The sequence below is a fragment of the Lycium barbarum genome, chromosome 10 (genome assembly GCF_019175385.1).
Source record: "Lycium barbarum isolate Lr01 chromosome 10, ASM1917538v2, whole genome shotgun sequence".
In the NCBI taxonomy this organism is placed as follows: Eukaryota; Viridiplantae; Streptophyta; class Magnoliopsida; order Solanales; family Solanaceae; genus Lycium; species Lycium barbarum.
The window spans coordinates 57,391,256-57,463,344 of record NC_083346.1 but is presented as its reverse complement, the minus strand read 5'-3'; the positions used below and the strand labels follow the sequence as shown (position 1 = coordinate 57,463,344).

The 72,089-nt window shown below is 37.1% G+C and overlaps 2 protein-coding genes and 1 long non-coding RNA gene across 5 annotated transcripts; 2 read left to right on the top strand and 1 right to left on the bottom strand.

The window, feature by feature from the left end:
* The first annotated feature begins 20,225 nt into the window (after window positions 1-20,225).
* On the top strand, window positions 20,226-22,611 carry LOC132614724 (uncharacterized). Its single transcript, XR_009572425.1, has 3 exons — window positions 20,226-20,455; window positions 21,295-21,340; window positions 22,389-22,611. It is a non-coding gene; the product is annotated as an uncharacterized LOC132614724 (long non-coding RNA).
* A 13,683-nt stretch (window positions 22,612-36,294) lies between these two features.
* On the top strand, window positions 36,295-38,129 carry LOC132613005 (uncharacterized). Its single transcript, XM_060327068.1, has 3 exons — window positions 36,295-36,873; window positions 36,955-37,509; window positions 38,013-38,129. The coding sequence occupies exons 1-3, from the start codon at window positions 36,295-36,297 to the stop codon at window positions 38,127-38,129; spliced, it is 1,251 nt and encodes a 416-aa protein (XP_060183051.1).
* Window positions 38,130-41,231: 3,102 nt separating this feature from the next.
* LOC132615851 (uncharacterized) lies at window positions 41,232-46,653 on the bottom strand. Of its 3 annotated transcripts, XR_009572872.1 has the most exons (3): window positions 46,258-46,653; window positions 44,405-45,176; window positions 43,633-44,316 (listed from the first exon to the last, which is right to left on the bottom strand). XR_009572872.1 is itself a non-coding variant. In XM_060330448.1 (2 exons), the coding sequence occupies exons 1-2, from the start codon at window positions 46,508-46,510 to the stop codon at window positions 41,417-41,419; spliced, it is 276 nt and encodes a 91-aa protein (XP_060186431.1). In that variant the 5' UTR covers window positions 46,511-46,653; the 3' UTR covers window positions 41,232-41,416. The 3 variants fall into 3 exon arrangements, 2 of the variants coding, with proteins under 2 accessions (XP_060186431.1, XP_060186430.1); XM_060330448.1 differs by lacking the exons at window positions 43,633-44,316; window positions 44,405-45,176 and adding an exon at window positions 41,232-41,439; XM_060330447.1 differs by having other exon boundaries at window positions 43,640-45,176.
* Between the last annotated feature and the right edge of the window lie 25,436 nt (window positions 46,654-72,089).

Sequence of the window (72,089 nt, the reverse complement as noted above, 5' to 3'; positions counted from 1 at the left end):
TCTAGCTAAATAATCCATTGAAGGGTCCTTAGCAAAGTGAAGTGGTCATTGGAGCAAGAAAAGCACATATTCTTGCAAGTTACAAATTCTAGCCAAGTGAGAAGTCAAGGGAAAAAGGTAAAGTTAATCCCTTTCTTATATGTTATGGATGATTATGTATGTTGTAGTAGGTAAAAGTGGATGAAATTCATGAAAATATGGAATCATGTTGTGGCCGTGCATATGTGTGTATGTGTAGGAATAATGATTTAATTATTTTATCTAGTGTTTGGTTGTTGTTGTTGTGGATGCTATGTTGATAATGAAAGTTGGATGATTCTAGTGAGGTTGTGATGGTTGGAGAGTTGTTTTAGAAATTAATGTGATTTGAAAATAGTCTTCTTGTATTTATGGAAGATAATGTTGTTAGTGTGTAAATAGTTGGGTTGTTGTGATTGAATTTGAAAGAAGGAATTAGGTTGTTATTGTTCTTATTGAAGTTGGAAGGTCTCGGGGAAAGTAGTATGTTGATTGGGTTGTTTGGAATATTATGTGAATTGATTGAAGTATTCTTGAATCGTGTTGGAATGGTTTCGGATTAATACTTGAATATGTGAGCAATTGTGAATTGAACATAAATGGAACGTCGTCGAAATTTGTAGAAAGAAGTTGTTAATGTTGGAATGCGTTTTGAATTGATTGTTGAAGTTGTTAGTATGATTGTTGGTATTGTTTTTTATAGTTTGGCCGAGTTAAATTCTCAGATTGTTGTTGATAAAAATTGGCCAAGTTAGATTCTCGGGGACGGTGTATATACAGGGGAAATGCTGCCGAAATTTCGGTAGACAAAGTGTTAGTTTAGGATGAGATTCTTGGATATCTATAGCTAATGTTCGTATTCATTAACATTGTTATAGATTTTGGGAAGGCCAAGAGTTAAGTTGGATTGACTAAGGAAGCAGACAAGGTATGTTAAGGCTCGTCCCTTTTCTTTCAAGGCATGATCCCGATGTTATGATCTTATAATTGTTTCCGTATCTTTCTCGTTTTCAAAAGTTATCTAGTTTATGATTTCAAGGCATGATTCTCTTCCCGATAACTCGTAAATGTGTTTTGCTAAAAGTGTTCGTATTCTACAAAACAGAGGTTTATGATTTTGTAAGATCTTATGACCATTGTTTTAAAAGGCAGTGTCAGGACTCGCCTCGGGGCTCGCCTCGAGGCAGGGCAGTGGCAAAACGTCCTGGGGCTAACGTGCGGGGCTTAGTTCCTATGAGGCTTACGCCCTAAGCGCCCAACCGTACGCCCTAAACACGCCTAACGCCCAACGCCCAGGGCTCGCCTAACAGTTCTTACACATTTATATTTTAAATTCCTTAATTAAAATCATTCACCCTCATAATTGTTTAACAAAATAATGATACTTAATAGTTTTTCATCTATAGAAATAGAAGATTGGGTGTAACTCATATAACAAGTCGCAGTATTGGATATTTACTATTTGAGAACGTCGTGAGGGTGAATATCACTTAATTTTAAAAAAAAAAACACATAGCGGAATTATACATTTTCACTTGTTATTGGTCATAAGTCCTATGTATCAGAATTATCATATAATTTTATTTTTTGTTCATGAAGAAGTTATGTTTTAATTGTAATATTGATAAATTTTATTGATTATTTGCTTATAGGGAGATAAAATGAATAGTATGATAGTAATAGTGTTTTAAGAAACTGTGTTTTTTTCCGTGTTTGAAAGTTAAAATGTTAGAATTGTTTTTCATTTCATAATAGCTTTTATGTCATTGTATTGTTTATACTTGTAAAATTATGTTATATATAATTACAAGTTATAAGCGGTGTATAATGGATTGCTTTGATCATTTTTTTTGTGAGGATCGCGCGCGCGCGCTCACACACACACACACACACAGATATATATATATATATATATATATATATATATATATATATATATATATATATTTCATTTATTTACAGTTTTCTTTTATTTTTTTATGTAATTTTACCTATTTAAAAATATTTATTGTAATTATATTATTTTAAGAAATACTAAAAATTAAATACCGATGGGGCTTACGCCCCGTGCCTTGAGGCTTACGCCTCGTCGAGGCGTATGTAAAACGCCCCGCCTTACGCCCTCGCCTTTTAAAACACTGCTTATGTCAATAAAGATGAATATGTTTTACAATGACACTGATGATGTCGAGGATGAGAATATTTCTATGATGACTATGATAAGAATGATTTTTCAAAAATGGCTTCCGAAATGTTCGTAAAAGGTTATGTACTTCAAACGCTCATAACTTTCTTATACTAAATCGGATTGACCCGAAACTTGTTTCTGAGCCTTCAGGTGTCGGTTTATGTATGCTGTTATTCGTTGCTAGTCTCATCTTATAATAATTGTTCCTTCAAGGTGAGACAAAGTCGGGATGATTATTCCATAATGTAATCGAGGTTACCGACCTTACGTCATTCCGATAGATACATGACTTTCTTGGGCTCTCCTGCATGCTGCTTACATGATATATGTATATGATACATGCGTATGTATATGGGGAAGATGGGAAAGAGGGCCAGAGCGTTATATACGCGTATCCACCTGATCAGCTGGTATTATACGACATGATATCATCCCGGACGCGGGATATATGTGGTTAAATGGATCGGCTGCCGACGCCTTGGCAATATGATATGTTCTATTTTCTATATATGAAAAAGAAATGTTTTCAAAGAAAGTAAAGTATGAAATATATATGGATCGGGCTGCACGTTCCGCAGCACTAAGCATGCATGGTACCCGCCAAAAGGCACTCATATGTACAAGTTGCTCTTCTATCTCATGATATGTTCTATATTTCCCTTATGTCATTGTTCATGCTATATATCTCTCATATGTTATTATTCATGCCTTACATACTCGGTACATTACTCGTACTGACATCCCTTCTTGTGGACGCTGCGTTTCATGTCACGCAGGTAAGCAGGTAGACGGGTTCGATTCCTAGGAGCTCCACCAGCGGTACATTGAGAGCGCTCCAGTTGTTCCGGAGCTTCAGTTTATTGGTACTACTTTTGTGTGTATATTTGGGCACGGCAGAACCCGGCCCTTCTTGTAAATATATGTATCTTGTTTAGAGGCTCGTAGACAGATATGTACAGTCAGATGTTTCATAACCTTGTTTGTCCTTGTCGCTGTATAACATGTTAGTAAAGCCTATTGGCACTTGTTTACAAGTATGCTATTAATAATGGTGTTAAGTAAAGAAATGACGGTATCGTCTATACGGCCCACTCAGTAGTAAGAGTAAGATGCGAAATAAGAGGTGCTCGGTATAGTGGTATCGGGTACCCGTCACGGCCCCTAGTTGGGTCGTGACAGCCAACTCCTAATTCATGCCTGCGAGCCTGCCCTGCCACTATTCTGGTCAGCAACTGAACTGCATCTCTCATGGCCCTATCCTGTGCCCCTGGCTGGGGAGCTGGAGGCTCAGGTGTTGGGGCCTCAGGAGCTGGCGGTGGTGCTGCCCCCTGAACTGGAGAAGCTGCGACTCCGAGATCCTCTGGAGGTGGCAATGTAGCAGAGCTCGTTGACTGGGGTACCGCCTCAGGCATCGACTGGGCATGGGCCCTAGTAACTCTTCGAGTCTGACTAGTATCCCCTGCTACTGCTACTGATTTGCCCTTCTGGGCAGCTGTCACCTTCTTTGGAGGCATAGCTGAAAACACCACAATTTGTTAGAGGGGATTATCCTGATAACATAGCTCTATCGCACGATCTAGAGTAAGAAGGAACGATAACATCCTAAATGTCCTGTAGCTTCCTGTTTATAGATGTGGTGCACAACACACTGATAAATAAGACTCTACCAGACACGGTCTGTAGACACTCCGAGGATGAACTGCTCTTATACAACTTTTGTCACGACCCAAACCGATGGGCCATGATTAGTGCCCGAGTTGGACACTCGTATACGAACCTGTTAGATATAATCAGACTGATACTAAGGACAATGTGGAAATATGTAAAACATGTTGTAGACTTATAATACCTTATATCAGAATGAACATGTCTCATGAAGAGTCACAGTTAACCAAACATAACAAAATACACAAGCTGACAAGGCTGCCAATATACACGGGAATATCCAAAACGAACTACATCTGTATAGCTGACCAAACCATGTAGATAACCCACACATGTCTACAGACCTCTAGGAGTATGACAAAGTCTATATAAGAAGATCTGTACCAAAACAACTCAAGCTCCGGGACAATGGAGCTCTCCAAACAGCTAGGCAGAAATCCTAAGCCGAAGGGTAACCAAGCTGAGGGTTTGTACCTGCGGGCATGAAACGCAGCCCCCGAAGAAAGGGGTCAGTACGAATAGTGTACTGAGCATGTAAGGCATAAAATCAATATATACATAAAATCATGGAAAACATTTGAGGCGTGTCAATGAATGGGCAAAATAAATGCATCAGTATAGCTATATCAAAGAAACACATATATCCATAGAAATATCACAACAAGGGCCACAGCGTCGCCCCCTGTCAACTGTGCCATATATATACACATCACAACAAAGGCCACAGCACACCCCCTGTCAACTGTGCCATATATATACATATCACAACAAAGGCCACAGCACCCCCCCTGTCAAATTTGCCATATATATATATATATATATATACATCACTACAAAGGCCACAGCACACCCCCTATAAACTGTGCCATACATATACACATCACAACAAAGGCCATAGCACACCCCTTGTCTACTGTGCCATATATATACACAACAAAGGCCACAGCACACCCCCTGTCAACTGTGCCTTACATATACATGAAGAATGAAAATGAGTGCAGTGCATAATCAAAATGAAATAATAGAGCTCTCTGTAATGTCACAAAATAGCCATATGCATATAGTATACTCATGGCATGCATAGGAGTTCAAATGAAAACTATCGCTCTATCCCACCTTGGAGGAACAATTTTATAAGGTGAGATCAACAACAATGAAATAAATCGAGAAAATCATGAAATAGCTTAACATTTTCATATCATCGTTGAAATCATATTTGAGACCTTTAAGCATAAAATCATCCTCAACGTAATCCTCATAAAAACATTCTCGTTCTTAACATCATAAGAAGCTTTAAGAGTCATAAACTTCTAGCTTTGAAATCAAGGAGGTTATGAAAACACTTATGGAATCATACCATAAGAATCATGTCTTTGAAAGAAAAAGACGAGCCTTAACATACCTGTTCAACCTCCTAGTAGCTACGCTTATGTGTCCGAGCTCGCAAGTCTACATTTAAGAGGATTTATACTGACGTTAGCCTCTTCATCGCACATTTGTACCAAGTTTCAAATTATACTATTTTATATTCTACCGAAAATCGGGCAGCACCTCCCCTGTTTATATGCCTAGCCCGAATTCTCAATTCAACAACCAACAACAACAATAACAATACCAACATCCATAACATTATGTCCAACACCAATATGTACCATAAAACAGCCCACACGCTTTTTTCCAGCTTCCATAACTAACAAACTTACTACACGATTGTTTAGCGACTTTATCTCCGTAAATAAGCCTTAAATAATACCAAAAGAGAAAGCTTCAAACCTTTTTTATTGTTAAGACAGAAATATCCTCAATATCCATGCTAAAATCCATCGCAAAACAATACTAGAACCACAACCATGCGTTACCCGGACCTAAACCACAACTCCGATACTTGAAAATTGCTCACTTTTTGTTTTCCTCACTCTCTCTCTTCAATTTCTGGAATTTTCCAGCAAGATCTGGTGAAAAAAAAAAGGGTTCTTACCCTTTTTATAAGGGTCAAATTCGGGTCGGGTCACTGTAGCATTTTACTATAGCAGCACTGTAGCACGCGTTTCTGCTCTGTCAGCTGAACTTGTAACGTCCATAATTCTCTACTCCGATGTCCTATCGATGAGCGGTTTGTTGCGTTGGAAACTAGACTCGACGAACTTCATTTTAGTCTTTTGTTTCACCTTAAAACACTTCACATGCTAAGAGATATGCGAAACCCCCAGTTGGACCAAATTTTTCACACAAAAAGTACCCATCCTTTCTCTGAAGTCGTACTACTTCATTTCTTCCACTCATTCCCTTATAAAACCTTTCGGTATATCTTATATACATCTTTCACTTATTAAATGTACTTTAATAATGCTTGCTCCTTATATTCCAAAGTGATTTTACTTAACCCTAACTCAACGTACTTATGTTTCAAATTTGATAAGTGCTCTTCGAAGATACAGGGTGTAACAGTTAAGAACAATGATTCCATAATTAGGTTACGTAATCTTATGCTAGAATTGATTCGTAAGTATTTGAGACGCCTACCTTAGAGCCTTGTATTGTTTGGAGAAGAGAAACTTCGTTCTAAGGCTTAATGGATTATGTAAAACTGATTTTCTAGACTGAAGGGCCCTATTTATACTTTTTGTTGTCGCCATATATTGACGGTTCACTTGACGGACCGTCAACAACATGTTGACGGTTCGTCATTGTGACCGTCCTTTCGCAAAATCAGAAGAGTTTCTGAGGGTCTGCACTGGCTGTGCAACTTGACAGTGCAAGTTGACGGGTCGTCAACCTGTTTACGGGCCATCCTTGAGCATTGACGGGCTGTCCTTGCACATTGACGGCCATCCTTGAGCATCGACTGTCCGTCTTTGCGCATCGACGGTCCGTCTTTGCGCATCGACTTGCACTGCATGTAGTAAATTGCCTTAACTTCTAGCACAAGGATCTTTTTTGGCTCCATAATATATCGTTGGAAAAGTATTTCACCGATCTACAACTTTGATGTTTTAAGATTTCTCAAATTCCCAATGAATTTTCACGAAATCGGGCTGGAATAAGGACCTATGAAAACTTGGGCGATTCCATCGAATCTTAAGCACCTTACTATTAGGCACATTGCGAGGATCATATCTCCTTTCTCTGATATCCGAATGGCCTGATACTTATATTCCTGGAAAGGTACTTCCACATACTACAAATTTCATGAAGGAACCTTTTCAAGATTCTCAACTAATCAAGGGGTTATGGTTGCCCAAAGTAGACCTCTCGGCCACTTTTGCAAAACGTTCAAACCTTCAAATTTCCTCTGAAACTCTAATGATATGAGTCTAACCTTTTTTGTAAGATATGAGGTGTTACAGCGGCAACCAAATGACCCCTCAATACACAAGTGTGTTTGTGTTGAGAGGGTTAAAACCCTAGACGATGAGATAAGCTTTCGATCGTCATCATCGTTGCCCGATGTGGTAACGGCGCAGTGTACTATTTACTTTTCCGTCTTTGCCAAGCTGATTCAGGCAAGTACAATTAATGCTCTTGCCCTCTCATACTAAACGCCACCGTAGAGCAAATATAAGGGAGAGGTTACCCCCTCTCTCTTTGCTTTTCTGCATCTCTTTAATTGTTTTTGTGTTGTTTTGATTTCAAATGCTCAATTGTGGTTGGTTGATGGAGAAATGGAGGGATGTCTCCCCTAGAAACTCTCAATCCCACATCGATTGAAAGCCTCAAACCCTAGAATTTGGGGGTTCTATATAAAGAACCCCAAAAACTGCCATTTGAGAGAAAGTTCAACATATATACTTGTGTAACCTCAGGAAGAACCCATTTTGTTTTACACTGTTCTTACATGAGTACTTTGGGGTTTGATTTTCTCAATACCCCTTCTAGTTTAAATATTAGTTTTTTCTTACTGAAAAAATTAGTGTTTTCATTTTGTGGTTCGTGGCTGTGCGGTGTGGAGGAGGAGAAGGCCCTATCTGCTCCATTCTCGACCAAGTTTACCTCTACAAAAGGTAATTTCTTTTTCATTAATGTTATCTTAGTCAAGTTCCTTTAGATCATGTTAGTTATTTCATGTTTATTTGTTGTTTTAGTTTAACTTCCTTTAGATTATGTTGGTTATTTTTGTGCTTAGTTGGCTGTTTAGTTAAGTTCTTGTTATTAATGATAGCTTAGCCTGCTGTTTCTTTAATTTGTTTGATTGATATTGGATTGTTTAGGACAATATGTTATCTAGTGGTAGTTTCAGTCTAATATTATGATGTTAGGTTCTGATTCAAATGTATAAGCATGTTCATATGCCTGTTTAACTTCAACTAAGGCCCTAGCACATGTTGAGTTCTGTTTAGCCAACCTAGGCATCACCCTTGTGCTAAAAAATGATTTGGCTGCCTAGGTTAATTTATTAACTAGCCCGTTAATGACTTTGATGATGAAAGATCACTTTGTTTCAGTCCATTATAGTTTAGTTAAATGCCTACTTGATCTTTTGAGGACTCAGTCTTGATAGATGCCTAGTTTTAGATCAAGGTTGTTGAGCATGATTAGTTTTGAGTCTTTTGACAAGTTCCATGTCTATTTGTAGTCTATTTTGCTTTTTTTGTTCATCTGTTGTGTATGCATGTCATCCCATCCCTTCTAAGCTAGCTTAAACCCCCCCCCCCCCCCCCCCCCCGCTTTATCTGTAACCATGTGCTTGTCCTGTCCCTTTAAAGTGTCATTGGCAACCTGTGTTATAATAAGTTTAGATCCTAGATAAGGATTAGTTTAAAGCATATAAGAGCAGGATATTTAAGGTGTTTAATCTTCAGTTCCCTAGTATTTAACACTACTAATAAACTCTCCTTGTCATTTATATACTTTAAAGGCCATGTTCAATCCTCTGATTTAGCACTAATTGGCATATTAGCGGTCTTATCCTAATCAAGAGTCAAAAAATGAGAGTATTACTTAATCATGTGAAGTTTTACATACAAAATAAGTTTGAAATGGCCAGAAAGGCATTTGATGTGTTTACTTGGTATCCATTTCCATTTGACTTAGTATAGGAGTATTTGAACAGCCTTGAATTGAGTCAGCATGTCTTATGAGCACCCTTATTTGTTTCCACGCTTAAGTTGCATATTAAAGATTAGTATGAATGCCACCACCACCACCACCACCCCCCCCCCCCCCACCACCCCAAATAAAATGTCACCTGATTAATGGGAGCATGTCCACTTGTCTCATGTTCCTGCATAACTGATTTAATATTATCCATGGCTGCTTGAGTTGTCTGTGAGTTTACTTAATTTGTCCCTTACTTTTTTGGACCTTTCAATGGCCATTTGAGATAAAAAAAAGCATGTCTTGTATGTCATTCTGACCATTTATGTCCCTGTGTACATGATTTTCCCATCTTTAATGTAAATTCTAAGGGTGATGATTTGGTTTCCTTCCATGGTTCTATGTGTCCCATTTAGGTAAAGCATGACTCTGTTGTTTGGATAATCCTGTCTAAATTCAAAGAATGATATAAGTGAAATAGTAACTGTCCTTTACTAAACTTGCTATCTGGTTGAGCCTACTTGTTTGGTTTCTGTGAAGACTGCTTATACATTATGAACAGAATTCTGCTATAAACTCTAGTATTTGGTATAGTTAAGAGACTCCTATATCCGCTTAAGTTTGTGGTATGTCCATGACGATTGTATGAAGATAGAATATGTTAGCTTGCACCATGACCTAGATTTTGAGTCTGAATGTGGTTATAAACTTGATGTAAACTAAGGATGTTCATCTGATTATGTGTTAGATATGTTTAGACCCTTATGCTCATGAAATAGCTCTCAAAGGAAAGTTTGATTAATAGAACTACCCTGCAACCCCTTAATGCCTTAACACACTTAGTCTATAACTGTAAAATGGTCCTATAATTCTATCTCTTTAAATGGGCCTGTTTGCCTCAATTTTGTTTTTTCTCTTGAATGAACTTGGGTCTGCTTTGCTCTAATTAATTTCCTGTTCATATACATGTATATATGTGACTATGTTGTATGTATACTCTTAAGCTTTATTATTAATAATTAAGTCTAGGTGCTCACTAACCATAGTTCTCCCCCCCCCCCCCCCCTGTTTTTTTTTTTTTTGTGTTCGCATGGGATCAAATGTCGTGGACCATTTGGACCATTTCCTTCTGTTCGAGGCTGTTGGGCCTGAGGCCCAAATCGCTTCATTCATCGAGTCCGACCAACAAAATGCATAGAAGGCCAAACCATGGGTGAAAATGGCAACTAGTAGGCTTCGGTAGGCCACTAGCCTAACTCTTCCTCTTTTTTTCCCTTTTGTCCATATTTGCATATGTAAATTGGAACCCAAATGTGTTAGAACTTAGAAAATTCGCGTAGTCGTTAAATCCTTTTTTTTTTTTTTACAAAACAAACACGATGATTATAAGTACTTGCATGAAATTAGCGAAATTCAGGATTTTTCAAGGAAAAGGCATAAGTCAAAGTCTGGAATTTGGTTATGTGAACAAAGTTAAAAGATTTGGGTTAGATAATGGGATTTTTTTGGGGTCGTAAGCCCCTTTGGACGAAAAAGGATCATTTTTGGCTTCGATGAGATAAATAAAGGAACCATTTTGGGCCTTAAGCCCACTTTAGACTGTATAAACTAAAACTGGACTGCTTTGCCCCGTTTGGGGCCTTAAGTGAATCAAATTGAGGATCATTTTTGGTTTGTAACTTTGACCCATTTTTTGGAACATAAAACAAAAAAAAGAATTAGATTTTGAAGAAGTACAAAATGGACCTTTTCTCAAAACTCATTTGGACTTGAGGGTATTTCAATCACTTTTGGGCTGGAAGCCCAAACTTTAAGGCAAATAAACAAAGGGAAATACACTTGAATCATGATTTGAGGATTAAGATGGCTTTGAAGTAGTATATGGTTGAAAAGTGAACATCAATGGGTTAAAGAAAATAAGTAGACTTTTCCATTTCATATCTATCTATAAAGGAGATATACTCCATTTATTTCTCTTATATATGTATACAAAACTATAAGAACTAAAATCGTAACATTGAGACCAAGCTAGTAGTAACTCTATTTAATAGAAAATCTTAAGTGTGATTTGGTCTGGAAATGAAGTGAATTTAAACCCTTATACATTTTTCAAAAGAAAACCAACCTTCTTCTTTCCTTAAAGAACATTTTTGCCAAAAGTTGGAGTTTTATGATTAGCATGACACTTTTGCAAGAAAGAAATCATTTTAGCAAATAATCACTTAATAACACATTGAAGCTCGTAGGTCAATCGTATTCTATGGATCTTTAATACTAGGGTGATTAAAACCTTAACTACGGGATCATTAGAACCCTTACCTCGAACTCTGATTTAAAAGGATTTTTCTTTGTTTGAACAAACCCTTTTACTTGGTTTTCCTAATTTCCGTTATAAAATTAGGTGGCGACTCTAAAAATACAAAAATCTGAATAGAGTCCACAAGTTTATGCATCCGCGTAAAAGTGAACCGTAACAAGTATCATAGATGATTGAGTAGTCTATGACGCTCACATGGTATATATCATATACTGACAAAGTATCATAGAAAGATTGGATCATTTCTTCAAAAATTACTACTCAATCCTCTATGATACCCAAAGGGTATATCATATACTAACAGGGTATCATAGAATACTGACATTTCATTCCTTCAAAGCACTCAGTCCTCTATGATACTAGTGTGGTATATACCATATACTGAATGGGCATCATATGGAAAATTCATTCTAAAATTACTCAGTCCTCTATGATGCCCACACGTATATACCATATACTGACAAGGTATCATAGAGGACTGGCTCATTTCTTCGCCAAAAACACTCTTCGGTCTTCTATGACACCCACATGGTATATATCATATACTATATACTAATAGAGTATCATAGCGGACTGATTCATTCCTTCATAAAAACATAACTCAATCATTTATGATACCCACATAGTATATATCATATATACTGACAGAGTATCGTGGATGATTGACCTCACATGATAATATGCTGACAAGATATCATAGAAGACTGATTCATTCCTTCAAAAAAGAGTTCAACCATCTATGATACCCACATGGTTGTATCATATACAAACATCGTATCATGTAAATTGGTTCATTCCAGTCTGCTATGATACCCACATGATATATATCATATACTGACAGGGTATCATAAAAGACTAATTCATTCCTTCAAAAAAAAAAACTTGTCAATCTTTTATGATACCCACATGATATATATATATATATCATGTGGGTATCATAAAAGATTGACAAGTTTTTTTTTTTGAAGGAATGAATTAGTCTTTTATGATACCCTGTCAGTAGGGAAATTAATGTTGTTTTTCAATAAATTTTTAACAATCCTACTCGGTACTTCCTCACTCTTATATTTGCTCTTATCTTGTAGTTATATTTCTAATTTTCTGCCTATCTCCCAAAGTTTTAAGTTTTTTTTATTTTTTTTATTTTTTTATTATTATTTTTTTTAATCTGGACTCTGTCCAGTCATGAATCTTGTTACACTGTTCATCTCTTTCTCTTAACCTTTGTTCTTAATAGCAGTCTTCTTTAACCACACCCCGGTTACCACGGCCAACATCGTCCTTCATCATTTGGACATTAAAACAGCTTCTTAAAACCTAGGAATTTACAGGTTAATCCATCCAAGTTATTAAGAAGTTAAGAGAATAACCATATACTAAGAATAACAGTTTCATGATAACAAGGAAATAATCACTTAAACATAATATTCATACAATCACGAAATAATTTACATAATAGGGAGAACAATGGATCTGTTTGCATTCATTGGGGAATGCACACCCGTATCATCCATTTTTGTCGGAGATGGAAAACTCTGGGATTGTGCTAATTCGAACTTAACTGCTTGTAATCTTTGTTCTAGCAGTCTTGCTTGTTCCAAGAGTTTCATTTTTTCTTGGATGAGTGTCTCCTTTTGCTAGTTAAGTCTTCTGACGGTCTCAGTCATAGTAGAGCAGTGATCGCAAAAAATCACCTTGTCTGTGTCTTTTTGTATATTGTACTGAGGGATTCTGTCTGGATTTTGTCTGAGAGCTGGAGAAATATAGTAATTTGGACCCAACACTCCTCTAGCATAGTCTAATGCCTCAGTGAAATCATTAAAGCCTTTAAAAAGAGGTTTTCTTATATATTTAATAGAGTCTAAAGCTTCTTTCCAAGTTTGGAAAATACCATTAGTTCTACCATGGACTACAACATAAAATTTAAATTCTTGTCTAAATTTTTGTCTGTAAAATACTGATAAAGTGCATTTAAAGTGGCTATAAAATGTTTATAGTCTTTTCTATTATGTGATATCCAAAAATTGTCTACTAAACATGTCTGTTGTTTGTCTATTACATATTCTGGTAATACCTTAAAAGTCCAATTAGATGGCAGAAAAAATACTAAATTATTGGCTCCAAAATGTATTTTTTCTAAGTCGTTTTTGTCTAATGCAGATGTAGGTCTAAAATGAAGATTACCTAGTACCTTTTGTTTGTAAGTGTCTTGGGTTGAGGCTATGCCTTTTCCCTTGTCTGTTGTCTGAGAACTTGACGGTCTCATGTTGTTCAAATAGAAAATCAGTTAGATGTGATTTTTAATATACTTAATTGGTCTGCTAGGTTATTATCTTTTCCTTTTATATGTTCAAATTTTAAGTTATAAATTGCAATAGTATCCATAAAATTTAGCCATCTTCGTCTACTACTATTTTTATCATTAATTTTCTGATAAAATTTAACTATAGCTTCACAGTCTGTTCGAACTAATATTTTTTATTTATTCAATATATGTAGTCTAAAGTTATTCAGTCCATATATTACAGCTAGAATTTCTGCATTTATACTACTCATATTTCCTTTTTCTCTATATTTACCACTTTGATAAGCACATATCTTTTCTTCACTTTTATTACTATATTTATTTGGTTTTTCCTTTAATACTGCTCCCCATCCTTCGAAGCTTCCATCTGTTTCTATAATTAAGTAGTATGTTTCTAGGGGCATATTTAAGTCTGAAATATTTTTTATTTTTTCTTTAATTTTTTGTACTAATTTAATGTCTTCTTTATTAAAGTATTTCTGACCTGGCGTGCCAGGAGAAGTAAAGACATCACCAAGAAGAGCACCAACCACCTCTCTCTAGAAAACTTCCATATTCCCCTTCTCTTTCATCAAATGCTCAAATCCCTTTTTCAATCCAAAACCCTTGTAATATAAATTCCTATTGTAAAATAGTACTAAGTTTTTAATACCTACCCCCTAGTGTGAAGTAGTTTTTGGGGTTCCCCGAAAGGGAAACCTCTCTCCTTCTTCAGAGCATGTAAGTTTATTTACTATGTTTTCTATACTACTCTCCCTATTATGTAAACTATTTCGTGATTGTATGAATATTATGTTTAAGTAATTATTTCCTTGTTATCATGAAACTGTTATTCTTAGTATATGGTTATTCTCTTAACTTCTTAATAACCTCGATGGATTAACCTATAAATTTCTAGGTTTTAAGAGGCCGTTTTAATGTCCAAATGATGAATGACGATGTTGGCCATGGTAACCAGGGTGTGGTTAAAGAAGACTGCTATTAAGAACAAAGGTTAAGAGAAAGAGATGAACAATGTAACAAGATTCATGACTGGACAGAGTCCAGATTAAAAAAAATAATTAAAACTTTGGGAGATAGACAGAAAATTAGAAATATAACTACATAATAAGAGCAAATATAGGAGTGAGGAAGTATCGAGTAGGATTGTTAAAAATTTATTGAAAAACAACATTAATTTTCCTACTTTGTCCTTTGAACTTAAATTTTCTAGGAGTAGTGCTAGGAGATGGCAAGATAAAATTGCAACCTCATATAGCTAAAAAGGCCTTAGAAATGCCAGATAAATTAGATAATGTTAAAGAATTACAAAAATTCTTGGGAATAGTAAATTATGCTAGAAATTTTATAAAAGACTTAGGAAAAATAGCAGGACCATTATACTCGAAAACAGGATCAAATGGTCAGAAACACTTTAATATAGAAGACATTAAATGAGTACAAAAAATTGGTAAATTTCCAGAACAGTGCATTTCAAGATTCACAAGACCCAAACGACGACGATTCGGGAATGAGTTTTGATTCTATTGCACTACATAATTTAGACACATAAAAAAATCTCTTGTAGGAAGTAATCATAACAAGACAAGAAAAGGACGATAAGATTCATTGAATAAAAGCAACGGCTAGCAGACAATCCTTCAGAAAAAGAATGCTTTAGTAAAAGTAGCTTTACTAAAGTAGCCACAGTAAATGGACAGATCAGCAAACGGACAAATACATAAAGTTTCTTTTGGAAAAGTTTCATGTGACGATGGGACCCAAAGAGCACCCGGCTGAACTCAAAGATTCTTTAATGTTTTGAAATCCGAAGTTGAAGTCCGCCAGACGCCTATAAATAGCAGCATTTGTGGAGAAGTAAAGACATCACCAGAAGAGCACCAACCACCAAGCACTACTCCTAGAAAGTTTATATGGTTCCTACACAATGCCATCTTTTTCTTGCTAATTATTATTCCATTTTCTACAAATAATCTAAATACCGCCTGTAGGTGTCCTAAGTATTCTTTCATGTCTTTACTAAATACTAATATGTCATCTACGTATACTAGGACAAACCTTTTGTAGTCTCCAAATATACTATACATTTTTCTTTGAAAAATTGATGGAGCTGTCTTTAATCCAAATGGCATTACTAACCATTTGAAATGTCCTTCAGGACAAGTGAATGCGGTCCATTCTATACTTTCTTCATGCATTCGTACCTGCCAATTTCCTGATTTACAATCAAATTTATTAAAGATCTTTTTACTTTGTATTCTATTTATTAATTATGTTTTATCTGGTAACTTATATCCATCTGTTCTGGTGTTATCATTAAGTCTTTTGTAATTTATTACGATTCTAGCTTTTCCTCTCACTATCTCACTATGATTTCTTACCATAAATGCGGCAGATCTATGTTTAGAAGTAGATCTCCTTATTACTCCTAGATCTAATAATTCTTTTGTTTGTGTTTTAAAATCTTCTACATCTTGGTTAGTTGCTTCTATCGAGGCTGTTTTAATTATATATTCTGGATTTATTATGTCTAATTTACATACAATTTTGTTATTTTTCCAATGTTTTAAAGGTTTTTCTCCTATTATTTCTATCTCATCTAGTATTCTTATTATATTATCTAAATCTTTTTTGATTTTTTATTACTTCTATCCTTTCTATCCCTGTTTTAAAATTATATAGCTCTGTTTCTATATCTATTAGAGTATAATTTTTCTCTATTAGATTCTCATCTTCTAGTATTTCTTCTTCTTCTAGGATTAAATTCTTTATTTCTGTCTTGCTTTTACAGCATGTATTGTTGTCTTGACAATCTTTACAACAGCTATCTTCTTTCTTTTGCAGGTTTATTTGGGCTGGAGTAGGGATCTTCTTATGTCGAATTCTAGTTTCAGCTTTAAGAGCTTGTACTGGTATATGAGTAATATTTTTTAGAAAAATTACTCCATCTCTTGTAATCATGCAACTTCCATTATTATGTAAAATAAAGTCTAATCCTATCACAGAGTCTATATTTATATTTAAGTCTCTTACCCATATTATCAATTTTGTAACTAGGTTTATAAAATTTTGAACAAGTGTTGATAAAGCTAATGTATGCTTTATGAATGTAATGTCTATATATATTATGAGTTTCATCCATTTACATGGCTGCAACTGGTTTATCTAGAAATTTTATTAAATTTGGTGGGACTATTCTTTTATTTATTATACATTTAGTACAGCCCGAATCTACTAACACAAATGTCTCTATTTCATAGTCATTTATTTTAATTCTTGCAAGTATTTTCATTGTTCCAAATTTCTTATCTTCATTACATACTAGAGTTTCATGGTCTTCTACACTCATTAGCTCTGCTTGAGAATCTTCCGTTATTGTTCTTAATGGTTGTATATTAGATAAACCTATTTCTTCATCTTCACTATCTGCTTCTTTTTGTTTTCCTTTTTCTAATTTATATAGTCTAGTTTCTAATTCATTTAGTCTAGTTTCTAATGTCATTATTCTTAGACTAATAGTAGGGTCTTCTATGTTTTTTTATGTTTTTCTTCTTTGTGTATTTTTGTCTTAAATTCTTTTTCTATACACATGATACATCCTTCTATAAAACAGTTTTTACATTTTACCCTTTTATCTCTACTAGGAAACCATTCACAAGAGAAACATGCGTTACTATCTAATCTCTTATTTTGTTCGAACTCATGATTACAGTCTTCAGATATATTTGCTAGATTATCTATTTGAATTGGTTCTAAATCTAGTTTTTCTAATCCTATTTCATTGATTAATTCTTCTGCTTCTGAGTCTGATGAGTCTATTTTAATTTTTTCTTCAGTGTCTACACTTACTATGGAGTATATACTTTCTGTGTATGACATATATTCATCTACATTTATTAAGGTTTCTTGAAAGTCTTCAATCAGCTGTGAATTTCGTGTCTTATTATTTATTCTTTTTGGGCATATATTTGCTAAGTGTTCTATACTCCCACAAGTAAAACATTCCAGTTTATTTTTATAATTTCTATCTTTTCTGTATTTTCTTATATGCCTATTTCTATCTAAATAAGGTTTTCTAGCTGATGATTTTCTAAAATAATATTTCTTTCTATTGTATTGAGGGTAAGTTCTATTATATTGAGTTCTATATTTTTTATACTTTTTCTTTTTATAATTGTCTTTATCGTAACTCTGAGTAGTGTATACCACGCTTTTACAAAAATTCATTTCATTTTATTTTAATTGTTTTTGTATTTGTATATGCGTGCATTTTTCTTGTAGTATATCCATTATATGTTGTATTCTATGTCCTATTGACCATTTTAGAGTAGGATTTTGTACTACTCTATCTCTTTTAGTCCATCTGTCTTCTATTTCTCTTCCTAAAGCTCCTAGTAATTTATTAAATAATGTTTTACCTAATTCTTGGTCAAAAGCGGTTCCACTAATTGTGCAATAATAAAAATAATCATTTAAAAATTTCTTAATATGAAACCAACTACTTATACTTAATTGTTCTAATTTGATTAAAGCATTTCTTTGTAGTATTACTAATCTACTATTTGGATCTTCTCCTGTGATTAAAGTATGTATTTTATTAGTGCAAATGTATGGATTTGCTCCCATGGACACTAAGTATTGAAATTCCATCGGAAAATCTTCTTTATATGCTTCCCATAGAGCTTTAGCTGATTCTCCTAAAAATGTTTCTAAATATTTATACATAGTTTCAGCATCTGTATCATTAATTATAAGTTTTTATATAGTCTGCTACCACTATTCCTTTCCAAAGGTCTATTACTGAATTCCATCTTTGCGGATCATGAGCTGCTATATTTAATATCTTTCCTTTATTACCTCCTTCTTGGAGAATAATAGGTTCTTCTACATGCATTTTCTTTCCTGATGGTTTTATATTGTCTATAGGCTCTCCTGCTGTTCTAAAAACTCTTCTTCTAGGCACATTTCTTGTACTTGTGTCTACCGTGTACTGTTCTCCAGTAGTTCTCTGAAATGGACTAGACTAGATGCACTAGATTCCATTAATTCTTTTTGGCTTATTATTGAGTCTAATTCTATTGCTTCATCACTATCTTGTATATCTTCCAATATTTTATCAAAAGCGTCTAATTTCTTTTGGTATATATGTTCTACTCTATATCCCCAATTATCAGTTCTAGCTTCGCATAATTTGAAGTGACTTATAGTTTCTTCTATTGTTAGATCTCCTAACTTACATCCTTTACATCTAAAACTTATATTTTTACTATCTCTATGAAGTCTTTTTGCCTCTTCTATAGCTATGTCTACTTCAAACTCTTCTTGTATTAATTCTATGTTCATGAAGGTTGACTCAGTAGTTTCATTTTCATCTAAAGTACTTTCTTCTTCTATGTCTCTTTGTGGTGCATAATTACAATTGGTAAATCTTATAGATGTCTCTCCTCTAGAGTGAGTGTACATTAGGTGCGACTCTGGCTGCAAAATCTTCTTTCTACTAAAATCTTCTAAATTCCATTCTAAACCTGCGTATTCTTCAAGATTTATTTTTATGGGTTTAATTAGATTTATTCCTCTATTTCCCATTAATTCTACGACATCTTCTACTTTAATTTTAAACTTGGCATTACTGTTATTCGTCATTTTTCCTAAAAATCCTACGCACATTAATAAATTATTACCATTACACATTTCTTCGTATCCTTTGGTCTGTATTCCTATTTTTATATGTTTTCCAAATTATACTAAATTCATTATAAAATCTGGACTAATATAAAAAATTCCTCCATTATTTATCATATCTACTTGTGTTATTCCTATTATTGACTTTTTCATGTCTGACCATCTATCATCGTAAATTACTATTAGGACTTTAGTTCTCAAATTTTTTCTAGTTAATCCTTTTAATCCTATTACTATTAATCACATATGCATTAACGTCCTTCCAGTATTTTTTATTTTTCTTAAAGCTTCTGGATTTATTAGATTTATAGTAGTAACTTTAGTTCCTATGACTGATAACTGCTCTTCTCTATAGTGTCTATATAATTGTGTTGTTCTTGAAAACTATCCTATGTTGTATAAAGTCTTTGGGTTTAATAATTTTAATTGATTTTGTTGGAAAATCTGTATGTCTCGATCTACATCTATTACCTCACTTAACTGTTGGTTATTTTCTGTTATATCCCGTATTTTATACGTTTGGATATCCCAAGGAAGTCGCAGCAAAGCTAAGGGAATGACCATCTTCCAAAATTATTCTAACGTACAAGTTGGTTGTGAATATTATTTATGAACATTATTAGTGTGGAAACATTCGGAAAGGTTAAGGGCAAAAAGGGAAATTCGCAAAATCGTTCATGGTAATATTATGGGAGCCTAGGGGTAAAATGGTAATTTCACAAATATTCAAGAAAATTCTTGAAACCTCCAAGATGGCCGTGTGGCATGAGTGCCATGTGCTCACATTTGTGTTAAATGGGGGGGGCCAATTGCAAATTATAAAGATGTATGGACCCAAAGCTTCCATAAGAAGACACTTAGTCTTCTTTGGTTGAATTTTAAGAAATTTCAAGAAAAGAGAAGAAAACTCTAGAAAAGAAAGAAGGGGGATATGTGACCATATTTGAGGGACCTAAGCATAAATATATAGAAGTGGTGGAAGATATATATATATATATGAGAAGTCATCTTTTAATTCAACAAATTTGGAGAAAGAAAGAAAACAAAGAAGAAGAAAACTTTGGAGGGCCATTCGGCCAAGGCTATGGAAAATTAGCTCCTTGAATTCTTGATCAAAAAAATATTTTCTTCTAGTATTTCCACTAAATGGAAGGTGCTAAACAACATGGAGTAATTGTTGTAGCAAGCAAACCATTCATCCTTACCATTCTCAACTCAAGTCATGTTGAAGAACTAAGTGAAGAAGGTAAGTTTTAATCCTCTTCTCATGTGTTATAGATGGTTCATGTGTGTTGTAGTGTGTGATAATGAATGAAAAACATGAAAACATGCATGTTGAAGTTGTGGCCATGTATGTGTTATGGTGGCCGAATATAGTGGGGTTGTGTAGGACAAATGAATTGATTTTATTTGGTACTTTCGTTGTTGTGGTTGTGAATATCTTGTACATATTGTAATGTGTAGAAATGAATAAAACTCATGAATATGATGCTTGTTGATGTGTGGCCGAGAATGGGCTGTTTTGGTGTGGAAGGAATGAATTAGTTTTACCTAGTAATTTGGTTATTGTTGTGATGGTTTATGTGATGAAAATGAAGGCATTGGATGATTCAAGTTGGAGACTTGTTTTAGAAGCTTATGTATATTGAATGTAATGTTCTTGCATGCACGAAAGGTAATGTTGTTAGTGTGGTGTTGTTAATATGATGTTGTTAGTGTGTAGTTCATGAATTTGGAAGGAAAAGTAATGTGTTGTTATTGTTTTTATTGGAGTTGGAAGGTGTTGGATGGAGTAGTATGTTGATTGAATCGTTTTGAAAGTTATGTGAATTGAATTGAATTGAATAGAATTGAATGATGAAGTGTTGCTAGAATAATTATTGGTATTGTTGTTGATAGTTTGGTCGGGTTGAATTCCCGGATTGTTGTTGATTAAAAATTTAGCCGAGTTAGAATCTCGGGGATGGTGTATTTACAGGGGAGGTGCTGCCGAAATTTCGGCAGACCATAAGTGAATGAACTTGAAAGGTTAAGACAAGTATATGTCGACGAATCTAACGATAATGTCAATCTTCTTGCATGTAGACTAACAAGTTGGACGAATAAGTGTAGCTAGTAAGGCGCGGCACAGGTATGTAAGGCTCGTCTCTTTTCTTCTAAAGGCATGATCCCCACGTCATAACGTCTTGAATGTTTTTATATCTTCCTTACTTGCAAAAGCTAGAAGTCTATGACTCCAAGTTATAAGTCTTTTTCCTAATGGTTCATAATTGGTTTTCTATCAAAATGTCCATATTTTCCAAAAACCAAGTTTTAAGAGATTGAAAGCTTTTATGACTTAAATGATGAATATGATTTCATAATGACAACGATGACGTCAAATATGATAAAATGTCTATGACAGATACGTTGACGATATGTTCCCACCATGAATATGACAATATGAAAATGTTAAGTTATTTCTTGATTTCTCAACTCTATTATGGATAATGACTACTTTAAAGGTTCCAAGTATATGAAACGATGCCTTATGATCCTGTTTTATGTTTTCTCATGATGACACTCTTCCTTGATAGTCTCCCCTTATGATTATCGTTCCTTCAAGGTGAGACATGACGATCCTGATTATTCCATAATGCAATCAGAGGTTACCGACCTTACGTCACTCCGATAGATACATGACTTTCTTTGGGCTCTCATGCATGCTGCTTATGGGGTATATGTAGATGATATATGTATATGTATATGGGGAAGATGGGAAAAAGGGCAGAGCGTTATATACGCGTATCCACCTGATCAGTTGGCGTGATTATCATCCCGGACGCGGGATGCCCGGACGCGGGCCATATGTGGGCGAGCCGATGTATTTCGGCGCTATGATATGATATGAATGATATGTTCTATTTCTACATATGTGGGCGAGCCGATGGGGGTCGGCGCTATGACATGTTCTATTTTCTATATATGAAAGAGAAATGTTTTCAAAGGAAAGATAAGCATGCATGGCATCCGGCCTAAAAGGCTTACATGTGTACAGGTTACTCCTTTACCTCATGATATGATATCCTGTTGTTATACATGTTTATATTTCTTACTATGTTGCTATTCATGCCTTACATACTCAGTACATTGTTCGTACTGACCCCTCTTCTTCGGGGGCTGCGTTTCATGCCGCGCAGGTACACCCAGATGAGCTGAAGCTAGCATAGAAGATGTTCCAGCGGAGTTGGTAGGCTCCACTTATCCTGGAGTGCTGCCGAGTCAGAGTATATATGCTATGATGCTTTGTTCGAAGTTAGAGACTTTGCAGACAGAGTCGTGGGTATACAGTGTCGATATTATGATCGGCTCCACCAGCCGACGTGTCATTGTGTTATGTCATAAAGTCCATGTAATTGCATATTCTGTTTGGTTTGAGTACGATGGAAAAAGAAAATTTTGAAAGCTTTATTATGTTTTTTCATTTTTATTGATGTAAGAGTCTAAGGAAGTTAAGTATGTAATATGAGTCAGCGGGTTCGCTCGGCTCCGGATATGGGGTCGGGTGCCCATCACACCCTAGTAAGGTCAGGGTGTGACATTTTCCTCTGGCGTTCTTCTATTTAAAATTCTTGATAAGAAATTATTACCTATTATATTGTCTGAAAAACTTACTCTTGGTCTTTCTTGTCTTTCTGATCCTCCTTCGTTTCTTGATCTAATTGGAAGAAGGTCCATTTTTGCGCTTTTCTAGTTATTTTAACTTTTTCCTTTTGAGGGGTTATTTCTACCTTTTTTAATTGGTCTATTAATTCTTTAACTTCTTTATTTTTAGAAGTTTCTATATTTTTCTCTTTTTGTTGTTCACTTACTAGTCGTAGACGTTCACTTATTATTTCTAACATTGATATTATTATTTCTATTTTCTTTATTATTTCTAATAATATTGAGATTATGGAAATATTTTGTTTAAGAGTTATTTGATTAGATTTGGCGTTAGGTATATAATCTTTATAGTCTTGTGGTAAAGGTATAGACTTTTCTATTAATTTTGAGGCTTCTTCTTGGGCTAAAGTTGGTCTACTCATGAAAGAGTGATTTCTTTTAGTTCTTCTACTGTCTTTTTTAATTCTTTAATATCACTAGTTAAAACTTCTACTTGTTGCGTTATTTGAGAGACTATTTGGGTTGTCTTTAGTTCTATTTCTTTTGGTTTTTCTGTAATAACTTTAACTAACCTTTTTATTTCATTCTTTGTAGGTAATTTTTCTAAATTAAATTTGTTAATTAGAATCTGGACTTTTCTTTCTAATTCTAATTCTTGTGATTTTAAGTAATCAAGATTTTGTTCTAATTTTTCTGAAGTTTTCTTTTGCTTAGTTTGGGATGCTTCTACTACCTCTAATATTCTAGTAATGTCTTTATTATTTTCTTGTATTTTTTCACTAAAATTTATGACTAGATCTACTAGTGTATTAAACTGTTTGTCTTCACTATGTAATATATGGTCTCCGTTACTAAAATTACACTTTATAATACTATGATCTTTTAATGCTCTATATTTCTTTTCTGGGTATATTCTTAAGTCTAAGTATTCTAGATTTTTTAACGTATCTATTTTTTCTAGCTTTGTTTATTATCCCAGGGGAATCTTTATTTTACAGACTTTCTTTTGATATTGTATATTAGTTGTAAGTCTTTCTATATCTTCTCTTATACCTTGTAATTCTCACGTTATAGCTGAGATTATATCTTCGGTATATATATAAAATTATAAATGTTGGTTTCAACATGCCTGCTATATATATATATATAAGGGTATTTTCGTAAATTCACTTTAAAATGGAGTAACATGATTGGGTTAAAGGGAATTGTCCTGTAGCTACAATACAATAGTTTTTTTACCTTGACCTAAATTGCGATTTTGCTTATCTCATCACCTATCACTCCCACAATGCCCACAACTTTCTATGCACTACGTGGCATAAGAAACTGGAGGCCTTTTTTAAAAAAAAAAAAAAAAAATCCTCTTTTCCTCCTATGCCTTTTCTCACTTCAACTACAGACAGACTTATTTTTTTTTTTTTATCCCCCCATTTAGGAGGATTTATAGTGTTTCCACACTTCCCTTCCAGTGTGACTCTAACCCAGGACCTACAGACAGACTTCGAGTTGGGGCTTTCAGTTTTTTTTTTTTAATTTTTTTTTTTACAAATTTTAAGATTTCCATTTTATATTTAAAATAATAAATAAGCTAAATGATAAAATAGCAAAACATTATCCACAAATACAGAGGTGTTATTATTTAAATTCTAAATTAATATCTTAACATAACTTATTAACTTACTATAAAATGAGTATCTTTAAAATAAAGTTTGTCAATTAAAATAAAGTTAAAAATGAGTATTTTGAGTATCTTTATAATAAGTACAATAAAGTTTAATTATTTAATGTATCAATATAATTAAAAAGAATTATTAACTCGCATTCTTCGTCTATGACGTTAAATAATCACCTTCGGTTCAGTAATATGCTTACAAGTTTATCATTATTAATCTTGATAAGCTAATGACAATCAATCTATGATGGCTTATTTTATAAACTGATAAACTAGATAACACATAATGACAAAAGAAAAAGTAGATTTGAACCAAAGAAGGCAATTCGCCCACAATATGTTGTATTTCAAAGGTAAACTAGATTACTGTGGGTCAATTTAGATATTGATTTTCAAATATATATATATATATATATATTATGTAAGTTGTATCTGTTGGCTCTTGGTCAATATACTTTTAGAGGGTCGGTTTAAGTGAGGCGGGTAAAATAGTTAAAATGAGTATCTTTTTATTTTTTAAAAAATTGGCTTTAAATATAAATTTCATGTCAGCAAAATTTAATGAGAAAATCACTTAAAATAGGTTCGATGACTTTCTAAGTGAAATACCAATACTTGAGTGATCTTTGGGTTAGAAAACAAAGTTGAGTGACCATCTGAGATATTACCTCTTTAAAATTCTAAAAGACTAATATGATCTATTTGGTGTTAACAGCTGAAACCACTATTTCTTGGTATTAAAATTAAATATAACAGTATTTAATTCATGCATGATATTTTCTCGAACTAAAACTAATAGATTACAAATACATAATCCATAATATAACACTCATTTGCGTGAAGAAAATGCGAACGAACATGTTATTTTAAAAGTGTACACTTTTTTATCTTAAATTTTTTATTTGATATTATAAATCTTCGCATTTCAGCTCCAAAATAAATGTTAATGTGATATTGTTGCGGCTGTTGAACTTTTTCGGTGATGGATTATATCAATATTAATCACAATTCTTAATTTGTAATAGACAAATTTCTAGATAAAACTACTCCAAGAAAATGTAGGAAATATGATTATGTTAGTGACTTAATAAAATTGAATAAAACTTAGAGACCTCTACATAAGAATTAAAAGCAAATTGAAGATCCAGAATTTATATAATATAGAAATATATATACCCAAATTATACGCGTAAGTTGGATATCGTTCAGTTGAATTGCGAACATGTTAGATTTTTATACTTTCACGATGTTTCTATGGCTTCTACAGTTCTTCTACCTGCTTCTATCGAGCCCATTTATGTTCTCAGCTGCATGTATGTCTCTAAAGTTTCGGTTCCCTATCTCCTATCTGTGTTTGTGGTGTTCCCTGACAATCAATTTTGCCCACTTCTTCTTCTCTTTTTCCTTTATCATTTCTCCTTTTGGTGTTATTTGGATTTTTCTCCGTCTTTATTCGAAATTCAATGGATGTTGCGTGTTTATTTTTAGTGCTTTGTCTCTCATCTTCCCCTTGAGATGAAATTCAAGCACATATTTTTTGGTACTTATGTTGGTTTCATATCCACTTAGCGGCTTTTACATAACTAATATATCCAACATGATAATGATGAGGATGATATAAATTTCGATATTGATAAGATATTGTGAGAAGACATGTAGAGGTTAGGAAAAAGTTTGATTTTGACCGTGAATTCAGATATTGAATTTTAAGTTTTTTAAAATAAATTTACATATCCGAAAACTACATAAAAAAGTACTATTAGTCACAAGAATTGATAATTTAAAAAATTTAAAAAATACATAAAAAATTACAAAAACAAAATAATTGTTTAACTAATTTAAAAAATGTTATACATAAATTGGGACAAAGGGAGTATTGTGTTGGGCGGTGTTGGCACCGGCCATACTCACCTAGTATATATATATATATATATATCATGTACTGACAAGGTATCATAAAGAACGAGTTTATTCCTTAAAAATAAAAACATTATTAAAAATTCAACATATAGAACTTAAGCTAAATTTTGATGTTTTACTTTTTATATCAATTTTAGCAAGGTATTAAAAAAATTATAAATAGAGTCATATTTTAGATATAAGTTTTGTTTTCATTCGCAAAAGAGAAACAATAAAAATATATTTTCTGTTAATTTAAATTTTAATAAATAAGCTAGTGCATTTAGTAATTTTTTATAATTAAAAGCTCTCTTCTCTCTCCTCCCATGCAAACCCTATTTTGAAACCCTAACAGTGATATGGCCACTCCGGCCACTGGCCAGCCACCGCATCTGGTGGTTGGTCAGTCATTATCTCCTCAAGATTTCCCTCCCCTCTCCCTCCTCCCTCCTCTCTCTTCGTCCAACAATGCTCAACAATCACAAACAATAATCCCTACGTCCACTACATAGAATTATCGTCAAACCCTAATGCATGAAACTGGTAAATATTCCATGCAAACGTGTGAATCCATTCCTATGAAGATGGTTGAGATTATAGATGGTAAACACGTTGTAAGATGGTCCTCTTCAGAAGTATTACGAATGGAAAGGATTGAAAACCTACATTATGCTATTGTTGGTAAGTTTTCGTATGGATGGCTTGAACTAGAAGAGTTGCGATCTGTTATACCTCATCAGTGTGGAGTAAAGGGTAATGTTCGTGTAGGTTTTTTGAGAGATAGGCATGTCTTGATAAGATGTGATCTAAGGGAAGATTTTATTAACCTATCATCAAAATGTTTCTTTTGGTTGAAGTCAAAAGATGGTCATTCATATCAAATGAGGCCATTAATATATGATTCTAGATTCAGTGTGGAAAAGGAAACTTCAATTGCTGTGGCTTGGATTTCGTTTCCAAACCTTCTTCCTGCCTTTTTTGTCAAGGAATCTTTGTTTACGTTGGCTTCTGCTGTGGGTAAGCCAATCCAGTTAGATGTTGCTACTATCAATAAGACCAGGCCAAACTGTGCAAGAGTGAAAGTGCAGGTAGATTTGCTTACAGATTTGCCTAAGTATGTGTGGATGGAGATTGAAGATGATGTTACAAAGGATATCAGGTCGATTAAAGTTAATATTCAATATGACTACTTACCAAAGTATTGCACAAAGTGCCTTTTGCAAAGTCATTCCAATGATGAATGTTGGGTGCTACACCTAGAACTGTTGGAAAATAAAGTGGCAGATAATGGGGTAGGGTCACAGAACAAAGGAAAGGCTGCAGTTGTAGTAGATGAGCCTGGAACTAGTAAACAAGGGAAAATCCAACAAGGAAGATATAGAAGAAATAGGGGGTGGAAAAAACCAGTGCAACAATATTTACCAAAGGTATTATCCAGTGGTATTGTGGTAACTTACCCTGGAAACAAAGGGCAGTACAAGAACAATGTGAATCCAACTAGGAGGGATATTGGAAACAAAGAAGTTAAGGTATCAAACAAATTTTAGATATTGAACCAAGGAGTACAGGATGTTGATGTTAATAGGATCAGTGATAGTCAGGAGGAGCATGTCACTGAGGAAGATGTGTTTATAGAAGAAGGGGTTGCAGCTGAATGTATAGATGGCAAGAAGGAGCATAATAAGTTGCATGCTGGTGTGGATGCAACAAACTTGTTTCTGGATAAACATCAGGCTCCACATGGAATCCAGTCCCTGGAAGAGGGTGAAGTTTATGAGAATGAAACTGCTAAGGTGCTCGATAGTGAAGCTGATAATCACACTGTAGTTGCTATTGCCAAAATACAGCAGCTTAATGATGATCCTGTTCAAAAAGGCATTAATAGTCCACAGCTGGATGACAAAGCAGACTTTCTGGAGGTTAAAGAGGCTAATGGTTCAGAAAAGTCTCATGATTGTCATGAACATGAAAAAACTGAATTATCTGCAGATGATCAAAAGTCTGTAATGGTGCAAAGAAGAGTTGATGAAGATGATCAGCAACTAGGAGATGAATATAGGGGTAGTAGGGATGCATATGAAGTTGCTCATCAACGGCCTGATAGCAATAGGATTCATTATGGAAATGAGGCCTCATAAATTTCTTTGGAAAATCAGATGTCTGAATGTACTCGAGCAGGTGATCTGTATTTGAATGATGGTTGTGTTGAGAAGAGGCAAGATATGACTGGTTCCATGGATCAGGATGAGTCTGCTCAGGCACAAATGCTGAAGGATATTTCTGATGAGAAGGTACATAGCTCTAACTGTAACCTGCAGTTGGTTGGCTATTATCCTGAGAAAGTTGCTGATGCAGAATAAAGGAATTTAGCTTTGGCCATGTTATATCCCGTATTTTTGAACGTCGGATTATTTGCTAAGGTGGGGCCCACACATCGAGATTTTTTTTGGAACATCTGAAAAGTCATATGAATCACATACGTGGAGTTAAACACAACTCAAGAAGGACCCTTGGGCCAAATCAAAGTGGAAGCCCTCCAAACGAATATTTTTAAGAAAACGTTTTCGGGTAACCTGACTTCGAGGAGCCAAAACGGTATTATAAGTTCGGAATTTGGAAAAATACCAAGAAATATAAGTTGTAGATAATTGAAGTAGCTTTCCAACCATAGGTCGTGGGTTCCCAGGTGACGTCTGTACAAGGAGATATGGACGTTGTAACGTCAAAAGGTCAGTGGGCTAGGCCCAACTCGGGCCCAACCGGGTTAGGCCCATGACCATGTTATTTAAGTAACATTTCAGCGTTTCCCCCCTCATTTTTCACACCTAAACATCCAGAAATTTCTGGAGGAAAAGAGAGAAAATATCCTAGAGAGAAAAATTAATTTTTGACCAAAATCCGAGCCCCGAATTCCGAAGCCCATGAAGAGAAAAGTGTTGTACGTCGCGTTGTCTTCAATTTGAGCTAAAAATCAACCAAGGAGGAGAGTGATAACGTGGTGGCTACCTACTTAAGGTAATATGAAGGTTCCTTTTCATTGTTAACAAGTTTATTTAAAGATTTAACGGATTAGGACGGAAGAAATAACGATATAAATTCGTTTGTCGGTGTTGATGTGGTAGCCGTATAGGGGGCTGTTTTGGTGGGGCATGATGAGCTAATTTTATTTAGTATTTTCATTGTTGTTGTGTTGTGGAATGTAGAATGGAAAATAATTCATGAAAGATTGGTTGGTAAGTTGTTATGGGGAATTTTGTGATTTTATGGAAGATTTATGTAATGATGAAAATGAAATTGTTGAGGTGCAAATTATGATTATTGTTGATGAATTGGAAGATGGAAATGTGTTATGAATATGTATGTTGAAGATTAGAAGTTTCGTATGGATTATGGTTTTGGTGGAAAGTTTGTATATTTTGTATATCGTGTGAATAGCTTGTAGAAATGATATGAAATGCTTCCGAATCGTATTGTAATGATCTTGATTAGTAATGAATGTGAAAACATTGAGGTTGGTTTGGAAATATGACGTTGGAAATGAAAGTTATTGTACTATGTTGGAAAGAGGACTAGTTATGCTATGTTGTGTTTTGTGGTGATTGTTATTGTTGTTGGTATTGTTATTGGTTTGGTTATTGATGTTGGAGTCGAGTTAAATCTCGGGGATGCTATATGTATAGGGGAGATGCTGCCCAAATTTTTGTAGACAAGTGATGAGTTAAAGATTTGAATGCTAAAAGTCTTACTATTGACAATTGGTAAACATGACCATTTGTAGATTTTGGGCGAAACGGGAATTGAAATTGAGCGAGCGTAAGGCGCAGCTAAGGTATGTAAGGCTTACCCCCTCTTTCTCTTGGCATGTCCTAGATGTGATAGGCTATGACTTGAGCCTCGGGGATGACTCTACTCTTAGAAATCCGATCTTATATTTAACCCTTTTTCATTCAGTATAATTGAATTGATTATATTATGTTTAGTGAAAAGGTAGTTTGAACATACGCAACTTCCACCAACGGAACTGGATTACCCTGAAACATTTGTAGATGACCGTATAAGACCAAATGTTTATAGTTTTATGTATGTCACCTCGACTTGACCCAAGGTGGGCCCACAACCCCCGAGACCTATTTGTATTGTTTTATTTGCCCTATTTCCGTATGATAATTAAGAGAAACTTTGGCTAATGTTCCGAGTTTGCTATAAGTATCTAGTAACTCAGATATAAGTATTCTGGCTCGACTATCCTAATATGAACACTCCGATACGAACGGTCTGATCCGAATATTTTGATATAAGCATTCTGATGTAAATATTCCGATATAAATATTTTGATATAAGCACCCAATATATAAATAATCCGATATAAATATTCTGATATAAGTATTCTGAGTTAGGTATACTGGTACGAGTGTCTGGTATAAGTGTTCTGATACGGGTATTCCGATATAAGTATTCGGCTATGAAGATCTGGATATGAGTCTTCTGATCCGAGTATTCTGATATGAGTATTCTTTGTAAGCCTTAATGTTTTTATGTACGATCTCGGATCGCTTAGAAGTCCGAAGAGGTTTCTGTATTTCAAATGCTCATAACTTCCTGATACTAACTAGGAAGAACCCGAAACTCGTTTCTGAGCCTTCGAATGTCGGCAAGTGTACCTATTCATTGAGTCTGGATTTATGTGCATATGGTTTCTCATGACTCTGCTCGTGCATGACTTAATGTCTCTTTCACTGCGTCCCGGGCCAGGTTCTGTTATCGTGCCCTTCTTCTGCTTCGTGCATGACTTAATGTCTCTTTCACTGCATCCCGGGCCAGGTTCTGTTACCGTGCGTTTCCTCTGCATTGTTCACTGCGCCCCTCGATGGGAGAGCCGGGTTCTGTTATCTGTATATGATGATATGGGGATGGCGGCCAGGATGACATATGATTCTTGTTACATCCCGTATTTTTGAACGTCGGATTAATTGTAAGTTGAGGTGGGGGCCACACGTCAAGATTTTTTTTTTTGGGACATGTGACAAATTATATGAAACACATATGTGAAGTTAAACACAACTCAAGAAGGACCCTTGAGCCAAATCAAAGTGGAAGTCCTCCAAACGAATATTTTTAAGAAAACGTTTTCGGGTGACCTGACTTTGGGGGGCAAAAACGGTATTATAAGTTTGGAATTTGGAAAAATACCAAGCAATAGAAGTTGTAGATAATTGAATTAGCTTTCCATCCATAGGTCGTGGGTTCCCAGGTGACGTCGGTACAAGGAGATATGAACGTTTTAAGGTCTAACGGTCAGTGGGCTAGGCCCAACTCGGGACCAACCGAGTTGGCCTAAAAAAATGAAAAGAAAAATTTAGGCCCAAGGTGAGAGGGTGGCCGGCTATGCCTGGTCCAAGCCCATCAAATTAGTTAATTTCCATGTGGCAAATTAATATAAAGGACCATATATGAGTCATTAACTCATAGAAGATTCAAGAGAAAATTGGAAACCAAGAACAAAACACAAACAAGAGCAAAAGAGGTAGGGGGTTCGGCCATGACCATGGAATTCTAGCCCCTTAAAATCTTGCCTCTAAAATTATTTTCTTGTTGAATTCCTACTAATTCAAGGTCCCTTTACAACTTGGTGTAGTTGTTTTGGAAGAAGGAGCACTTATTTCTTCAAGTTGACAACTTGTTCAAGTGAATAAATTTGTAGAAAAAGGTAAGAATCAATTCCTTTTTCTTATGTTATGAAGGTTTGTTTATGTTGTAGTATGTAGAAATGAGTGGAAATTATGGAAATATGAAAGTTTGCAAAGTGGGTATGTATGTGTGTAGAAGGATGAACCAATTTTATTTGTTATGTTAATTGTGTTGTTGAAGCCTTGTAATGGAAATGGAAGGAAATGGTTCAAGTTGGTATGGAAAATTGTTGAAAATGGTTATAGGAAATTATGTGATTTTAATGTAGTTTTTATGAAATTATGGAAGTGAAGTTCTAAATGTGAATTATTATGTTAGTTGGTGGATTTGGAGGGATGTAAGTCCATAATAGCATGAAAGATTGGTTGTTAAGTTGTTATGGGAAGTTTTGTGATTTTATGGTAGATTTATGTAATTGTGAAAATGAAGTTGTTAAGATGTAAATTATGATTATGGTTGATGAAATTGGAAGATGGAAATATGTTATGAATATGTAGATTGAAGATTAGAAGTTTTGGATGGATTATGGTTTTGGTGGAAAGTTTGTATATTTTGTATATCTTGTGAATATTTTGAAGAAATGATATGAAATGCTTCCGAATTATATTGTAATGATCTTGATTAGTAATGAATGTGAAAACATTGATATTGGTTTGGAAATGTGAAGTTAGAATGAAAGTTATTGCACTATGTTGGAAAGAGGACTAGTTATACTATATTGTGTTTTGTAGTGATTGTTGTTGTTGTTGGTGTTGTTGTTGGGTTGTTGTTGATTGTTTTGGCCGAGTTAAATTCTCGGGGATGCTATATGTATAGGGGAGATGCTGCCCAAATTTTTGTAGAAAAGTATAAGTTAAGATTCAAGTTCTAAAAGATTGGAAATTGAGAATTGGTAAATGTGACCAATTGCAGATTTTGAGCGAAACGGGAATTGAATTTGGAAAAGCGTAAAGAGCATACAAGGTATGTAAGGCTATCCCGATTCTTCTTTTGGCATGTCCTAGGTGTACTAGGATCGGATTTGAGCCTCGAAAAGTATTCTGCTCATCGGAATCCGCATTTGAAAATACCTATTTTTCATTCAATGGAATTGAACCCTATAAGTATGCTTTATTGAAAGAATTGTGCAAACTTCCGCAAATTGTCTAGAAAATTATGGAATGTCCCCAGAACCTCCGTAGGTGACTTTATAAGCTTAAAATACGTAATTTGAGCCCACCGCTTCGTTTGTCCCGAGGTGGGCCCACTATTTCCGATTTTACCTTTTTAGTGGTTATGACTTGTCTTCGAGCGTTTTTTTAAAGAAATGTTTTTAACTACTCTTGTAATTACTAAATAAAACTTGTTTTAAATATTCCATTAAGTCTTGTAAAACTGTTTTGGAACTTGGAAACGAACTTAGAAAGATTATGCTTCTGTAATCCATTATGACATTCGAAATTCACTTATTGTGCTTCCGTCCGATTTTATTGGTTTGATTCGTCATTTGATATGCCTCATTGAGTCTCGGGAAATATATAAGGTATTCTTATTGCATTTAGTTTCTCACTACTCCATTCGTGGATGCCTCAATGTTTCCCACACTAAGCCCGGGCCAGGATATGTTGTCAAGCGTATTCCACTGCATTGTTTGCCGTGCCTCGATGTGAGGGGGCAGGTATATATGTACATGGGTTGTGGAGTATGCTGTGCCATGTACACACATTCTGATATGATATGATCTGATATGGCCATCTGATATGATATGTTATGTTACGGGGTTATCCCCTATTCTGCTCCTTATGTGTTGTGGCACCAGCGTAGGGGGGTGGCCACGTTCTGTTTGCCGAGTCCCTTGGCAGGGGTCGGATATGATATGGTATATGTTTCTGTACACACTCCTCATGTTTTGAAAATATGCATTTGATACTTCGGATGTTACACTCACTTCTCTGTAAGTTATGTTTCGGTTATGATCTTGTTCCGTAATGGGACCAGGTACGACATATGTTTTCAGCGAATACTATTTATGCTATATGATCAGCATTTTGCTAATCTGGATATTCAGTTCATTTTCTGTATCTTCTGCTTCGATTATGACTTTGTTTACTACGCTCTGTGCTTTACATACTCAGTACATATTTCGTACTGACCCCCTTCCTTCGGGGGCTGCGTTTTCATGCCGCGCAGGTACAGATGACAGATTTGCTGACCCGCCTGCCTAGGACATCTATTCTGCTATTTTGGGAGTGCTCTTTTGTCCAGAGCCTATATGTTGGTACAGTCTGCTGCTATTGTATATATGTATGCTATTTAGGGGTATGACGGGGCCCTGTTCCGTCTTATGATTCTGTTATAATCTGTAGAGGTCTGTAGACATACTTGTGTGGGTTCTGTATATGGTTTGGGATGATATGATCTGTGACAGCCTTATCGGCTTCCATGTACTATGTCGGTTCATTTATGATAATTACTAACGCCAATTGACTTTTACATTTAAAAATATTCTGCTGATATGCTAGTCTGGGTTATTGGGTACGTTTGGGTGTCCAGCACGGACACTAGTCGCGGCCTACGGAGTTGGGTCGTGACAATTCTGTTCACCGCGTCTCTTCCCAGAGGGCCAGGTTCTGTTACCGCATCCCTTATCACAGGGCCGGGATCTGTTATCTGCTATCTACATATGTACATATTGACACATGATTTTGACATATGATGATTCTGTTACCACGTCCCTTATCACAGGGCCAGGATCTGTTATTTGTGAAGATGTTACATGATTCCGATATGCATAATTTGTGTCCGGAAAGTAAGCACTCTGAGTATTCTGTACGTTCTGTGTTTCGTCCGATATATGACATCATCTGAGTATTCTGTACGTTCTGTATTCCGTCCGATATATGACACTATCTGAACATTCTGTACGTTCTGTATTCCGTCCGATATATGACATCATCTGAGTATTATGTACGTTCTGTATTCTGTTCGATATATGACATCACCTGAGCATTCGGTACGTTCGGTACTCCGTTCTGTATTCTGTATTTTCTGTACCTCTTCGGACAAGCGATCTGTAATTGTAGAATAAGTATTTTGGTACTTTGGCTAAAACACTTACCTTCTGTACTTCCACTGACATGTGAAACAGGTATGCATGCTTTGTGTCTGAAAAATAATAAGCGTCTGGTACTCTGAATACTGTACTTATTTGTTAGTTCTATCTGTCTCAGTTATGGTTCTGTTTCTTTGTAATGCATTCCTTACATACTCAGTACATATTCCGTACTGACCCCCTGTCTTCGGGGACTGCGTTCCATGCCGCGCAGGTACTCCCAGCTGAGTTGAAGCCAGTATAGAAGATATTCCAGTGCAGATGGCAAGCTCCTTTTGTTCCCGGAGTGCTGCCGAGTTAGAGTTTGTATGTTATGCTTTCTGGACTTATGTTAGAGACTTTGCAGACAGCGTCGTGGGTATTAGTTGTCAGTCTGTAAGCGGCTCCGTCAGCCGATATGTCGGTCTGTGTTATGTATTGAATTTTGTATGACTTTAGATTTGTTCGGCTTGGAAGCTACGAAAAAGAATATTTCTGGAAAAAAAAAATTATTATGTGCTTTAACTTATTTGTTTTAAAAAGTTTGACGTGATTTTATGTGTAGCAAGAGTCTGAGGGTTCGCTCGGCCCTAAGTAAGGGTCGGGTACCCATCACACCCTAGCAAGATCGGGGTGTGACAGGCCATTATTCCTGATATTAGAGATATGCAGCCTCTGAATGTTGCTGTAAGGGTATCACCTAACAAAGCTTTACATGATGTAGTCTCTCACAAGTTATAGGAGAAACTTGATAAGTTGAATTTGATCAATAATCAGAAGGGAGATGCGATGGTGCTGCTATTGATATGAAACTACAACAGATGTGTGTAGAGGCAGGATTATCTCCAAAATCACAAAGCAAAGGGCCAAGAAAAGGAAGAAAGCAAAATTCAGAGGTTCCACAAACTGTGAGGTATTCAACAAGGAGTAACCTTAAGAAATCTGTTAAATGATTGTTAAAAATTTATTCTGGAACATACGATCAGTGAAGTCCCAACAAGCATTTCATAGAGTTCAAATGTTAAATAAGCACCACAAGTTCTTTTTGATATTTTTGATGGAACCTTTTCAGCATTAGAGACAAATTCAGCAATATAGAAGGAAACTTGGAATGCCTTATGCTAATTCCAACTGTAATGGAAAAATCTGGTTCTTTGTGCAACACAATGTTGATGTTGAGGTTCTATTGGATACTGAGCAATCTATTACTGTAAAGTTGCAGTTTCAAGATTTCAATAAAGATATGGTGGTTACAATGGTGTATGCTAAATGTTCAAAAGTGGAGAGACTGCAATTGTGGGACAGTTTATACCTCTTGACTAGTAATATGACATCTCCTTGGCTGGTTGGTGGAGATTTTAATGTTATAATGAATGAAGAAGAAAAAATAGGAGGTTTACCAGTTTTGCCACAAGAATATGAGGATTTTGCTTTTTGTCTGAATTCCTGTGAGTTGCATGAGATGCCTTTCAAAGGGAGTCCTTTCACCTGGTGGAATGGTAGGGCTACTAATGACTGCATTTTTAAGAGATTGGACAGGATTGTACATAATGATACATTTCAGAATTGGTTTGGACACTTAGGGGTGGAACATTTGTCAAGGACTGGTTCTAATCACGCACCATTACTTGTATCATGTGGAGATCAAGTGGAAAAGTTTGTTAAACCATTCAGATTTCTCAAATTCTGGGTGGAACATGATACTTTTCTTGATTTTGTTAATCAACAATGGGAAGCAGTCTTAACTGATGATGTATTTCTGTCATTTAAGCTCAAGATGAAGAAACTGAAAACTGCTTTAAGTACATGGAGTAAGACTACTTTTGGTGACATTTTTAAACAACTTGCTATCAGAGAGGAAATAGTTAAGATTAAGGAGCAGTTGTTTGAAGAAAATCCATCTGAAGAAAATAGAATGGTCATGCAAAGGGCACAAGCAGAACTTAAGATGTATCTTCATTATGAGGAGGAATTCTGGAGGCAAAAAGCCAGGATGGACTGTTTTTCTGAAGGTGATAAGAATACTAGATACTTCTATAGTCTAGTAAAAGGAAGAACAAAAAGAATCCAAATTAGGAGGATTAAAGATGATGCTGGTAATTGGCTTGAGGATGTTGATAGTGTTGCTGCTCAAGCTGTCAACTTTTTCCATAAGCAATTTACTCATGAAGAGGTTAGTGAAGATTCTCCAATTTTTAATCATATTCAAGAGCTGATCACAGAAGAGGATAATACACTACTTGCTGAACAACCTACTATGGAGGAAGTACAGAAGGTTGTATTTGAATTAAATGGGGATAGTGCCTGTGGCCTGATGGATTTTCTGGTATATTTTATCAGAAGTGTTGGGAGGTGATAAAGGCTTATGTATATAGGGTTGTTAAAGCTTTCTTTGAAGGACATACTCTTCCCAAGTCAATCACTCACACAAATCTGGTTTTACTGCCAAAGAAGAATGTGGTTGAGGCATTTTCTAATATGAGACCTATAAGTCTTAGCAACTTTATCAATAAGGTCATATCCAGAGTAGTTCATGACAGACTAGATAAGCTACTTACAAGGGTGATCTCTCCAAATCAATCTGGTTTTGTTAAGGGCAGGAATATAATTGAGAATGTGTTGTTGACACAAGAAATTGTAACTAATATAAGGAAAAGAGGAAAACCAGCATATGTTGTGATTAAATTGGATATGGAAAAAGCATATGATAGGGTCTCATGGTTGTACCTATGTAAAGTGATGGGAAAGATGGGATTTTCTCCATTTTTCATTGACCTTATATGGAGGCTTTTGGCAAATAATTGGTATTCTGTTCTCCTAAATGGCTAGGCACATGGTTTCTTTCATTCTACAAGGGGTGTCAAGCAAGGGGATCCACTCTCTCCTGCTCTTTTCATTATTGCTGCAGAAGTTCTTTCAAGGGCACTAAATTCTTTATTTGATTAGCCTGGTTTTGTTGGATATGGGATGCCAAAGTGGAGTGTTGATTTGAATCATCTGGCATATGCAGATCATACAATTATTTTTTCTGCAGTAGATAACCAATCTTTACAGATGATCATGGATACTCTTCATGAATATGAGAAAGTGTCTGGACAGCTGATAAACAAGAGGAAAATTTCTTTTTATATGTTCAGCAAAGTATCACATGAGTTAAGTCAGCAGGTTGCAACAGTAACACGATTTGTTAGAGGTCAATTTCCTTTTACATATCTTGGAGTACCAATTACTCATGCCAGGAAAAGGAAAGTGGATTATACTGCATTATTGAAGAAAGTCAAAGACAGGTTACAAACCTGGAAAGGCAAGTTGCTGTCTTATGGAGGAAAAGCAGTGTTGATTACAAGTGTCCTTCAAAGTATTCCAATTCATGTTTTATCTGCTATAAGGCCTTATAAATATGTTATAAAGGAACTACACAGGATCTTTGCCAGGTTCTTTTGGAATAATAAGGATGAAGGAAGATGCAGACACTGGGCAGCTTGGCTTAACATGTGCATTCCCAAACATGAAGGAGGTTTGGGTTTCAGGTCTATCTATGACACATCTAAAGCTTTATGTGCTAAACTCTGGTGGAAGTTTAGAACCACTAGTTCTCTCTGGGCTAATTTTATGTGGAATAAATACTGTAAAAAACAAATTCCTCAGGTGGTTCAATGGAAGGGAGGGTCACAAGTCTGGAAGATGATGTTGGAAACAATGGAAAGTATAGAACAGGAAATCTGGTGGGAGCCAAAGATTGGAAGTTCAAACATTTGGTTTGACAATTGGACTAAGCTAGGTGCTCTTAGTTATGTGGTTATCCAGTCCTGGCAAATCAATGAGCATGCTGAAGATGTTTCTGAACTTATGACAGATGGAGGATGGAATATCAGCAAACTCATGCAACTGTTTCCTGAATATATTGTGCAACATATAATACAGGAAATTGACATTAAATATGCATCAAATGAATGGGATAGACCTTGCTGGATGATGACAAGTACAAGTAAGTTTACAGTAAGTAGGGCATGGTAGTTACTGAGACAAAAAGCTAATGTAATAGTGCCATTTCAGAATATGTGGATCAAAGGGGTGCCTTTTAAAATTTCGTTCTTCCTGTGGAGATTGTGGAAGTTTAAAGTCCCAATTGATGAAGTGGTGGCAAGTATTGGCATTCCATTAGTTTCAAAGTGTTGCTGATGTCATAATGCTCAGATGGAGACAATAAACCATCTGTTTCTATGTGGAGATTTGGCTACAAAGGTATGGAGATACTTCAATATGGGGGCTGGATTGAGCATGAATTGTGTTCAGGTCAAACATGCTATAAGAAGTTGGTGGGAAGCAAAATGTCATTTCAAAATGAAGACCACATATAAAGCAGTGTCTGCTTTTATTGTGTGGCAAACATGGAAGTGGAGAAACAATAGGCTTCATGGTGGTATAATGAATCTGAGTAGAGTGTTATATGACATAAATATGAACATTCATATGTTATGTAAAGTTCAGTTTCTTGGGCTGAATATTCCAACTATATGGCATCAGATTGTTCAGTTCTGAAGAATATAAGCATACTGTTATATGCAGAATTATTAAATGGAGGAGACCTGCATCTGGAGTTTACAAGTGTAATACTGATGGAGCTGCTAAAGGAAATCCAGGTCCAAGTTCTGCTGCCTTTTGCATAAGAAATGAAGAGGGAAATTTGGTGTATGCAGCTGCTAAAACTTTGACAGATGGAACAAATATTGTGGCTGAGGCTGAGGCTATTAGGATGGGACTGAGGTACTGTGTGGAAAAGCAGCTTTTTCCATTGATCATAGAGACTGATTCCATGACCATGAAGATGATTTTAAATGTTGTATGGAAGGTCCCTTGGAGCATTTCAATGCTGGTGGATGATATCAAGAGAATGATGGATGATCAAACAGTATCTGTGGAGCACATACATAGAGAAGGAAATGGGCTTGCAGATTTTTTAACTAACTTGGTTTTTGTTTTTGCAGGTCCAGTTCAGTTTCATAATTTTCAGGAATTGCCAAGTCAAGCTAAGAGGATTCTAAATATGGAGAAGAGAGGAATTCCAAACTTGAGAATAAGAACCCTTCAAGACAAAGCACCAGACTGACATCAGAATTGCAACTATTACTGAGTACAGTTTGCCAACTGATTGTGAGTATTTGCAGCATCTGTATTAGGGTGGTATCAGTGTGCTTGGCATGCTCATTCCTTAGTATAAATGGTGTGATGCTCATGATCTAGGTAGCACACTGTACTAACCAAGGATCAAGTATTATAGAGACCTGGTTTCATGCAAAGGATTAAGCTAGGGATAGGTTGAACATTGAAAGAATATTACAGTTTTTTTGAAAGATCACCAGGCTGATAAGCAAGATATGTAGAAGAACCATATTCAAATGCTGCATGAACTAGTATGGACAGTTACAGTAGCTATATTATTTCTTGATATGGATGCTACATATGTCCAGGCTAGGATTCATGCTCTTTGGACAATGGTACAAAGTTTGAAAGTGGTTTTGCTTCCATACAGATGATGGTTTGTACAGAAGATCATAACTATATTTAAGTGGCCTGAAGAATGATTCAACTGATTTGAAACATGCCACCTGTGAGACTTTGAAGGTGTGATAGATGTTATCAAGTCAAGGCCCTTGGATTAATAGTTGTTACTAGTCTGTCTTAAACCAAAATCTGTATTTCCATTTTCCACTTGTTCATTTTCCTTTCTGTTGTTGTTCTAGTTATTTGATCAATCACTTTTGGATTGATATGTACATATTTTCTTTATCAATAAATTTCCACCTTTCTGGTGGCTTTGCTTAAAAAAAAATTATTATTCCTTGTTCTAGTCTAATTATTTAATTCCTATATTTGTATTAATGTAAAATAATCAGTTTATATTTTTATACTTTTTTATCTTTAGAAAGGCAAATAAAGATAAAAACAGAGAAAGGAACAAAAAAAGGGAAGAAAAAATACCCAAAAAAGGAAAACAAAAAAGAAAAGGAGAATAGAAAAAAAAAAACATAAACAAAAAGGAAACAAAATCAAAAGAGAGAGGCGGAGAGAGACGCAATATAATTTAAGACAGACAAACAATAATTGAGTTAGCACATAGCTAGCACAACAGTTGCGAAGCTTAAATTGCATCAACTACTTTCAAGAACTCTCAAAATCTTTTATTTACATCTTCTAATTCCATAATAGGTTCTTCCAGTATCTGTCTGTCTTTATTCTTCATCAGCAACACAAGCTGTAAGAGAGACGCAATTATCAGATAACTAAGACTCGTCAACTAGAAATATAATCACAAATGCAACAACACAACATTAATCTGCAAACGGAAAATAATTGCTTTTAAGATAAGACTAATAAAAACAAAGAAAAATGCTACTACAATAGGCAGAAAACGGCTAAATGCTTTACGATTCAAGATACATCTTAGCTCATATAAATTGTTTGATATTTATAATACAAACGCTTACAGCGTAAAGTAGAAAATATCATTTAGGAAGATGATAAAACTGACAAAAGGGATGGATTGGGGAGAGATTTTGATTAAGCCATTTCAGGAACTCAACCTTGAAAAGCTTAAGCACGAATCCCCTTCCATCGTTCTCTAAAAGTTCAAGAAACCAGACACTCCCTCTGATAAATTGTTTATCTTGAACGGGATAATTAGATTGTCTGCCACATATAGTAATTTAATAAAAGCTAAAAGCTGGGATTCCATTCAATTGAGAGGAAATGATCTCAATAAGCGAAACACTAGAGAGAGACAAATACTAGTAGAAACTTCCGAAAGAAAAACTGTAAATGGTATAAGGTTAAATAAAAAGGCTTAGATTTCCTCCTCAATAGTTTCAGCCTTTGAGGACATGATCTTCGTAGCAGCCCATTACACTGTTAGAATTGAAGAAAATTTATCTAATAACCTATATCACTGCATTCTTTAAGCCGTGGACATGTTAAAAGATACGTATCATACACAAAATCAAGGTGACTTCACATTAATAGCTTAAACTAATAGCACCTTTGTCTATTCCAAATATATTCTGAAAGAAGATAACAGACGAACCAGAAAGAACTCTCTGACACACACACACACACAAGTGACAACTAATAGATTGAAAAAGAGGCAAAATCTTTGAAGGACCATAAGTCGAGCACCCAGCCAGAGACAACATAACACACAAAAGAAGCAAATAAATTAACAAAACATGTAACAAGTATGCTTGTTCTTTATACCACATGCAGTGAATTTGGATTGTCACCAGAGATAATGGACAATACTGTTTGAAAACAATCAACCAGACTTTAGCCCATACACTTCAAGAACATTCAAGATTGCTTTGGTGCTAAAACTTGAAATAGAAATAATTATTTCCAGAGAGTGTGATTCAGGTAACCGAGAAAACATTCTCAAGAAAAGGCCAGAGAAGCTACTCACTGCCTCAGTAGCTTCCTTCTATATGGCAACTACCTCTAGAGTCAATGCTGCATCTCCTACACTCTCCACCTCTACTAAACATGTCATCCTCGCTGTCCCAGAAGCCTCCCCCTTCCTCCATGACCTAATTAGATGCCACTCGCACAGCTCGCATGTGGTCCATACTACCCCCTAATCCCATGAAGCACCCAAAAGCCTGCTACAACTACTAATGCTTCTCTCATCAGTCCTGGCATATTCTAGTCATCATTAGACCGCCTATAGCTACCCACTAAAACCTTCCAACGCCACTATAAGAATTCCAGATGGAAAGGCCTATTACCCGTAAAACACAGACTACGAATAGAACAAGACCTGCAACCTCATATCTGCATATCTTCCTCCTTCAAAAAATATCTTTTTTAAAAGTGAACTTGCTATCCCATGCATGTATTTACAGTGGCAGACTAAAGATTTTGCACCAAGAAGTTCAGTTGGAGACAATGTTAGTTAACCATACAGTCAGCATCTGGCGCTACAAGGGGAATTGTTCGCTGCCTTCCTTCTTATTTCATTCTGTGACGTCAAGATGAAGATGAAGTTGGTTCTTTGTTTTATATTTAAAAAAGTTGGCAAAACTTTGAAGCTTTTGTTTATTTATGAAAAAATCATTTACTTTAACAAATTATGTTAATAATATATTTATTTAATTTAACAAATTTTATTTTATGAATGTAATAGTTATTTAAAATTTTAAAAAAAAACCTTTTTAACCAACTTAGAAGTTTATTAAACTCTAAGAATTTTAAGAAAATATAAACATTTTTTCCCCTATTATAAATAACAAATTAAAGTTGTCAATAACAAATAGAAGACAACAAAACATAAAGAGTAATAAAGTAAACTAAACTAATACAAATTATGGATGAATGAGAGCTTCTACATAAAACTAGAATTTCAAACTATACACAAAATAAAAGTTCCAACAAAAAACTAAGTTAAGATTAATTAAGATAACAAATTATAAGTAATATCAACAAATACACTTGCATATATTAGCAAATGTAATGAAAGAGAGAAACATAATTCACTTTATTGAAAGATCCAATTTTGAAGTGAAAAAGACTTTAGAATAAGTTTATTGGAATTGAGTAAGAAAACAAGTTTGAAATAAAATAGAAAGATGTAGAAAACTAACAAGGCTAGCTGTTGTGATCTTTAAAAATAAAAATAAAAAGAAAAAACAATAACAAGGCTAGCTAGGGAAAATTGCTAGGGGTGAATATCGATTACTGTTTGCACATCCACAATGCAATCACAGAGACTAAAAGTTATAACTGAGGTGGGTGCAAAGTTACCACCACGTTTCGAACCCTTGACCTTCGCGAAGCAATAAACCCGCATGACCATGCTTTGTCCAGCGGATTCATCAGAAAAATATGTATGTAATTTTTCTATTTAAAAATATAAATAAATAATTAAATATAGAGTAAAAATTTCCAACCAAGCGGATTCGTGTGACTCCTCTTGGGAAAATGTGAGTCCATCCCTGCATATTTACATTCTCCTAAACAGATTCCTTACAACATCAATGATCAGTATCATCAAAACAAGACTAGAATCTGATTGCAAAACCCTTAATTGGCTCCTGTCCCTCACACTATATCACTTTTGATCTCAAGTCCACCAGCAAGTTCCCCACTGTAAAGCGCAACAAAGAATCACGTCCAAACGATGTCAAAGTATTAGAATAGAACCACCAAAAATATATCAAATTTCGAATACAAACCCTGTCACTCTAACAGCATGACCATTGCTGGAGCTCCACAAGAGAAGGAAACAAACACTGGGATTATTCTTGTCTGCTTAGGTTTACCCTATAAGTTCAAGCAAAAGCTTATATAAGTTTGTCATGACTTTTGTTTCTTAAAAGTGTCCATCCTTAGAATATTACTCATTCTAGTTTGGCAATTTGCAGTGTCTCCCTTTTATCTATGTTTAAAAGATATACTCCTTGCTCATTCTGTATTAAGAATTTTGGTTTTCCTGGAGAAACTTCCTATTTTAGCTCTATATACTTTGAGCTCAATGAGAAATGAGCTTATATAGTGTGAAACCTATGCCTTTGTAGATAGTGCATGGTTGTTCATCTACTGTAACTTGCTGTTGAGAGGGGTTAAACAGGATCCTACCGCAACTTTTGCAACTTTAAAGTCACTAGTGTATAGTTAACTGATTGCTAATGACATTGCAAAAAGAGTTCGTAATCAAATATCTAGTCCTTTGGGCCTCAAGATCACTGGCAACAGTGTACTGTAAATGTTAGGGAAGTGGTGGACTGCATCTCCCAAAATTGTTGTCCACAGGTTCTTGCTTACCATAACTCCTAGCATTGTGATGTAGGAAATTTGGAAGGCCAGGTGCACTAGCAGATATGAGCATAGACAAGTTAGCACAAACAACATTTTCCACCAAAATCTTTTTCCAGATTAAAGTGTCAATGAGCAAGAAATTTAGCAGCATGGAACAGAGCTGGAGTTGGAAGCAGGTGTGTTTGATAGCTGAAAATAATAAGAACACTTTCAGTAGCATTATGATGAATTGGCAGAAATCACTAGAAAACACTTGGAAGCTCAACATTGATGGAAGCCACATCATTGAACATGGTACGACAGTGTTGTCAAAGGCGCGATTAAGCCCTGAAGTGAGGCTCAAAACATGTTGAGTGCCTCGCCTCGCTTTATGTGCTCTTAAAACATACTTTTCCTTGCCAATGAGCCTCTCTTGAAGAGGTGAGACTAGATAATTGATATATCACTTTATCGTAATGTTTTTACAGAATCCCCTGGTACAGCAAATGGCAACTACACTCAATTTGGTAAGAAAATTCTGTGAAACAGAAGAAATCACAGTAAGACACTTTCAGAATTATTTTTTGACATAATGATCAAAACACACCTGAACTACCACTCTTTTGCGACTTTCACACCCTAACTATCAGTTGTTCGCTTTTCATACCTGAACTATCACCATTTATGTATTAAAACACACCTAGGTGATAGTTTACAGTGGCGGACCCAGGATTCAATGGTCCTGGGTGCTGACCTTAAAATCAACAAAAAATATATTGCTTTGAGTAGGATTCGAACTGGCCTCCTCCATGGCACAGCCTTAAGCATACAACATTTAACTAGAGCACCAATATCTTTTATTGCTTCTTGGGTGCTATATATTATTTTATACCAAAACTCTGATATTTTCTATATGTCTACATAGAATATCCGCCACGGTTAATGGGTGCTCGAGCGCCAAAAATTTATACATGGGTCCGTCCCTGATAGTTCAGGTAGTAAAAGGGAACAACCGATAGTTGGTCTAATCAGCTTCGAGGTGTGTTTTAATACATATATGATGATGGTTTATGAAAAGGGAACAACGGATAGTTGGGTGTGAAACTCGTGAAAAAGGTTCATGCGTGCTTTTGACCATTAAGTCTTTTTTTTCTTAAATAAAGTAAAGAACCCTACAAATTGGAGGAATTGTGAGCCAAAGATTTAGCTAACAGAAAGCAATAGCCCTATAAATCACTAACAATTCCACAGAAAATAGAGGGAAAAAGAAAGAGTATATTATTGGGTATACCTCCACAGCAGAAACAGCAGTAGCAACAAGAAAGAATCATGAGCAATTCTCTACAAATCACAACCAATTTTTCTCCCTCACCATTACTAGAACAGCTTCCTGCCTCACTGGAACCATCCAAAAGCTTCTGATCATTGGCAGACTTGTTGCCACATTGCTTCTGACTATCCATTCTATGGAGATTCCATTCAAGATTTTTCAAGTATCTCTCTTTGAAAGACTCCCTTAATCTCATTGATGGCCATAGATGCATCTTGATTTCTCCTTACGTATCTGGCTTCTCTATGATGAGAAAAACAAAACCAAGACTTTCAAGAATGGTGCAATAAGAAGGCTGGTGGGTGTAGATTACTGATTACATCATAATATCATATGACAGGTACGCATGCCATTCCAACAACCAATTGTAGCCAGTCTTCAAATTTTACTTCCTTATTTATCTTTCTATAAAAGACTTTTTAAAGTTAAGGGTGAGTTTGGTTTTCGAAGGAAAATATTTTCAGAGAAACTATTTTCTTGAAAAACAAGTACTTCCTTTGTTCTAATTTATGAGATTCAGTTAAGATTTCAAGAGTCAAACTTCTTTGCTATAATCATGAATTCGAACATACCATCTTTAAGATTTTTGAAAAGTAACTTACATATTTTAAAACTACAAAAAAAGTATTATAAGTCACAGTATTTAATAATTTAAAATATTTAAAAGGCATACGAATTAATCACGGTCAAAGATTTTCTTGTTTGATTCTTAAAATTCGAACTATATCCATAAATTGGGACAGAGGAAGTAGATTTTTTACTGATTTTCTAGTATTTGGTGAGTAAGAAAAAAATTATTATCCCAGGGGCTTTTGCGTCACGACCCAATCTGGAGGGCCATGACGGGCACCCGGGCCCTACCCGCCGAGCACCGCTAACATGCTTTCCTATCATGATCATAAACAAGAGGGACCTTAGGGGTCACCAGATGATAGTCCACTAAATCATATGAGAAATATGCCGAAAAAGGGATGAGCCCAAGAAGACATACTATACAACTACGCTGGACAAAAACTGTGTAAGCTGACAAGGCCATCGTGAAATACTATACAGCAAAAATATAGGCCGAAGGGGCCATACAAAGTCTAACTATGACATGACTGTCTACAAGCCTCTATAAGGGCGTATGACGTAACAAGGTCGGGACAGGGCCTCGCCATACCCATATGCATATCAAAAGAATATCGTACCAAACTAGACCGCAACTCCGGAACAAGAGGAGTGCTCCAATATCAGTTGAACAACAGCTTACAGGGGCGGATCGTCAACCTGTCTACCTGAACCTATGGGCATGAAACGCAGCGCCCCTAGGAAAGGGATGTCAGTACGGACAAAGTACTGAGTATGTAAGGCATGAAAGAGACATAAGAGAATATAGGATGAAATGAATGCAACCTGTATGTCTAAACTGCCTCTGTGGGCCAATGATGTACATAAATACTATGCATGCATGCATAAGGGTCATATATATATGCCTATATAACACCTGTCAAGCCTCTATGGGCATCCCATCGTATCATATCGGCCTCTGTGGGCATCATCATCATCATCATGTGACCAGCTGATCAGGTGGTAGTGCGTATATAACACTGTCATCTTCCCCATACCCCATACATATATATGATACATAATATATGCGTATATAACACCTAAGGGGTCATATATATATATATATATATATATATAATGAAATGCAATGCAAGAATATGATAATAGTACATCCTGAATCTGTCGGAGTGACAGAAAGTCATTACACCTTCGTACATCGTTATGAGATAGCATTTTCATCAATAAGTGACTCTATGAATCATACTGAATCTGAAGAAGAATTTACTGAGAATAACATTCTAGAACATGAATCAACATGGAACATCCCTAGCTACTAAGAATTGAATTCATTATGGATTAGCGTTACGTTTACGTTTCGTTCATCAGGATCATGCCAAAAAGAAGGAAAGTTAGCCTTAACATACCTCAAATCGTCCAAGTAATTAAACAACAAGCTTACTATAACTAGATCACCAATCTTATAACAAAGGAATACATATACAACTTAGATGGCACTGTTAGTATATCACGTATATAAATGATAACTCAATTCTAAAGTGAAACGGTAGCATTCCCCTATTTTTTAATCATCACCACGAAGCCGACAACTAATAATCAACTTAACAACCTCATATGATCTTCTTTAAATTCATATCCATAACATTTAAAGATATACAATTGAGCAGCCCGATATACGCTTGTATATAACACTTCCTTCTTCCAAATACACCAAGTATAACAACCTCAACACATTCTCAACATTAACTATTATCCCCATAACAAGACTTTTGCTCAAAACACAATCAATCATTGCTCAAATTAGATTACAACTCAAAATAACATCAAGTTCATGTTTGAACCTTTCCTCCAATTTCTTTCTCTCAAACCCTAGTATAACTATCACATAAACTCATAAACATGGAAATAAGATGAAATCTTACCTCAAGAACTCAAGAACACTTCAATTCCAAGATTACTTCACCTTGAATTATCCCCCAAGCTTCTACAAGGAGAAGAAACAAGCTTCAACAATACTTTGAAAACCCTAGGCACTTGATTCTCACTTTGATCTTTGATTTTTGCTTGGGGGAGTGATTAAATATGATGGGAGAGGTTTCTAGAGCTTATATGAACTTGGGGTTGAGTTAAAATGACTTAAGAATGAGGGGAGGTCGTAATATATAAAAACTGCAAAATCCACCACCATGGAGATACAGTCCGTATATACTGGTCATATAATTTTACACCGACCGTATAATGGTCTGTATTTCTCAACCCCAAAATCCGCCTTCTCTATTAAATTTTAACATCCTTAAATACGGTCAGTATCTCAAGATACGGTTCGTATCCAACAATACTGACACGACCCAAACCGATGAGTCGTGACGAGTGTCTGACCTCTAACGATCAAACACCCCTCTACTCATATCTGAACCTTTCTGAACGTCAAGGGCCCATAAAATGACTTAAACTGATCTCATAAATAGGCGACATCATGAACTCTGAACAATCTCTATATATACATAGACATGCTGAAAGAACAGTGCAAGCCAGCCAGGCTGCTACATATACTGTACATAAAAGAATAAAGCCGACAAGGCTACATCATTTGACTAATACATACAACTGTCTACAGACCTCTACTGGAATAAAAGCTATAGAAGGACGGGACAGGGCCCCGTTATACCCATCTATATACATCTTAAAAGAATGGCATATCAAAATAGACTGCAACTCCGGGTCAAATGGAGTGCACTGATCACTGCTGGATAAAAGTCCTACTAAGCTGGACCACCTGCCTGTCTACCTGTACCTGCGGGCATGAACGCAGCCCCCCGAGCAACAGGGAGTCAGTACGGATAATGTACTGAGTATGTAAAGCATAAGAGCAATATATAAGTAAGAGTCATTAATGAAATCCGAGACTCATAAGCTGAAATGACTGTCTGCATTAATCTTTATGAACTAGTATCTGCATGCATCTGCACAAATCTGTATAACTGACAATGCCTATGTGGGCGCATCGTATGCATACTCTCAATGGTAATCATGCTCATGCATATATATATATATATATATATATATATATATATATATATATATGTAGGTCATACTGCTGAGGAACATTCAGCCCGATCCATATCTCATATCCTATTGGCCTCTCTGCGGCCATCATCAATATCGTCATCACTGTGCACCAACTGATCAGGTGGTAATGCGTATATAATGCCTTCCCGCTTTTCCCTCATACCCCATATAATATACGCGTATATAACGCCTTCTAGTCACGGGTCAATATGCATATGAATATATGTAAATGAATATAATGCATGAATAACTGTGTACATGAAACTGGACCCATGAATAGAAGGAACAATCATAATCGGGTTATAGGGGCATCAAAGACTGAAGTACTCCTAATGCTTCTAAGAGTAGAGTAATATGAAAGCTCGTTTGCTTGCTTGTTGGTTCATATTATAGAATCATGCCAAATGAAAGAAGGGATAGTCTTAACATACCTCGAACTATATCCAATCGTCCAACTTCTAATCCTCGAGCTCGTTAATCTACAATCAAGATAATGTAGGCCTTAATTAGACTATTTACCTAGCTTACTAATCATTTTAAATATGAATAGAACTTAACAAATTATGGGCAACATTTCCCTTATAAGCTTAACAACCCTTCAACTTCCCATTCAATCCAACATCAACCACTACCACAATAACAACACTTATATATAAAAATATACTCAAATTCATTCCCAATCATCTCTTAAAATGGCCCCAAATCACTATCTTAACCTTTATCAACTTACCACTTCCACAAATACCCTCTTTCCACTTAAAACCACTAAAATCCTTGATAATTAACTCAACTACAAGGGTAGAAATCATTTACATACCTTGAGGGGCCTCAAAATTTCAAGGATCAACTTCAACTCCAGCTTCCTAAGCTTTCCAACTTGAAGAAATCCTAGAAACAACCTTCTTCTTGACAAACACGGGTTCACGGGGCTGGGATCTTACCAAATCTCCACTAATAATGATGGAAAATGTTAGGAGAGGAAACACTAGGGTTTCTCTGATTTGGAATGGAGGAAAATGAGAAATAAAGTCGTGGATCGTATATTTATACTTAGAAGTTAAAAAGTTACAGCGGTGCAGTTCGACCTGCGCCTGCAGATTCAGGGCTGCAGAAGCCCATCGACACCACATTAACGACGGCCCGTCGACATGTCGATAGCCCCATCGACGATGACTGGTGTCTGCAGACTTCTCCGGTTCAGTTCAGATCGCGTCGATTCGATTCGTTTAACTTCTAATCCTGTAAATTGCCAGGAATACCTGTTGCTACCTTTGTACACGGGGTAAGACACTTTCTACCTCCAAAACTCTAGCTCGGGTCTATATTCCAAAGGCATACCCGAGTAGGAAACCATAGGTTCTCCTACGATGAACACGAGAGGTGTAAGAAATACGGTCCGTATAAAATAATTTAAGAACGAAACTTGTCGAACCGCATTCTCTTCGATTCACTTATTCTCTAATCCTTCCATAACTTACCAAACATGAACTTAAACCCTTATCAACATAAGATAGGCGTGTCCACCCTCGTATAACCTTAGAGATAGCCTCGGTGTCCAAGACTAGGGCAACTAATATACGACAAATCTGATCGTATAAAACTACAAGGTGTAACATCCTTCCCCCTTTAGAAACATTCATCCTCGAATATTAAACTCTCAGAAATCCTATAAAAATTTCGGTAGAGTCTCCTCTGTAAATGTACCACTACCAACCTGCCACACAGCAAACCAAACCGTATAATGCCACATATGGCCACAACAATCAATAACAACAATGGTCTCACATGACCAAGAAGAGTAGCTAATAAATAATACATACCTGAAGACAATGATGTTGTAGTCTGCATCTGCTTTGGAGCCGGAAACAAATGAGGATATCTAGACTTTATATCTTTCTCGGCTTCCCAAATCATCTCTTCAACATTCTTGTATCTCCAAAGTACTTTTACTGATGCCACGTTCTTGCTTCACAACCTACTAACCTATCGATCTAAGATGGCAATAGGGACTTTCTCGTAAGATAGCTGCTCTATAATTTGCACATCATCAACAGGTACAACCCCAGAAGGATCTCCAATACACTTACGATGCATACACACGTGGAAGACCGAATGTGCAGACTCCAAAATGGTAGGGCTAACTCATACACCACTTGGCCTACTCGGCGCACAATCCTATAAGGACCAATGTATCTAAGGCTAAGCTTTCCCTTCTTACCAAATCTCATAACACCTTTCATTGGCAATACCTTCAGGAATACCCAGTCGTCTACCTGAAACTCCAAATATAGTCGTCGATTATCTACATAAGACTTCTGGAGACTCTGAGCGGTCAATAGCCTTTCCTGAATAAGCTTAACCTTATCAACTGCCTGCTGGATCAAATCTGGTCCTATTAGCTTAGATTTCCCAACCTCAAACCATCCGATAGGTGATCTGCATTTCCATCCATATAAGGCTTCATACGAAGCCATCTGAATGCTGGAGTGGTAACTATTACTATACGCAAATTCGATAAGCGGCAAATGATCATCCCAGCTACCTACGAAGTCTATCACACAAGTCTGTAACATATCCTCAAGCGTCTAAATAGTACCCTTTGCTTGTCCGTCTGTCTAGGGATGGAATGTTGTGCTAAGACTCACATGTGTTCCCAATCCTTTCTGGAAAGATCTCCAAAAGCTAGTTGTAAACTGTGCACCTCTGTTTGAAATAATAGATACTGGAACACCATGAAGTCATACTATCTCCTTAATATATAACTTCGCATAATCCTCGGCGACATAAGTAGTCCTGACAGGTAGAAAATGTGCTGACTTTGTAAGCCTTTTAACAATCACCCATATCGAATCAAACTTACGCTGAGAACGGGGTAAGCCTGTAATAAAATCCATATTGATCGCCTCCCATTTCCAAGTCACAATCTCTAAACTCTGTAGCAACCCACTGGGATTTTGGTGCTTAACCTTAACCTACTGACAATTAGGGCACTGAGGTACAAACTCAGCTATATCTTTCTTCATCTCATCCCACCAGTAAACTTCCCTGATATCATGGTACATTATCGTTGTCCCTGGATGAATAGAGTAACGAGAATGATGAGCTTCTCCCATAATCTGTCGACATAACCCTGCAACATCTAGAACGCATAATCTGTCTCGATATCTGAGCACTCCGTCTCCAGTAATCATAAATGGCGACTTCTCCTTCTGAGGAGTTGTATCTTTATAAAGGACTAGCATGGGATATTACTGGCACTCTTTAACTTCAGCTATTCACGATGAGATTGCTGAATCCTGAATAGTAACTCCTGCATCACCTGAGTCCAATGATTGAACTCCTAGGCTAGCTAATTGGTGAAGCTCATGAGCTAACTCCCATTTCTTTGGTCGCAAATAAGATAGGCTACCCATGGATCTGCGGCTAAGGGCATCGGCCACTGCACTTGCCTTCCCTGGATGATACAAAATTTCAACATCATAATATTTCAACAGCTCTAACCACCGCCTCTGACGCAAATTCAACTCCTTCTGCTTGAAGATATACTGAATGCTTTTATGATCTGTATATATATAACCATGAACACCACATAAGTAATGCCTCCATATCTTTAGAGCATGGATCACTGCAGCTAAATCTAAATCATGGGTCAGGTAATTCTTCTCGTGCTTCCTCAACTGCCTCGAAGCATAAGCAATAACTTTACCGTACTGCATCAACACACAACCCAATCCAATGCCTAAAGCATCACAATAAATAACATAGCCCTCTGATCCCACTGGAAGTGTCAGAACTGGCGCTAAAGTCAGTCTGTTCTTCAACTCCTGAAAATTCCACTCACAAGCGTCAGTGCACTGGAACTTAGCTGCCTTCTGAGTCATCTTTGTCAGTGGTGCGGAAAGGGAAGAGAAATCTTCTAAAAATCTCCTGTAATAACCGGCCAAACCCAAAAAACTACGAACCTCTGTCGGTGTCGTGGGTGTAGGCCAATTCTTCACGGATTCTATCTTCTGCGTATCAACCCTGATGCCCTCTTCTGAAATAATGTGTTCCAAGAAAGTCACAAAGTTCAACCAGAACTCATATTTAGAGAAATTTACATACAACTTCCGATCCTGAAGGACTCTGAGTACCGTACGCAAATGTTCTGTATGTTTTGCCTCTGATCGGGAGTAGACTAAAATATTATCGATGAATACAATCACGAACTGATCCAAGAAAGGTCTAAATACACAGTTAATCAAATCCATAAATACTGCTTGTGGCATTAGTCAAGCAGAATGACATCACGCGAAACTCAAAGTGACCATATCCGATCCTGAAAGCTGTCTTCGGAATGTCTTTTTCTTTGACCCTAACTTGATGGTAACCTGACCTCAGATCTATCTTCGAGAAACATCTGGCACCCTACAACTGGTTAAATAAATCATCAATCCTTAGGAGCGGATACTTATTCTTTATCGTCACCTTATTCAGTTACATGTAGTCAATACACATCCGTAACGAGCCATCTTTCTTTCTTACAAACAACACAGGCACTCCCCACGGTGAGGTACTAAGCCTGATAAAGACTTTCTCGAGCAAGTCCTTCAACTACTCCTTCACCTTCCTCAACTCAGCAAGTGCCATCCTATAAGGAGGAATAGATATCAGTTGAGTATCTGGTAAAACATCGATAGAAAAATAAATCTCCCGCTCTAGCGGAAGACCCGGAAGCTCGTCTGGAACCTCATTAACCACTGGAATAGACTGAAGAGCCGGTGACTCTACTTCTGCATTCTGAACTCGAACTATATGATAAATACAACCTTTTGCGATCATCTTCTTTGCCTTAAGATAGGAAATAAACCTACCTCTTGGCGAAGCTGTATTACCTTTCCATTCCAGCATTGGCTCTCCTGGAAACTAAAATCGAACCATCTTTGTTCTGCAATCAACATTAGTATAACAAGAGGCCACCCAGTCCATTCTCATAATAACATCGAAGTCCACCATATCTATCTCAATCAAATCAGCTATGGTATGACGATTACAGACTATAACCACGCAACCTCTGTATACTCATATAGCTATCACGGGACCACCAATAGGTGTAGACACCTCAAAAGGTCTAATAGACTCAGGTTCTACCCCAAACTTATTAGAAATAAAAGGAATAACATATGAAAACATAGAGCCTAGATCTATCAATGCATATACATCATGAGAGTAGACTAATAGTGTACATGTGACAACATCAGGTGATAACTCAAGATCCTGTCGACAACCCAATGCATAAATGCGGTTTTAAGGACCGCTCGAACTAGACGCTCCACCTCTACCTCTACCACGACCGGCTGGTGTCTGAGAACCTTACCCAGGAGGGCGTACCGATGACGAAGAACCAACTACAGATCCTTTCGACTGAACTACACCTCTACCACTTCTCGATGGACAATCTCGCATAAAGTGGCCTGGCTGGCCACAGATATAACACACATCCAAACCTAAATGGAACTCTCCGCCGTGAAGCTTACCATACTGAGCACATTGTGGTAGAGATGGCCTCATCTGGCTATAACCACCTTTTAACTGGGAACTGGAAGCCCTGGAACTCTAGCTCGGCTCAAAATAAGTGGGTTTATCAAACCTCGGTCCTGGAAACTGTGAAGGCTTACTAGCCGCTGAATAGGATGAACACCTAGAGAATTGCCGTCTATGACCACCCCAATACTCACCAAAAGACCCATAAGATCTAGCTCTTTTGCTCTAACCCCTATCACGCTCTCGATCAACCCGCTGCTGCTACTTCCTCTCCTCTAATTCCTAAGCGTATGCCTGAATACGAGAGATATCTATACCCCCTGAAGTGCGGCCGTCATACAATCATTAATAAAATGTGGCCTAAGTCCACTCACAAATCGGTGTACCCGATCCTCCATCTCAGCTACAATCGTTGGAGCATACCTGTCTAGTGAATTAAAAAGATAATTGTACTCCCGAACACTTATATTCCCTTAGCATAGATTCAGAAACTGATCTAATCAATCCGCCGGGCCTCTGATAGCAAATAGTGTCGAAGAAAAGCCTCTGTGAACTCCTGCCATACTTCTGGGGTACATTAGCCCTTCTAAACGACACCCAGGTCTCATACCACTGAACAACAACATCTCACAACCGGTACGAAGCCAATTCTACTGACTCAGTGTCTGAAGCACGCATTACCCATAATTTCCTCAGCATCCGATCTATAAAATTTTGTGGTCCTCATCTGGTTTCGATCCAAAGAATTCTGGAGGGTCTAAATTGATAAAGTCTCGAACTCTGGCACTAATAGCCCTTTCACCATAACCAGTACCCTGACGCTGGGCCTGAACAGCCACTAATTGAGTCAATAACAGAATAGAATCTTGCATCTCCTAGCCTGATGCGTCATGTAGAGAAACTGAAGGTACTGTAGCTGCAGTCCCTCGGGGATCTGCTGGAACGGAAGGGCTCTAAGAAGATTGAGATGGGGCCTCACTTCGGGACTCACCTTGGCATGTATCTACTGGTGGCACTCGACTGGTGCCCTCATCTGTCGCATCCTTGCCTCTCTGGCTGGCTGAAGCTCTTCTCGTCACATGCATCGCTGAAATCACGGTACACTATTGGAAAAGAAATTCTTTCAGTACGGCTCAATCGCATGATTTAAGATATGAAAGAAGGACAATATTTCTAAGTGCCCTGCAGCCTCCTGTTTATAAGTATGGTGCACAACACACCATAAACAAAACTCTGCTAGACACGACTTGTAGACAACCCTAGGATGCAACTGCTCTGATACCAATTTTGTCACGACCCAAATTGGAGGGCCATGACGGGCACCCGGGCCCTACCCATCGAGCAGCGCTAAACATTCTTTCCTATCATGATCATAAACAAGAGGGGACCTTGGGGTCACCAGATGATAATCGGCTAAATCATATGAGAAATATGTTGAAAAGGGATGAGCCCAAGAAGATATACTATACAACTACACTGGAAAAAAAACTGTGCAAGTCAACAAGGCCATCGTGAAATACTATACAGCAAAAATATAGGCTGAAGGGGCCATACAAAGTCTAACTATGCCATGACTGTCTACAAGGCTCTACTAGAGTGTATGATGTAACAAGGTCGGGACAGGGCCCTGCCATACCCATATGCATATCAAAAGAGTATCGTACCAAGACTAGACTGCCACTTCGGAACAAGAGAAGTACTCCAATATCAGCTGAACAACAGCCTACAGGGGCGGATCGTCAACCTGTCTACCTAAACCTCGGGGCATGAAATGCAGCGACCCCAGGAAAGGGACGTCAGTATGGAAAAAGTACAGAGTATGTAAGGCATAAAACTAACATGAAAGTGTTACACCTCGAAATATCTTTCGTGAATGCATAAATGAATGGACTAGTGATGAGTACGAGTATACGATATGTTCATGAGTAAGAAATGATGCTCGACGAACTCTAGATAAGATTTCAAAGATGTTAGAGATGGGGGAAGAGGATTGCCAAGAGAAGGCAAAGTATTTGATAAGTATTGGAAAGGAAATACAAGTAACGGGTTAGCGAGGCTTTAAGCATGTCTTGGGGGAAGAGTGATGACATCCCTTAGATTGGTATTGGAGTGTTGAACAAGTGTTAAGAAGGTTCCACAAGGATTGGAGATTAAACGAATCGACAAAACGAACTTCGGAACCCCTGGGAGTTATACGGCCAAACATACTGGCCGTATAATTTATACGGTCCGTATGTTTGGGACCTTATAACCAGCCCAGCAAGGAAAAAGTTTCTGGACCAAATTCACGACCAAACATACGGCCCGTACAATTTATACGGACCGTATGTTGGTCCATATATTTGGTCGGGACAGATTTAGATCAATAAATGAAGGGGCCAAGTGTTATTTCATTTCACTTCAACTTCACACCCCTTCTCTCTAAAACATCTCTCTACATATGTTCCACAAGTTTTCAAGGATATTTTGTGATCAACAACATAAAACAAGTGAATCAAGTGTAAGCAAACCCATTAAGGACCATTCAAGTCAAGAAATCTCTTGGAGATAAACTAGGGTTTTTGCTCAAGTGAAGTATTATCAACCAAGGCTTGTTCCTACATAATTTAAGGTAAGCTTCATGAAATGTATATGTTTTTTAAGGTATTTGAGAGTTAAAATGCTTGGACATTGGGTGAGTATAAGAAAATGGGTCATGAATGATGAATAGTGACGTTTTGAGAAATAGTTTTAATTGAATCATGATTGTTGTTGTGTTGTGATATGAATGTGCTATAAATGATGTTAAGATCATGAAAATGGGCATTTTACATGAATGAACGAAGTCGGGTAACATGACCATGAATATGGGCAAATTAGGAGCGAATTGAGAAATCTAGATAATGTGGATAATGTGAATTATTAATGGCCATTGTTATGATATGGTGAATGTATTATTGACGTTTGGGAGTTGAATTATGATATGGACGAATGTCGTGTAAATAAAGGAAATGCTGTCCGATTTTCTCTAGCTTTAGCTATGTGTGCTAGTTATCGATTCTAATGATAGTATGACCTTAATGAAGGTAGAGACGTGAGCATCGAAGGAGTACGTGCAAGTGTAGAATAGTTCAACGAAAAGGTATGTAAGGCTAACCTTCTTTCATAAGGCATGGTTTTTTGGCCTAATGTCTAAATCTTCTATAAGTCTATGATTTCTTCAAATTATTGACCTTCCGAGCTAATAAGCTCACGATGCTTGATGTGCTACGATAGTACTAAGTTCCTCGTATAACGAGTAGGCCTATAAGATAGATGTAATGATAATAACGAAGATAGTGATAATGATAGTAATAATGATGAGAATAATGTGATGATTAAGATGCCTATGGGCTATTGTATGTATGTGTGCCTATGAAGGGCTATGATAAGACCCCGAGCTTATGATGTTGGGTAGAATGTATGTATATGAATATATATAGAGTATGTATACGACTACGTAACGCGCGCGCACTTCTGCAGAAGGTACGGGTAACCCTGAAGCCTTGGTAGGGCCAGGTATGTATAACCTTGAGCCTTGGTTGGCCAAGTATGTATGAAACACCGATCCTTCATGGTCGGGTACACTATATAAAGGCTATAAGTATGTATATATATATATATATATATATATATATATATATATATATGACATCAATATGAGTACGAATATGCTAAGGATATGTAAATGTTGTGCAAAGGCTATGTATAAGAAATGTATATGAAGTGTAGACGATATGAATAGGAGTGTGGATACGAATGAACAAGATTTTGTATACGGATACATGATGGAAATGGAATGTGTCTATGGAAAGCAAGTAAGTGCTATGACAATGATATTATTATCTCCCATCTTATGTTATCGTTTATGCTGTCTATTACGCTTTCTTATTGATGTTGATCATGCTTTACATACTCAGTACATTCTTCGTACTGACGTCCTTTTGTTTGTGGACGCTGCGTCATGTCCGCAGGTGGCTAGGGAGATAGACTCGATCCATAGCTTCATTATTCAGGGACTACATTGCGGAGCTCCATCTCATCCGGAGCCACAGCTTTTGGTATAGATTCTTTTGTGTACATATTTATGGGCATAGCGGGGTCCTGTCCCGCTCATGTGATATGTTATACCCTTCTTAGAGGCTCGTAGACATGTGTATGTGGTTATATGTGTTTGGCCTTGTTGGCCTATATTTTGTATATCATTCTGTCGGCCTCGTCGGCCCATGTACATTGATGCGGCATAGATGCCTATGATGATATAAGAAATGTTGCCATCCAAAGGGACTAGTATGATGGATGATTAGAATGCATGATTTGATTTATGGCTCACCTAGATGTCATGTGAAAGTATGTCAAGGGGGTATCCGGGTGGGATAGCACCGGGTGCTCGTCGCGGCCCCCTAGTCGGGTCGTGAAAAAAGTGGTATCAGAGCAGTTCAGTCCTAGGGTGTGTCTACGAGCCGTGTCTAGTAGAGTCTTGGTTATGGGTGTGTTGCGCGCCACACTTATAAACAAGAAGATGCGGACATTTTTAGGAATGAATGACCTTCCTTCTTCATAAGAATCGTGCGATAGAGCTATGGTGTAAGAAATTCTTGTTCCTAAATCGTGTGTTGTGTATTTCAGAGATGCCTAAAAAGAGAAAGGCTACAGCAGCCCAAAAGGGTAAGACGGTGGCAGAAAAGCGGGCTGAAAGAGCACCGCCACCGGTAGTAGAGGAAAATGAGTCCCAGAGTGCGGCTCAATCCCAGTCCTCCCGGACAGTGCCTATTACTGAGGAGCGTGAGGGAGCCTAAGCCCCAGCTCCAACACCTCCAGCTCCTCCACCGGATGCCTCAGGCCAAGATGTAAAAGAGGCTATACATTTGCTTACTCAGTTAGTTGCTGCTCAGACTCAGCGGCAAAGTACAGGGTAGGGTGACAGGGCTGTTAGTGCAAGGGCCCGAGACTTCATTACTTTGAACCCTCCGGAATTCTTTGGATCAAAGCCGGAGGAGGACCCTCAGGACTTCATTGATGGTATGTTAAGGACACTTCGGTTGATACATGCTTCAGACACCGAGTCGGTGGAGTTAGCGTCGTATAGATTGAGAGATGTCTCGATCCAGTGGTATACGGTTTGGATGGCTTCACGGGGATCCAATGCACCTCCCCCGGTATGACAAGAGTTTGTTGATGCTTTTCTCCGACACTATATGCCTCCAGAAGTTCGGCGAGCTAGAGCCGATAAGTTCTTAAATTTGAGGCAAGGTAGTATGAGTGCTCTAGAGTATAGTCTCCTCTTTAATTCCTTGGATAGGTATGTTTCATCCATGGTAGCGGATATGGGTGACCGGGTACACCGATTTGTGAAGGGCCTAGGGCCACATTTGATGGATAGATGCTTGACTGCGTCCCTTCAGGACGGTATGGATATTGCACGCATTCAGGCACATGCTCAGAACTTAGAAGAAAGTTTGCAACAACGAAGAAGTGAACGCGAGCAGGATAGGTGTCATAGCAAGAGGGCCAGATCTTCAGGTCCGGTGAGTGAGTTCAGAGGTGGGCACAGGCAACTGTTTCCCAGGCATTCAGGCTATTCCATGACTAGTGCGCCTCCGCGGTTTACAGGCCAGAGATTCGATAGGTCTACTCGTTCCGGGCTGAGTCAGAGTTATTCGGGGTCTTAGTTTAGAGATGATTCAGGTCAGGCAAGGCCACCTGTTCCACGATGTTCCCAGTGTGGGAAGTTGCATTGGGGTCAATGCCGATCAGGTTCAGATGGTTGCTATTCATGTGGTCGGTCAGGCCATATTATGCGTGATTGCCCTTCGGTTCATGGTAGAGGTAGGACCCAGCCTTCAGGGTCAGTATCCGGATCTTCATCTTCTATGCGCCCTACGGGGCCAGGTTCACATGCGCCATTTGGCCATGGTAGAAGCAGAGGGAGAGCTCCCACTTCTAGCGGTCCTCAGCACCGTATTTATGCTTTGGCTGGACGCCAAGATCTTGAGTCTTCTCCTGACGTGGTCACAGGTATATTATCGGTATTCTCTCATAATGTATATGCATTGATTGATCCGGGCTCCACATTGTCATATGTTACTGCCTATATAGCGGGTCGATTTAAAATTGAGCCGGAGTCAATCAAACCTTTTGAGGTGTCTACACCCGTGGGTGAATCGGTAATAACTAGCCGACTATATAGAGATTGTGTAGTTGTGATATGTGACCGTCGTACTATAATTGACTTGCATGAACTAAAGATGGTAGATTTTGATGTTATTATGGGCATGGATTGGTTGGCTTCTTGTTATGCCAATGTTGATTGTAGGATGAAGATGGTTCGTTTCCAGTTTCCGGGAGAACCAGTTTTAGAATGGAAAGGGAATACGGCTTCGCCAAAGGGTAGGTTTATTTCCTATCTAAAGGCAAGGAAGATGATCACAAAAGGATGTAATTATCATCTAGTGCGAGTTCAAGATATAGAAGCTGAATCTCCGACTCTTCAGTCAGTTCCTGTAGTAAATGAATTTCCGGATGTGTTCCCGGAAGAGCTTCCAGGCCTTCCTCCCGAGCGGGAGATTGACTTTGCTATTGAGGTGTTGCCAGACACTAAGCCTATATCTATCCCTCCTTATAGAATGGCACCTGCAGAATTGAAGGAGTTGAAGGAGAAATTGAAAGATTTGCTTGATAAAGGCTTTATTAGGCCTAGTTCGTCCCCGTGGGGAGCACCGTATTGTTTGTCCGAAAGAAAGATGGCTCTTTGAGAATGTGCATTAATTATCGGCAATTGAATAAGGTGACGATTAAGAATAAATATCCTCTTCCGAGGATTGATGACTTATTTGATCAATTACAAGGTGCCAAATGGTTTTAAAAGATTGATTTGAGGTCCGGGTATCATCAAGTGAGAGTTAGGGAGAAAGATATCCCTAAGACAGCCTTTAGAACAAGATATGGTCATTTTGAGTTCCGGGTAATGTCATTTGGGCTAACTAATGCACCGACGGTGTTTATGGATTTGATGAACAATATGTTCAGGCCCTTTCTGGATTTGTTCGTGATTGTATTCATCAGCGATATCTTGGTGTATTCTAGATCCGAGGCAGAGCATGCGAATTATTTGCGTATTGTCCTTGGAGTTCTTCGAACTCGAGAATTGTTTGCAAAGTTTTCCAAATGTGAGTTTTGGTTGAACTCAGTGACATTTCTGGGGCATATTGTTGCAGCCGATCGGATTCGAGTGGATAGTCAAAAGATTGAGGCCGTGAAAACTTGGCCAAGGCCCACAACTCCTACAGAGGTTCGTAGCTTTCTGGACTTAGCAGGTTATTACAGGAGATTTGTTGAAGGTTTCTCTTCGATTTCAGCACCACTCACAAAGTTGACCTAGAAATCAACAAAGTTTCAATGGACAGATGCTTGTGAACGTAGCTTCACAGAGTTGAAAGATAGATTGACTTCTGCACCAGTCTTGACACTTCTAGAGGGATTGGAAGGATATGTTGTTTATTGTGATGCTTCAGGTGTTGGGCTAGGTTTTGTATTGATGCAACATGGTAAAGTGGTTGCATATGCTTCAAGGCAACTGTGGAAACATGAGCAGAATTATCCGACCCACGATCTAGAATTGGCCGCAGTGGTTCATGCTTTAATGATATGGAGACATTATTTATATGGTGTCCATGTGGATATTTATACCGATCATAAGAGCCTTCAGTATATCTTCAGGCAGAAAGAGTTGAATTTGCGGCAACGACGATGGTTAGAATTGCTAAAAGATTATGATGTTGATATCTTGTATCACCCCGGAAAGGCGAACGTTGTAGCTGATGCTCTTAGCCGCAGATCTATGGGAAGTTTATGTGATGTACGACCAGAGAAGAGAGAAATGGCTCGTGAGCTCCAGTAGTTAGCTAGCCTAGGAGTTCGAGTGGTGGATTCAGGCAACAGGGGAACTACAATTCAGAATTCAGCAGTCTCGTCGCTAGTGGCAGAAGTGAAAGAGCGACAATATGAGGATTCCATGCTAATGCATTACAGAGATACACTCCCTCAGAAAGAGGAGTCATCATTTGATATTTCAGGAGACGGAGTTCGTCGATGTCGAGGCAGATTATGTGTTCCCGATGTGGCAGGTCTACGCCACCAGATTTTGAGAGAAGCTCATTGTTCCCATTATTCTGTTCACCCCGGAGCGACGAAAATGTATCATGATCTCAAGTCTATATATTGGTGGAATTTGATATGAAGAAAGATATAGCAGAATTTGTGGCTCAATGTCCCAACTGTCAACAAGTGAAAATCGAGCACCAAAAGCCGAGTGGATTGTTGCAAGCTATAGAAATCCAAACTTGGAAGTGGGAAGTGATTAATATGGATTTCATCACAGGCTTACCCCGTTCTCGACGTAAGTGTGATTCTATATGGGTGATTGTCGATAGACTCACAAAGTCAGCTCATTTCTTACCCGTCAGAACGACATATGTGGCAGAAGATTATGCAAGGCTTTATGTTAAAGAGATAGTGAGACTTCATGGTGTTCCAGTATCGATTATCTCCGATAGAGGGACTCAGTTTACAGCTAAATTTTGGGAGTCTTTCCAAGAGGGTTTAGGAACCCAAGTGAGCCTTAGCACGACATTTCATCCACAGACCGACGGACAAGTTGAACGTACTATTCAGACTCTTGAAGACATGTTATGGGCATATATGATAGATTTTGGAGGTAATTGGGATGATCATTTGCCACTCATTGAATTTGCTTACAATAATAGTTATCATTCTAGCATTCAAATGGCACCGTATGAAGCTTTATGTGGGCGAAAGTGTAGATCCCCAATTGGGTGGTTTGAAACTGGAGAAGCTAAATTGATAGGGCCAGACTTGGTCCAGCAAGCCACATAGAAAGTTAAGCTCATACAAGATCGGTTGTTGGCAGCTCAAAGTCGTCAAAAGTCCTATGCGGATAATCGTCGAAGGGACTTAGAGTTCCAAGTGAAGGATTGGGTATTTCTGAAAGTGTCGCCTATGAAAGGCATGATGAGATTTGGCAAAAAGGGGAAGCTTAGTCCCCGATACATTGGGCCATATGAGATTGTGCGAAAAATAGGCAAAGTGGCCTATGAGCTGGATTTACCTCAGGAGTTAGAGTCCTTTCATCCGGTGTTCCATGTCTCGATGCTTCGAAAATGCGTTGGAGATCCTACGAGGATCGTCCCAGCAAATGATGTACAAGTGACAGAGAAATTGACTTATGAAGAAATACCCATTGCCATACTAGATAGGCAAGTACGGAGGCTTAGAAACAAAGAAGTGGCCTCAGTTAAGGTTTTATGGAGAAGAAGTAAACGAGAAGAAATGACATGGGAAGCGGAAGAGAGTATGCGATCCAGATACCCACATTTATTTCAGCCCTTGGAAGAGATCCAAGATGAGACGTCAAGATCACAAGGTATGTATGTTTTTCCTTTTATGCTTTTGGGTCGTGTGTGGCCAAATTCTATTGCTCTTATGTTGTGGCCCTGTGAGGCATTGTTATTGTGGGTTGTTGTGACAGGATGGTAGTGCCCTGTTATAGGGGAAATTCTGGCGAAATTTTTATAGAATCCCCGAAGACTTTAACATTCGAGGATGAATGTTCTTAAGGGGGGGAGAATGTTACACCTTGGAAAATCTTCCGTGAATGCATAAGTGAATGGACTAGTGATGAGTACGAGTATACAATATGTTCATGAGTAAGCGATGACGCTCGACGAACTCTAGATAAGATTTCAAAGATGTTAGAGATGGGGGAAGAGGATTGCCAAGAGAAGGCAAAGTATTTGATAAGTATTGGAAAGGAAATACATGTAACGGTTCAGCGAGGCTTTAAGCATGTCTTGGGGAAGAGTGATGACGTCCCTTAGATTGGTATTGGAGTGTTGAACAAGTGTTAAGAAGGTTCCATAAGGATTGGAGATTAAACGAATCGACAAAACGAACTTCGGAACCCCTGGGAGTTATACGGCCAAACATACTGGCCGTATAATTTATACGGTCCGTATGTTTGGGACCGTATAACCAGCCCAGCAAGGCAAACGTTTCTGGACCAAATGCACGACCAAACATACGGCCCGTACAATTTATACGGACCGTATGTTGGTCCGTATATTTGGTCGGGACAGATTTGGATCAATAAATGAAGGGGCCAAGAGTTATTTCATTTCACTTCCACTTCACACCCGTTCTCTATAAAACATCTCTCTACATATGTTCCACAAGTTTTCAAGGATATTTAGTGATCAACAACATAAAACAAGTGAATCTAGTGTAAGCAAACCCATTAAGGACCATTCAAGTCAAGAAATCTCTTGGAGATAAACTAGGGATTTTGCTCAAGTGAAGTATTATCAACCAAGGCTTGTTCCTACATCATCTAAGGTAAGCTTCATGACATTTATATGTTGTTTAAGGTATTTGAGAGTTAAAATGCTTGGACATTGGGTGAGTATAGGAAAATGGGTCATGAATGATAAATAGTGACGTTTTGAGAAATAGTTTGAATTGAATCATGATTGTTGTTATGTTGTGATATGAATGTGTTATAAATGATGTTAAGATCATGAAAATGGGCATTTTACATGAATGAACGAAGTCGGGTAACATGACCATGAATATGGGAGAATTAGGAGCGAATTGAGAAATCTAGATAATGTGGGTAATGTGAATGATTAATGGTCATTGTTATAATATTGTGAATGTATTATTGACGTTTGGGAGTTGAATTACGATATGGACGAATGTCGTGTAAATAAAGGAAATGCTGTCCGATTTTCTCTAGCTTTAGCCATGTGTGCTAGTTATCGATTCTAATGATAGTATGACCTTAATGAAGCTAGAGACGTGAGCATCGAAGGAGTACGTGCAAGTGTAGAATAGTTCAACGAAAAGGTATGTAAGGCTAACCCTTCTTTCATAAGGCATGGTTCTTTGGCCTAACGTCTAAATCTTCTATAAGTCTATGATTTCTTCAAATTATTGACCTTACGAGCTAATAAGCTCACAATGCGTGATGTGCTACGATAGTACTAAGTTCCTCGTATGACGAGTAGGCCTATAAGATAGATGTAATGATAACAATGAAGATAGTGATAATGATAGTAATAATGATGAGAATAATGTGATGATTAAGATGCCTATGGGCTATTGTATGTATGTGTGCCTATGAAGGGCTATGATAAGACCCCGAGCTTATGATGCCAGGTAGAATGTATGTATATGAATATGTATAGAGTATGTATACGACTACGTAACGCGCGCGCACTTCTGCAGAAGGTACGGGTAACCCTGAAGCCTTGGTAGGGCCAGGTATGTATAACCTTGAGCCTTGGTTGGCCAAGTATGTATGAAACACCGATCCTTCATGGTCGGGTACGCTATATAAAGGCTATAAGTATGTATATATATATATATATATATATATATATATGACATCAATATGAGTACGAATATGCTAAGGATATGTAAATGTTGTGCTAAGGCTATGTATAAGCAATGTATATGAAATGTAGACGATATGAATAGGAGTGTGGATACGAATGAACAAGATTTTGTATACGGATACATGATGGAAATGGAATGTCCCTATGGAAAGCAAGTAAGTGCTATGACAATGATATTATTATCTCCCATCTTATGTTATCGTTTATGCTGTCTATTACGCTTTCTTATTGATGTTGATCATGCTTTACATACTCAGTACATTCTTCGTGCTGACGTCCTTTTGTTTGTGGACGCTGCGTCATGCCCGCAGGTGGCCAGGGAGATAGACTCGATCCATAGCTTCATTATTCAGGGACTACATTGCGGAGCTCCATCTCGTCCGGAGCCGCAGCTTTTGGTATAGATTCTTTTGTGTACATATTTATGGGCATAGCGGGGTCCTGTCCCGCTTATGTGATATGTTATATCCTTCTTAGAGGCTTGTAGACATGTGTATGTGGTTAGATGTGTTTGGCCTTGTCGGCCTATATTTTGTATATCATTTTGTCGGCCTCGTCGGTCCATGTACATTGATGCGGCATAGATGCCTATGATGATGTAAGAAATGTTGCCGTCCAAAGGAACTAGTATGATGGATGATTAGAATGCATGATTTGATTTATGGCTCACCTAGATGTCATGTGAAAGTATGTCAAGGGGGTGTCCGGGTGGGATATCACCGGGTGCTCGTCGCGGCCCCCTAGTCGGGTCGTTACAGAAAGAGTCATAAGAAAATATAGGATGAAATGAATGCAACTTGTATGTCTGAACTACCTCTATGGACCAATGATGTACATAAAATCCACCGCCATGGAGATACGGTCTGTATATACTGGCCGTATAATGGTCCGTATTTCTCAACCCCAAAATCTGCCTTCTCTATTAAATTTTAACATCCTTAAATACGGTCAGTATCTCAAGATACGGTCCGTATCCCAACAATACGGTCTGTATAAAATAATTTCAGAACGAAACTTGTCGAAACGTATTCTCTTCGATTCACTTATTCTCTAATCCTTCCATAACTTACCAAACATGAACTTAAACCCTAATAAGCATAAGATAGGCATGTCCACCCTCGTATAACCTCGGAGATAGCCCCGACGTCCAAGACTAGGGCAACTACTATACGACGAATCTCATTGTATAAAACTACGAGGTGTAACATTTTGTATTTAATCTAGCAAAATACTGTAGAGGTAAGATAGGGTGCGAGTGGGGTTCGAGGGGTGGCGGCGATGGGATGTTAAGGGGTGGGGGTTGGGGCGTTGGGTGGGTGGGGAGGAGAAAATGAACTTGGAATGTTACTTATGTAACTTGTTTTCCCTATTTCCATTGGAAAAGTCATTTTCCTTATTTTTAAGAAACTTATGTTTTCATAGAGAAAATGTTTTCCTCCATTCCAAACACACCCTTAATAGTAAAAACTGCTTCCCCTCTTTCTCAGTTTATTTGTTACTTATATATTTGTTTAATACTGATTTTTGTTCCTTCTATAAGAATTGAGTCTTCTCTATGTAGACCAATTCATATTAGTAGTAACTTTGCATCCTTATTGGTTCTTAATGGAATGTTTTCAGTTGAGTTAGAATTGATTTCTTAAACCCAACTGGAAGAGTGTTATTGAAATTTAATATACTTTTGTTTATGTGTCAAAAGTTCTATTTGTTTCTTAAGCTCTTGTCCATTAAATAGTCCCAAACAAATTGAAATAACCGTGTAACTTTTATTCCTTTTTGTTTTGAAAACAATAACAACTACTAGTATATTTCAATTCCAGACTAATTGAGGTCTTCTTATGGTTATTTTATTTCAATGCTGGTAAAACTCTCTTCCTTTAGGTATCTTAGGTATGTTGAATTGGTTTCGAAATTTTATGATCATTAGTAATAATGCAACAAGCAATTGGCAGTTCGTGTTGAAGTGGTTACAGCTATATCATTTAAGAGAAAGGATTAATATATTATGTCCCGTGAAATAATTTCCGTTATGATACACGAGATACGTGAATGTAAAGCTTCAAGCTGATATTACATTTTCTAAATCATAGCATTATATTTTGTAATAAATAAATCAAAAAGGCAAACGTCATTCTATAGTAAATTGCATTGATTTAGTGTAAGCATCCATTGTGGATAAATATTCACCCTAAAATGTATCTTCTAATCAAAAATAAAATCATGATACGTTCATATGAGAGAATGAATCATTTATGGAAGTTGTAGTAGCCGAATGGGAAAAGAAAAATTTATCCGCTACAGTTGATAAAGTTCATAATATATATAACATATAGAAGGTAAAAATTGAAATCTGAAAAGTGGAAGGCATAATAAGGTGATCATAAAATTTAGAGTAGTTTGTACCTCTGCACTTTACAATGGATGAGGAAGATAGAAAAAGTGGAATAGTGAATTTGTACCTCTGCAATTTACAATCCCACCTGCCTCAATAGGATTTTAATCTCATTTAAAATCCCCCCTTCTTTCATCATTTTCTCCCCAATATACACGGATCATACTTCAAAGAGATAAAATTAAAAAGAAACTATAAAATCATGTTAGCGAGAAAGATTTTCCTTTTCTTTTCGGACAGTTCTCGGGTCTGTCCAGTACAATATGTACCCAAGAAAGGAGAGTAAAAAATTATTTATATCCGGTGTCTTCATTAGACGAATTAATGCAAGACATTTCTTTCATACATGCATTTATATCTTAATTATGGTTAAGCCATATGTATTATCTTTAATTTTTAATTGTTAAGGTAAAATTGCTTGGTTGTGATGTAAATATGGAGTGCGATTATGTATTCACCAAGATGGAGGCATAATCGTGGTTAATAAAGAAGCAAAAGAGCTTATTCCTATTAGAATAGTCACATGTTGGATAATCTGCATGAATTATCAAAAGCTAAATAGTCTGCTTGTTAGAGTGTATCTAAGATTCCATGGACATTTTTTTTTTGTTTTTGTACTAAAAACATGCAATAAAGTTAACAGACGAGTTAATGGAAGTTTTATGGGGTAAAACCCAGACTGGATGGTTGCCTGAATTAAAGATCAACATGGGAAGATGAAGAAGAAGTGAGACTCAGTTGAAGCGACTTCCGGACTCGATCCACATGCTTGTTTAAAGAGATCATCTGTATCCGTAGAGGGTCCGAGATTGCTATACAGATTCGCCAGGTCCAAGGGGCTTGCGACTACCCCCGGGGGAGTGGCCGGTCAGGATATATCTCAGTAACTGTCAACCCCGAGAAATTCGGGATTCTCTCTTGAAGAATCTCAACCATAAGAAAGACGAGCAGAAACGGTTCGACATAATGGGGCATTAAGCTTGATGTAACATTGCTTAGGGTTAGGCTATAAAAACACCCCTTCCCCTCATTTGTAAGGGATCGAAATCTAAATCACATATTACGGCTATACTTTTTACTCCATTGTCATCTTCTTGCTCTCAAGTTGATAAACTTTCTTTCAGTCATTGTAACCTGAAGGCGTTGCTAGTCAACAATCCCAGGCTACTTCCATAACCATTACTTACTTTTATTTATTCAATTATTTTGTTCATTATTGCTTGCGTATTATTTAATATTGCTTTTCATATAGTAAGTTAGCATCGTTTATTTAATTATTTAGTCGACCTTCACCTGCTTGTCCTTAAGCCACTATACAAACTCAATTGTTACTCTGAATCATTGAGTTAGGGGTAAACAGCTTGGCGTCGTCTGTGGGGATAAGACAGTTGTGGTGTTATTTTGACCTGTTACTTACTCTTTTCTAACTTGGTATAATCTGTTTTGCGAGAGAAGCCGACATCATGGTAGGAGTCGAGCGAAACGTGTTGAATGTCATCCAAGAGAGTAACATAGAAAATCCAAACAACAGTCTATTGCCTACTAACGGGGCTGATGTACTACCAGTTTTGTTGGGGTACCCCTAACTGAAGAGCTAGTTAAAGAACTTATGCAAACCCCAGTATACAACAAGGGCCGAGATGAGGATCCCATGTGGACCCCCAATTCCAGTTGTTACACCCCAGAAAATTTCGTGTTACTAAGGCTACAGACGGCTTAATGTGAGCTCGAGGAGGAGAAAATATTACAAGTATAAAGAATGAAATTCTACTGTCGTAGCATGAGGATAGCATGAGTATGATATTTGGAATTCGTACAATATGATTGGAATGATACGTTAAAAGATATATAGCCCTCGTAACCGTAAGCTGAGGTGGGGCCCACATGATGGGATTTTTATAAAGGACATATGATAAGTTATATGGACAATATATGTGAAGTTAAACACAACTCAAGAAGTACCCTTGAGCCAAATCCAAGTGTAAGCCCTCCAAAATGATGTTTTTAAGTTACGTTTTCGGGTGATCTGACTTCGGGAGACCATAACCCCATCATTATTTGGGAATTTGGGAAAATTCCTAAAATTAAAGTTGTAGATAATTGAATTATCTTTCCAACCATAGGTCGTGGGAATTTATTAGATATCGGAATCAAGAGATATGACTGTTTTACTGAACAAAGGCGCTGGCGGCAAGTAGAGAGCCCGACACGTGGTGGACACGTGGCAGGACCACTCCACCGCCCTTTGTCACTATAAATAGACTCCAAACAAGTCATAAACAGCATGATAATGTGATATAAAGTTCAGCAAGCTTATGGAAGGTTAGAGAGAGAGGGAGGAGAGATTAGAGAGAGAAAGTGAGAGTTTGATCAAGTTCGAGGCCCCAAATCCCGAGGCCCGTGAAGAATAAGTTATTGTCGTCGTTTTGAACCAAAAATTAGCTTTGGATGGTGTTGATTTCGTGGTTATGGACTACATAAGGTATGTTTAAGTTGTCTGTGATGTTATTTACATGTTTATTGATAGATTTGGCGGATTAGAATGTTGGAAATGTTGATGTAATTGTCGTATATGTTGTATTAACTATTAAGTAGTTGGGGATTATGTGTTGATTTGGATGGATTCTTTGGTGGATTTAGTTAGATTATTGTGGATAAATGTTAGGTATTTTTGTTAATGTTGATATTAATGGTTTGTTAGCTGAATTGAGGTATTGGGATTGTTCAGAATAGAAAGGAAATGCTGTCGAAAT

Coding starts and splice junctions, on each gene's coding strand:
- LOC132613005 (XM_060327068.1), top strand. CDS start 36,295: ATGCCTTATGCTAATTCCAACTGTAATGGAAAAATCTGGTTCTTTGTG. Junction 36,874..36,954: donor TCAGATTTCTCAAATTCTGG/GTGGAACATGAT, acceptor CTGTCATTTAAG/CTCAAGATGAAGAAACTGAA. Junction 37,510..38,012: donor GTGGCCTGATGGATTTTCTG/GTATATTTTATC, acceptor CTAAATGGCTAG/GCACATGGTTTCTTTCATTC.
- LOC132615851 (XM_060330447.1), bottom strand. CDS start 46,510: ATGCATCTATGGCCATCAATGAGATTAAGGGAGTCTTTCAAAGAGAGA. Junction 45,177..46,257: donor CTGCTGTTTCTGCTGTGGAG/GTATACCCAATA, acceptor TATTATTTTCAG/CTATCAAACACACCTGCTTC.